The 72,089-nt window shown below is 38.2% G+C and overlaps 2 protein-coding genes across 6 annotated transcripts; one reads left to right on the forward strand and one right to left on the reverse strand.

Moving 5' to 3' along the window:
* Positions 1-13,497: 13,497 nt before the first annotated feature.
* LOC311288653 (uncharacterized protein) lies at positions 13,498-17,709 on the reverse strand. The gene is made up of 4 exons (XM_084406162.1): positions 16,869-17,709; positions 14,701-14,751; positions 14,473-14,604; positions 13,498-14,286 (listed from the first exon to the last, which is right to left on the reverse strand). The coding sequence occupies exons 1-4, from the start codon at positions 17,677-17,679 to the stop codon at positions 14,006-14,008; spliced, it is 1,275 nt and encodes a 424-aa protein (XP_084262288.1). The 5' UTR covers positions 17,680-17,709; the 3' UTR covers positions 13,498-14,005.
* Positions 17,710-56,560: 38,851 nt separating this feature from the next.
* On the forward strand, positions 56,561-60,400 carry LOC311289027 (uncharacterized protein). Of its 5 annotated transcripts, none has more exons than XM_084406781.1 (11): positions 56,561-56,815; positions 57,570-57,751; positions 57,889-57,938; positions 58,381-58,429; positions 58,534-58,605; positions 58,710-58,791; positions 58,886-58,919; positions 59,003-59,089; positions 59,268-59,395; positions 59,531-59,588; positions 59,681-60,400. In XM_084406781.1, exons 6-10 carry the CDS (start codon positions 58,771-58,773, stop codon positions 59,573-59,575), a joined length of 315 nt encoding a protein of 104 aa, XP_084262907.1. In that variant the 5' UTR covers positions 56,561-56,815; positions 57,570-57,751; positions 57,889-57,938; positions 58,381-58,429; positions 58,534-58,605; positions 58,710-58,770; the 3' UTR covers positions 59,576-59,588; positions 59,681-60,400. The 5 variants fall into 5 exon arrangements, 3 of the variants coding, with proteins under 3 accessions (XP_084262907.1, XP_084262909.1, XP_084262908.1); XR_014627058.1 differs by having other exon boundaries at positions 56,576-56,815; positions 59,232-59,395; XM_084406783.1 differs by lacking the exon at positions 56,561-56,815 and adding an exon at positions 56,827-57,025.
* The last annotated feature ends 11,689 nt before the right edge of the window (positions 60,401-72,089 follow it).

Raw genomic sequence — 72,089 nt, forward strand, 5'->3', positions numbered from 1 at the left:
AATACCATTGATATATACACTAGATGTCGCCTTGGGGTTCTAAGCATGCGTCAAAACCGCCGCCATCTTGGAACAGGGGTCTTGTCATAGGAAGTAGCTAGGTAACGCTGCTTTCTCCGCCTGTACTTCGAATTCATGGATGATGCCGGACTTTTGTGCTGCATATGGATCTTCACACGAACGAAATCTAAACCAGACAGCACGGGATTACATTTCCTCTGTGGATGGCAGTAGTCAAATTAATTTTAATTTTTTTTTATATAAGTTAAGTGTACATTTCTGTGCTTGGAGGAAGAAAATGAACTGTGATTCTCGCACAGAAAATTAATTGTGAATGTGCTGTACTCTTTAGATATTATTTGAAATAACCCTTGTGTTTAAAATGTAGCCTACAATATGCAGGAGTTGATCCTCAATACCCACTTTTGGCTGTGTTGTTCCTAACTTTAGATTTTTTTTACTGATTGTACTCAAACAAAAAACAAAAAAAAAAACAGTGTGGTGCTTGTAACCTGTAAGTACAGTCCTAATAGTATGCTTGTCCTCTCCCTGTCAATCTTCAAACAGTACATCCATGATTATTATACACAGAATTCCACAAATCCTATGTATGTGTACGTTTTGCACAAGGATACAGTGGGCTCAAGGGCTTGTTTCTTCCTTGCAAACTGGGGATGGAGGTGTGGAAGGACACTGGAATTTGTGAAAATGTCAACTGTTTAAAGCCTTTCTTTAAAGTGAATTTCGTTTTGTATAAATTGTATCTTAATTTTAATCATTTTTTCATCAAACAATTGCCTGGATTTAGGCCTAATTAATAAGAAGCAAATATAACAAACAGACAATATAATCACGGAGGCGCCTGCGCGGTCACTTGCATTGCATTATATATATATAATTATTATTATTTTATTTTTTTAAAGGGAGAGAGATGAATTAGAGTTATTTTGTGATCAACAGTGCTACAAATGTTGTGAATAGAGATAAACATCTACTGAACCCGGAACATTCCTTTGATTGTAATTAACAATTAACTTGAACTACTTATTTATTTGAAGCAATATAAATCATTGACAGCCAACAAAACTACCATCTGTTCTTCACTGACATCCATGCAGCACTGAGAGAACTGACCGCCACCGTTACAGAGCAGAAAGTGAACATCAGAGAACTGACCGCCACCGTTACAGAGCAGAAAGTGAACATCAGAGAACTGACCGCCACCGTTACAGAGCAGAAAGTGAACATCAGAGAACTGACTGCCACAGTTACAGAGCAGAAAGTGAACATCAGAGAACTGACCGCCACCGTTACAGAGCAGAAAGTGAACATCAGAGAACTGACCGCCACAGTTACAGAGCAGAAAGTGAACATCAGAGAACTGACCGCCACCGTTACAGAGCAGAAAGAAAACATCAGAGAACTGACCGCCACCGTTACAGAGCAGAAAGTGAACATCAGAGAACTGACCGCCACAGTTACAGAGCAGAAAGTGAACATCAGAGAACTGACCGCCACCGTTACAGAGCAGAAAGTGAACATCAGAGAACTGACCGCCACAGTTACAGAGCAGAAAGTGAACATCAGAGAACTGACCGCCACCGTTACAGAGCAGAAAGTGAACATCAGAGAACTGACCGCCACAGTTACAGAGCAGAAAGTGAACATCAGAGAACTGACCGCCACCGTTACAGAGCAGAAAGAAAACATCAGAGAACTGACCGCCACCGTTACAGAGCAGAAAGTGAACATCAGAGAACTGACCACCACAGTTACAGAGCAGAAAGTGAACATCAGAGAACTGACCGCCACCGTTACAGAGCAGAAAGTGAACATCAGAGAACTGACCGCCACAGTTACAGAGCAGAAAACCAACATCAGAGCTTTAGAGACACAACAGACGTTTATCCTGGAAGAGCTGAAGAAGAAAAATGATGGTACCTCACCAAAACATTCATTCTTTTATCAAGTCAAGTCAAGTCAAGTCAAGTATATTTGTATAGCGCTTTTCACAATACAGATTGTATCAAAGCAGCTTCACAGTATTAAATTAAAATAATACAACAAGGTTTGTTTCTAGTGGAATTTATTGATAAAATCAAATTAGATATCCCCAGAATATCCCCAACTGAGCAAGCCAAAGGCAACAGTGGCAAGGAACCGAAAAACTCCATCAAGTGACCTAATGGTGTCCTAAAACTCCATCAGGTGACCAATGGAGAAAAAAAAACCTTGGGAGAACCCAGGCTCAGTCGGGGGCCAGTTCTCCTCTGGCGTTTATTAACTAGAGGCCGGATTGTAATTTGAACTGTAAGATTAAAAATATTATATGAATGCCTGGCTGAAGAGATGCGACTTTAATCTAGTTTTAAACTGGGAGAGCGAGTCTGAGCAACGAACACTATCAGGAAGGCTATTCCAGAGTTTTGGAGCTAAATGTGAAAATGCTCTCCCTCCTTTGGTGGTTCTGGATATCCTAGGTATGACCAAAAGCCTTGAATTTAGTGATCTTAAAGAGCGCGATGGATTATAGGGCGATAGGAGATCCGTTAAATAGACTGGAGCTAAGCCGTTTAGGGCTTTATAAGTAAGTAGCAATACCTTGTAATTAATACGGAACTTTATAGGTAACCAATGCAGTGATGATAAAATCGGTGTTATATGATCATATTTTCTTGATCTAGTAAGAACTCTAGCGGCGGCATTCTGGACTAACTGTAGCTTGTTAATTGAGGATGCAGGACAACCGGCTAATAAAGCATTACAGTAATCTAGTCTCGAGGTCATGAATGCATGAATTAACTTTTCTGCATCAGAAACTGATAGCATGTTACGTAACTTAGCAATATTTCTAAGGTGGAAAAAGGCGGTTTTTGTAACATATGAAATATGATTTTTGAAAGACAGGTTGCAATCGAGTATAACACCCAGGTCTTTTACTGTAGAGGATAAAGTAACAGGACATCCTACTATATTAAAGTTGTATTGCGAGAGGTTTTGTGGGTGGTTTTTTGAACCGATAAGTAGTACCTCTGTTTTGTCTGGAAAAGAAAATTACGCGTCATCCAATCTTTTATATCTTTAACACACTCTGTCAATTTGGATAATTTAGCGTTTTCATCTGGCCGTGATGAAATATATATTTGAGTGTCATCAGCATAACAATGGAAACTAATTCCATGTTTCCTTATAATATTTCCAAGTGGCATCATATATACTGAGAATAATAGAGGGCCTAACACAGATCCCTGCGGCACTCCATAGTTTACTGGAGTTATGATCGATTTTTCTCCATTTAAATAGACAAAATGGTAGCGGTCAGATAAGTATGATCTGAACCAGCTTAATGCTTGTCCTTGAACACCAGTATAATTTTGTAGTCGATCTAAGAGTATTGTGTGATCTATAGTATCGAACGCAGCACTAAGATCAAGTAAAACTAGTATTGAGATACAGCCTTGGTCAGAAGCTAAAAGTAAATCATTTGTGATTTTAACGAGCGCAGTTTCAGTGCTATGATGCGGCCTGAATCCTGACTGAAACTTTTCATAGATATCATTTTCTTGCAAGAAAGAGCACAATTGAGCGGACACCACTTTTTCTAATATTTTAGACATAAATGGAAGATTTAAAATGGGTCTATAATTTGCTAGGTTATTATGATCTAATTGTGGTTTCTTAATGAGAGGTTTTATAACTGCCAGTTTAAATGTTCTTGGAACATGACCTAAAGATAAAGACGAGTTAATAATATTGAGGAGAGGCTCTTCCACTACAGGTAACACTTCTTTCAGTAGCTTAGTTGGTATAGGATCTAATAAACATGTTGTAGTTTTAGATGAAGTGATAAGTTTATTTAACTCTCTTTGTTCTATAGTTGTAAAGCACTGTAATTGTTCTTGCGGGGTGATAATTGAAGCTGAATTATAAGGCGCGATTGAAGATTGAACGTTTACAATTGTGGTTCTGATGCTTTCTATTTTCTCAGTGAAGAACTTCATAAAATCATTACTACTAAACTGTAACAGGATATTTTGTTCGGGTGACGTCTGTTTATTTGTTAGTCTAGCCACGGTGTTAAATAAAAACCTTGGATTATTTGGTTATTTTCTATTAGTTTGCGGAGATGCTCAGCCCTGGCTGCTTTTAGGGCCTTTTTATAACGTGACATACTGTCTTTCCACGCGATTCTAAAGACCTCTAAATTAGTTTGTTTCCATTTACGCTCTAAAATACGGGTTTCTCTCTTTAGAACATGCGTAGTATTGTTGTACCACGGTGCTTTAATTTTCTCTCTGACCTTTTTTAATCTAATAGGTGCAACAACATCCAATGTTCTAGAGAGAATAGTGCTCATAGTGCTAGTTAGTTCTTCTAGTTCATCTGTTTGTTTGGGTTCAGGCAGCAGCTGAGACAGATCAGATAAGCAATTTGAGAAATTATCTATGGTGGATGGAAGGATTGTTCTGCCTGGTTGATAACGCGGCGCCGCATGACATATTACAGCAGTACGTAATATGCAAGTTACCATGTAATGGTCAGTGACTTCATCACTTTGCGGTATAATATCTATATCGGTTGGATCGGTTCCATGTGATATAATTAAATCGAGTGTATGATTAAGACGATGAGTTGGTCCAGTGACGTTTTGCTTGACCCCAAATGAATTTAATAAATCTGTAAACGCAGCCCCTAACGCATCATTTGGATTATCTACGTGTATGTTAAAATCTCCAACAATTAATGCTTTATCGACATTGACTAATAGGTCTGAGAGAAAATCTGCAAACTCTTTTAGGAAATCAGCGTAAGGCCCAGGCGGTCTATATACGGTAGCCAAGGCTAGAGATAATAGGGATGTTTTTCTAACATCTAAGAGCGTAACATTTAGTACAAGTACTTCAAACGAAATAAACTTATAACCCGCTTTCTGAGTAACATTGAGAATATCTCTATAGATTGTTGCAACACCACCGCCACGACCAATCAGACGGGGCTCATGCTTATAGGAGTATCCAGGAGGAGCAGACTCATTTAGACCGAAATAATCATTTGGTTTAAGCCAGGTTTCAGTAAGGCAAAGTACATCGAAGCTATTATCTGTGACTATTTCATTTACAATAACTGCCTTAGGTGTGAGTGATCTAATGTTTAGAAGACCTAGCTTTAGAAATTGTTTTTGTTTACTAATAGCAACATTTTCTGTTTTAATAACAATTAGATTTTTCCTAGATCCTGCAGTAGATTTATTATTTGATCTCACTAAACGAGGAATAGACACGGTTTCTATGCAATATTCTACACTAGTATTTATATCAGTTAAATTGGTGCAGCAGAGACTATGATTTGGACTTTTGGTTACTAGTCAAAAAGTATTTAACATTTTGGAGATGTTATCTGACAGAAGATCTGCTCCGAATCTGCTTGGGTGTAAGCCATCGGCACGGAAAAGCCTAGGACGCTCCCAAAACAGATTCCAATTATTTACAAAGAGCAGTTTCTGCTCACTGCACCATGACATTAACCATTCATTTAGCACAAATAATCTGCTAAACTTTTCATGTCCTAGTCGGTACGTGGGAAGCGGTCCTGACACTATGATCGTTGTTTCAGGCGATGTGCTGCGTACCGTATCGATCAGATTCCTGAAGTCTTTCTTCAGAATCTCCGTCTGGCGCATCCTGATGTCCTTCACTCCCGCGTGCAGGACAACAGTTCCGACGCGCTCGTCACCGTTCAGAATCTCGGGAACGTGAGTAGCGATTTCAGAAACACGAGCACCAGGAAAGCAGTGACTGTGCACTTTACTTTTACCTAACGTTGCGCGTACGTGCCGAACGATGGAATCGCCGATGATCACAGCATCGCGTTCTGTTTCGCGAAGAGGGGAGAAGCGGTTTTGTGTGGATAACTCGAAAACCGGGAGGGTCGGAGAGAGTCTTGGTCTAGACCTGACTCGCGTCTTCCGCTGCGGAACCACCCAGGCTTCGTGGTGGCGTGTTGGAGCCGGAGTGAACGAGACCATGGCTGATCGCGACCTCGGCGCTCGGGACCTATGTTGAGAAACGCACGGAGTAGACGAAGTCGGAGTCAGCGGGTTAGTAACGTTTATCTCTGATTTGTGTGCATCGGCGCGTGATGTTTCAAGAGCTAACCGCCGGTCTATCAGCTCGGCTTGTCTCAATAAAAGGTCGTGGATCTGTTTCTCAACAGCTTCCAGCTCAGACTGCAGTGCGTGCAGCTCAAATGTGTCCTCACCTGCACCAAAAGGTAGACTACTTACATCTGATATATTCGCCATTTTAACAGATGGACAGTAAGTTAGCAACGAAGCTACCAGTGATGCTATCAATATTAATACTAATTTATGACTGAAGTCTTAGATATAATCCGTCTTTTTAGTGGTACGGGTGTAGAGTAGACGCACGATAGGCGAAAAATGTTTGTAAGTGAGTGTTGAGAAGACGCGTTCAGCCGTGATCCACAGGAGTAACCTATAGGAGTATCCAGCGTTGGATCACTAATAGGCTTGAGACGCGTCTGCTCAACAGTCCGCGTTGTAATTTATGATTGAAGTCTTAGATATAATCCGTCTTTTTAGTGGTACGGGTGTAGAGTAGACGCACGACAGGCAAAAAATGTTTTTTGATCCTCAAAGTGAATCACAAAAGAAATACATTGCATAGTGTAAATGTTAGTGTAAAGTTGAGTGTATTCTGTGTAAATTGTGTTATCTATTACAATAAACAGTGTAAATTACATTTAACAGAATCTTTATTCCTTCACAGAAATATCAAATCTTACTCTGGGTCAAGTGGAGTTGCGAAAGGAAAATAGAGGTGAAAGTTTGCTTGAATGATGTTAAATTCAGTATACATTCTCAGTGTAATAGAGTAATATATCACAATATTGCTTATGTTTTTCAACAACAGACAGAGAAATAGCTTTTTCAGCTTCACTGATGCAATCTGGCAGTGGATATATCGGTCCTTTTACCACTGAAATCACACTAACCTACAGGAACGTCTTCACAAACATAGGGAACGCCTACAACCCAATTACAGGTAATTATCAATGAAATGAGTCATAAAACTCAGTTTATAATAATGAAAACCCTTCTGCTCCATTCAGACCTCTCTGCAGTTGTGTAATGTGTATAAGAGAATTAAATGATCTGCCATCTTTCTAAACTATTACACAGTGTGTTTGGTAATTAAGCGATCATACAGGAAACATCTGATTCTGTATCTCTTGTTATTTGATTTAGGTGTTTTCACAGCCCCACTGAAAGGAGCGTACATGTTCAGAATCTCTGTTTATGGTCATGGTGGAACTGCAGCAACTGCAGACATTGTTAAGAATGGAGAGCGTGTGGTTGCAGCACATGAACATCAGGCAAAGGATGCGTTAAACTCCTCGAATGGAGTTGTGTTGATCCTGGAGGTTGGAGATGTTGTCTATGTGAGACTTTGGTCTGGCAGGAGGATATATGAAAACCAGAATACCCACAACACTTTCAGTGGTTTCCTACTGTTTCCCTTAAGATAACAGGAGCTTTGCAGAATATGATTCCACTAATACTGAACTTTCAGTGTATGATTTAATTGAAATCATGAAGTATCATTGACATATGAATCTGTATTAATGAGGACTAATGTGTGTTTGAAATGTACAATAGATTACTGCACAAAAAAGTCTGAGCAGTAAATGTAACTTTGTATGTAACCATGAATACCACATGTAACTCAAAAGTGTTTTGATAAAGTATTAAATCTAGAATGTTAAATAATATATTTTTAAGTGTAGTTTGTAACTGATCCTTGATCTGTATCTCTCAATCCTACATAAATAAACAAGAGAATAAAGAGACATTGTGGCATTTTCTTTTCCTCATATTTGTGTGGCAGAGGAGGTGGTGTTATAAAGGGTTAAAGAGATTTGGTACTCTGTTATACTGATTCCAAAAGGAACGACTACACCAGCCGGGATTAACTACCCGGGAAAGACCCAAGGGCCCACAGGTTCGATTTTTCACAAGATGACCCAGAGACGTGGATACTTGTTATAAAAGGTATAAATCTTTATTAAAAGAATGTAGCAACTTTAACACATCATTGTTTTATTTATTAATAAGACGATTCCTATGCTTTTTGGGTCTGCATGCTAGATTAAAAAAACAGGATGGCAGGACCAGTTAGCTTCAGAGTCCTTTTTGGAAGTGAAGATGTCAGTGCAAGATGATGCAAGAAAACTAAACATTAAATCCGGAATACCGACTTCTGTGGATGAATTGACTAAGACCTTCTTTGGAGTAACAGAGCAGTTTAGGCTTCAATACAAAGAAGTAGAGTTTGGAAACGAATTCATGAACCTCTTATCAATTTCTGATATTCAAGAATGCAGTACTTTGAAAGTGGTATACTTACCTTGTGAGGCTACCACCTCTGCAATATCCTCAGCTCCACCCACTAAAGATAACTGCTTCACAATCCCAGTTACTCCCTCCAATGTATCTTGCAGCTCCTCGTCACAAGAACCAAGTGATTCAGCATCTGTTGACTCCTGTAGCAGCAATAATACTGTCATATGGTCATCTCCTGACTCCCGGGCTTGCACTTGGCCTAAAGCTTTTATAGTGCCACGCTTTTCAAATTGTGCCGAGATGCAGTTCCAGAAGGGAAATGATGAATTCAATGCAAGTGGAACTCTCCTATCTCTTACACCACAAACTCAGATCTGATATTCTTGAAGGCATTGCAGAAGAAATAATCAAGTACACAGCATATCCAAAGGACAATCAGTTTGAAAAAGTTACTGAGGACTTGATACAAACCCATCCATGTTTGTGTGAGAAAGGAACTCAGACTAGGTGTTGTTGATGGAAGCACTATATTAAGATAAAGATGATGAACTTCTGCACCAAGCTTGGCCGAGCTGGATACCCAGAAGTCACAGTCATCTCACTTAAAAACAAACAGAAAGGCCAAGGAAAACCAGCTGCAAACATAAAAAAAGCCACGGAGGGCAGAGGTTCATTTCTGTCCAAACCATCTGAGAGGTGAAATCAATGACAGCCTGGAGGTGGAAAGGGTTGCTCTATTGACCGAGGTAAAAAAAAAAAAGAATAACGAGACCGTGATCAAGGAAAAGATGCATCGTACCTTCTCATACCAACCACAAGAAATTCTTCAGGAGCCAATGATTACAGAGGTCCGAAACAGATGGCCAGCACTGTTTGAAATTGGAGAAGTAAGTGTAGTTAAGTGTTGTTTGAAACGGAGATGCAGATTTATACACTAACACATCTGGTTTAAGGTGAAATATATTCTGTTGTCCTTTTTCATTTTTTTTTCAGGTCAACTTGGAGTTCATGTGTATAACAACTGTTCCGTTGATATCAAAATTCATTGGTCAACTGGACAAATACACTGATGACCTGATGAAGGTGTTCTGTCACAAAGGAGGATGTGCAGGACAGAAAATCCGCACCATAATGGCACTGACAGCTAAAGTGAGGACATCTCAATCTCTCTCACACACATACACACAGTCTTTCTCTGTTTCTCTCTATTCAAGTTAAAGAACTTTATTGGAATTATTGTTTAAACACAATATTGTTAAAGCATTATTCATATAAGAGGTATTAACATAAGTTGCTAAATAAATAAGATTATTGTCTTTGTATAGTGTATTATAATAGTGTATTAGTTCACCCAAAAATTTTAAAAGTGTTATTTACTCAAGTCTTACGGGTTTGGAACGTCATGAGGTTAAGTTTATCTTCGAAACACTACAGAGCAACGCACATGACATGCAAGAAAAAAAGTAAACTGTGCACACAATTTAATAATTCATTCCCTCGATTTGCTAAATCGTGCGCACGATAAAAAATTTTTCTTGCATGTCATGTGCGGGGCTCCGTACAACACAAATAAAGATATTTTTAATTAAATCTGAGAGGTTTCTGTTCCTCCATTGACAGCTACGCAATCACCACTTTGACATTTCAAAAAGTTCATAAAGAGATAATAAAACTAATCCATATGAATTGAGCAGTTCAATTCTCCTAACATGGAGACATGCGTAAACAAGTGTGGTGGTGCAAAACCACTCAACCACTGAGTCTTACTGCATTTTCTGGTGACCACCACCCTAATTTTCCAAATTATTGCATGTCACAGATTTGTGAAAATGTTTGTGTAATGTTAATAAGTGTTGTCATTGAATCAGATTTGAAGTTTTGCAGTTTTTTTAAACACAGTTCTTCAGAAAAAGTACTATGTCTGCAGTCTGTTCAAATCCTTTGCATTTATTTGTTATAGGTTGATTGTGGCAAAAAAAAAAAAAAACCTTTAACCCTCAGACGGTCTTCGTTTCGGAGTCACATCCTGGGCCTTCCCGGTCAGAAGTGACCGGAGGCCTAAAAATGAAACTTCCTACATCCCAGTAAAACCAATGCAATTTATTTTTGTTCTATAATATTTATTCTTTTTAATTTTGTATTTTGAGATCATTTTATTGAATTTATTAATATTTATGCAATATTTATGGTCTATTTTTGCCATTGAAATTAATCAAAAAAAATATATAAATACATGTATTTTTTTATTTTTTATTTATGCAGTATTGTAGTTTAATATAGAGTCTAGGCCTACAAAAAAATTTTTTTTGAAGCAGATTAGCACCATCTGGTGAGAGTATGGAGAGAAAGCGTAGAAGCATGGTGTAACCACTAGATGGCATCTACAGTTCTCTATGGAGAGGCATGTGAATTCCCCAGCTGTTTATGGACACATTTACTTTTTTTTTTTACAGAATTTGTAACAAAAAATGCAATTCATTCAATTATAACACTTTTTGTAAAATAATAAAAAAAAAATTTATTATTTTTTTTTTTTTTCAATTTCCCATTCATTTTCTATGGGGGTCATTTTTGACCGAAGACCACAAGTGTGACTATTTTTTTTACGACCACTTAGCATGCTCGAATCATGACCTCAATTTTTTTGTGTGTGCACATACCTAATGCCATACAAGTCACCAAGTTTCGTAACATTCCAATGAAGCTGTGATTTTTTAAAATTCAAAACAGATTTTTTGTAATCAAAATTTATTGGTGTTTATGTGTATAAAAGTGTGGGTGGGTGTGTCTTTTTTGTACTCTTGATGTTGTAGAGTGTCACCCCTTTACAGCGGTGTACTTTTTTTTAGGATTGAGGCCGATTTGTAGATTGTACACACAAAAGTTTGGAGAATTATTATTTTTTTTTGTCAATTTCCCATTCATTTCCTACGGGTCGGTCATTTTTGACCGAAGACCAAAATCGTCACTATTTTTTTTACGACCACTTAGCATGCTCGGATCATGACCTCAATTTTTTTTTGTATTCACATACCTAATGCCATAAAAGTCACCAAGTTTCATAACATTCCGATGAAGCTGTGATTTTTAGAAATTCAAAACAGAAAATGTTTTGGTCAGAAATGACCGAGGACCGTCTGAGGGTTAAAAGTAATGCATTTAACCTTAGTTTGCATGTAAACATGAAGGTACTTTATTTTTTGTTGAGGTTGCACACAACACAGTATAAGTGAGCACAGGCTGTCTTGCTAGCTCCACTTTTTGCTGCCTTTTGAGCTTGTTATTTCTAAAATAAAAATGTGAAATGAGGTGGTCTGACCGTTCTTTTTTGTGTTGTATATTGTGATTGGGGAGGGGAAATGGTGATGAATAAGTAAATACAAATTTATAAATATCATTTTAAAATACATTGGGTTTATTAATACAAATGACTTAAATGTGATTAGGTGTATTACATAATAATACATAAACCCATTTCTTATTCATTTTAAATAAATTCGATTCATTGAAAATTTTGCATAAATCTAATTCTTACCTGTTTTATTTATATAGGACTATCACATTAAGTTTATTAATATGTTTACGTTAAAAAATACGTAATCCAAATGGATGGAAAATTTACATGCAATCAAATTACATAAATCTTATTTATTATTTTTTTGAGTGCTGTCGTGCAGACAAGGCCATAAAAGCCTTTCTTGTAGTATGAGGTTATGCACCGTTGTGCAGGAGTGGCATGGTTAAAGCCTTTCTCCCAGATCAACAGTTAACTTTCCTTCTTATACCCTGAGCAAAGCATTGTTAAACATGTGGAAATACCAACACCGAAACCGACCGACGGGAAACCAAAAGATGAGGCAAATGTGTGGTGATCAAGAGGAGCAGAACATTAACATATTCTTCTCAATGCATGTTTAACCAATAGTACCTAGATTGTACATTAGGATACTTAAAGGGATAGTTCGCCCAAAAATGATATTTAGCCCATGATTTACTCACCCTCAAGCCGTTCGAGATGTATATGTCAATCTTTTTTCAGACGAACACATTTTCAGTTATTTTAGAAAATGTCTTAGATCTTTCAGTGGTTAGAATGTGAGGCAATGGGGTCCAGCTCGTTGAAGTCCGCAAATGAGCACGCATCCTTCACAAAAGTAATCCATCCGGCTCCAGGGGGATAAACGAAGGCCTTCTGAGGGTAATCCGTGCGGTTTTGTCGTAAAAATATACATATTTAAAACTTTATAAACGAAAATAACTGGCTTCCGGTGGCGGTCGACGCGCGTTCACGGAGATGGAAGCTGGCATATGACGTACGACGTAGCGTAGGAAGCGTCGTGACGTAGAACGAACGTAGAGTTTTGTTTTGCTCTGCTCTCTGGCTGCGCTCTCACGTTCGTTCTACGTCACGACGCTTCCATCTCCGTGAACGCGCGCCGACCGCCACCGGAAGCCAGTTATTTTCGTTTATAAAGTTTTAAATATGTATATTTTTACGACAAAACCGCACGGATTACCCTCAGAAGGCCTTCGTTTATCCCCCTGGAGCCGGATGGATTACTTTTGTGAAGGATGCGTGCTCATTTGCGGACTTCAACGAGCTGGACCCCATTGCCTCACATTCTAACCACTGAAAGATCTAAGACATTTTCTAAAATAACTGAAAATATGTTCGTCTGAAAAAAGATTGACATATACATCTCGAACGGCTTGAGGGTGAGTAAATCATGGCTTAAATATCATTTTTGGGCGAACTATCCCTTTAAATATCTTCACCACCATTCATTTCAGTTTAAAAGCTGTCAGATGAGACCAAACATGACATAGTTACATATTAGAACACAATAGTAAATAAACAGTAAGTAGTTGAAAGCATGTCCTGTGAAGCAAATGGTATAGACGTGTCATTGAGGTACAGAACCATCCTGTGCCTGGAGTGTCCCAACAGTCCTCAATCAGCATATTGATGAAATCCCTTACACTGGATAGGCATTATCATACTGTGGTGATGAAGGCCATTGTGCCATGTTTAATTCACATGTATACCTTTAAAACGCTTTTTGAAGTACTAGGGCAGTAAAGAGCTCAGCCCTACAAGACCAAAAATAAACCAGATTTGTGCATGTTTCTGTCCTTTGTGTAATGTATGACTATTGTGCATCTAACATATTTTGATTGATAAATATTATATCATGAGTGCTTCAACGTAAACATTTTTGGGGAAATATTCATTAAAATATGAGGGAAAAATGCTAACTGTCTCTATTCTCTTACTTATTTATGTGGGATGAACATATACAGATCATGGATCAAGTAATAAACTAGAGTTTAGTTTAAAAACTACATTTTTAAATAGAACAGATATTATTTAACATTATAGATTAAACACTTTAACAAAAAAAAAAAAAAAAAACCTTTGAGACACGTGATATTCAGGGGCCTGTCTGTCTCAGTGCTGAAACTCTTTATACAAAGTTACATTTATAGACAGCTCAGACTTTTATACAGTAATCTATTGCAAATTTCAAACACACATTGGTCCTCATTAATATTACTTAATTATGTTAATGATTCTTCATGATTTCCATCTTAAATCATACACTGAAGGTTCAGAATTATTGTAATCACATTCTGCAAAGCTCGTTATCTTAAGGGAAACAGTAGGAAACCACTGAAAGTGCTGTGGTTATTCTGGCTATCATATATCCTCCTGCCAGACCAAAGTCTCACATAGACGACATCTCCAACCTCCAGGATCAACACAACTCCATTTGAGGAGGCTAACGATCCCTGAGCATGATTATCATGTGCTATAACCATACGCTCTCCATTCTTAACAATGTCTGCAGTTGCTGCAGTTCCACCATGACCATATATAGAGATTCTGAACATGTACGCTCCTTTCAGTGGGGCTGTGAAAATACCTAAATCAAATAACAAGAGATACAGAATCAAATGTAACACACTTAACACACTGTGTAATAGTTTTGAAAGACAGCAGATCCTTTAATTCTCTTATACACATTACACAACTGCAGAGAGGTCTGAATGGAGCAGAAGGGTTTTCATTATTATAAACTGAGTTTATGACTCATTTCATTGATAATTACCTGTAATTGGGTTGTAGGCGTTCCCTATGTTTGTGAAGACTTTCCTGTAGGTTAGTGTGAAGTCAGTGGTAAAAGGACCAATATATCCACCGCCAGATTGCATCAGTGAAGCTGAAAAAGCTATTTCTCTGTCTGTTGATGAAAAACATTAGAAATATTGTGATATATTACTCTATTATACTGAGAATGTATACACTGGATTTTAACATCATTCAAGCACACTTTCACCTCTATTTTCCTTTCGCAACTCCACTTGACCCAGAGTAAGATTTGATATTTCTGTGAGAGAATAAAGATTCTGTTAAATGACATTTACACTAATAATTGGGTAACACTTAAGATTACAGCCCGCAAAGTACTGAGTAATTAAAACGACCTCACAGTGGCCCTCATTTATCATTCTTGCGTAGAAACGGGCGTATATATTGGCGTAAGATTATGCTTACACTCCTCTAATCGCCTGATTTATGAAGCTGTGCGTACCTTTGAAATCCAGGTGTACGCAATACCTGCCCTTGATAAATGCCGCGGCTGAAAACGAGCGTCATTAGAATAACACGCCCCTATATATTCAAGTCTCCGCTCCCCCCACGCCCTCATTTTACGCCATGGACACACGGAAGACGGCAAAGAAGAGAAACTGCTTTGAGAAAGAGAAAGCGAAACCAGGGAAGTGGAAAGAAACAAAATTGATTTCTAGATTTTTATTATTAATGACGCTTATTGTTATTTAGAAGAAGAATGTCGTTATTATTATTATTATTATTATTATTATTATTTAAAAGAAGAAGAATGTCATTTTTATTATTTTGTCAGTCTGAATTATTTATTTTTTTTGGTCATTGAAAGCCTTTCATTACTAAACCCCGTGCACACCTGCCGGGCCTAACCCTGGCCTAACCATCGTTTCAAAGAATAGTACAACGGCGAGCGCGTCGAGTATAAACGCCTCGTCCGTTTGGGGAGGTGCGCGCGCAGTCTGCGGAGACTCGCGCTGCGGAGCCAGGCGAAAGTATTTAACAAGGCTTGAAACGTCAGGTAAAGCGCACAGGCTCGCAACTTAAGGAATACATATGCCTACAATTCAAATGCTTTGGTAAAGTCACACAAATTAAACATTGAAGTCCATGTTGCACAAAAATAAACACTTAAGTTTATAATTACTAAGTTGTTTTTTTTTTTTTTACAGTGGGTCATAATATATCATATCTTTTAGTTTGTCAGTGCGTTTTGTGGTGTTAGAAATAGTTTTTCTGCGCATTCCCGCACTCGAAACGTGCGTACACCACCTCCTGAGCTGGCGTAGGATTTGAGCGTGCCGTACGCCAACGTCCATATTGATAAATCTCAAAGTCACCGTGGTTTTGGGTGTACGCCAGGTGTACGATGGAAATTTGGTGTACGCACTTTTGATAAATGAGGGCCAGTGTAACTTTCAGTAATTCTTGTCTACCTATAAAGTACTTACCTGCAAGCAGGGCCGTACCCACCATTGAGGACCCCGGTAATTTTTAAAGTGTATATAATGAACGTTGTGAAATAATTGCCTGATATTAACTATAATTTTGTGCTGCAATGTTTTGCACATCGCGATGATAACCAACCATCTCATCTGAGCTGCTTCAGTACTCAAACACAGCTCGTCGTCAATGTCAAAATGTTTGAGATGACCGATCAAAGCAAGCGGGATTTATGTTCACAGAAGTGAGAGCCGAGCGCGAATCCCAACGTGACGCTTCAGTTAACGGTTATACAGTGTGAGATGTAAGCAGCTAAACTAAACAGCTGTTTTACGATGGAAGTTTTAAACGACCGACAGAAATAATCAGTTTGCAAAGACCGTAGCCTATCAATCAAAGCTCAGCTTCGGGAAGGGGAGATTTACAGGTCAAGATAAAGAGAGTGAGAGAAAAAGAAAGAGAGAATGTGATGGAGATGAGAGAGGAAGAGCAGGTATTGCATACTGTGCCCATGGTGAGATTAACATTACAATGGATTCCTAATTAACACAGATGTTCTTATATGTAAGATTGTTGTATATAGTAGAATAAGTACCACTTAGTTCTAAAATAATTACAGTAATATTAATAATTTGTTAATCCTCTTAGTTGTTTTGTTACCCCTTTATTCTCAAAACTTTACATATCATTCCCTTATACTTAAATGTAAGTACTTTATAGGTACACTATAATTACTGAAAGTTACACTGTAAATTATCCTTAATTACGCAGTACTTTCCAGGCTGTAATCTAAAGCATTACCACTAATTGTAATAGACATATAATACAATTTACACAGAACACACTCAACTGTACACTAACATTTACACTATGCAATGTATTGCATTGGTGTTTTACTTTGAGGATCATTGATTAAAGAATGTTTTGGTGAGGTACCATCATTTTTCTTATTCAGCTCTTCCAGGATAAACTTCTGTTGTTCTGCAGCCTTCTCAGCATCCCTCAATCGCGTCTCTAAAGCTCTTATGTTCGCTTTCTGCTCTGTAACGGTGGCGGTCAGTTCTCTGATGTTCACTTTCTGCTCTGTAACTGTGGCGGTCAGTTCTCTGATGTTTCCTTTCTGCTCTGTAACTGTGGCGGTCAGTTCTCTGATGTTTCCTTTCTGCTCTGTAACGGTGGCGGTCAGTTCTCTGATGTTTGCTTTCTGCTCTGTAACTGTGGCGGTCAGTTCTCTGATGTTTCCTTTCTGCTCTGTAACGGTGGCGGTCAGTTCTCTGATGTTCACTTTCTGCTCTGTAACTGTGGCGGTCAGTTCTCTGATGTTCACTTTCTGCTCTGTAACTGTGGCGGTCAGTTCTCTGATGTTTGCTTTCTGCTCTGTAACTGTGGCGGTCAGTTCTCTGATGTTTGCTTTCTGCTCTGTAACTGTGGCGGTCAGTTCTCTGATGTTTCCTTTCTGCTCTGTAACGGTGGCGGTCAGTTCTCTGATGTTCACTTTCTGCTCTGTAACGGTGGCGGTCAGTTCTCTCAGTGCTGCATGGATGTCAGTGAAGAACAGATGGTAGTTTTGTTGGCTGTCAGTTGAAGCTTCATCTCTCAAAGTGTTTGTTTGAGGTGGATTCTGTCTTCCGTCCTCAGATCTGAGCTGTTGACTGATCTCATTATCATTGAGTCCTCCATCTACCTGATGCTGTACGACACACACAAAGGTTTCCAACAGCAGCAGTAAACATACTAAACCCTTCATTCTTCACTGATGTTTGTTTCCAGCTCTTGCTCTGTCCTCCTCACAGCCTCTCATGTTCCTTTTATAGTCCTGATTTACTGTCTTTTGTACTTTTGTATCTATATTGCTTCAGATAAATAAGTAGTTCAAGTTAATTGTTAATCATAATCAAAGGAATGTTCCGGGTTCAGTATATGTTTATCTCTATTCACAACATTTGCGGCACTATGTTGATCACAACAAAAAATAATTCACTCTCTTCCTTTAAAAAAATAAATACAATTATATAGATCTGCGTTCAGCATCATTAGAGCATGCAAAGGGAAAATCAAAGAAACCTCCGGTCAGCGTGAATGGATTGCCGGATCTATTTAATAGACAGGCTTAATGAAACAGGCTGTGTGACTCTCTTTCTTAGCGTTATTCCTGCTCATTTGAAGGGTCTGCTTCTCACACACATGATTTGGCACAGGTTTTACGTCGGATGACGTGAGAGTGCTGGGACACATTCACAATCACACTACGACAATTTGGCATATCCAGTCAACCTTACCTGCATGTCTTTAGACTGTGGCAGAAACCAGAGCACCCGGAGGAAACCCACGCTGACCTTGTCAGCCAAGTACTTTATGGCCATGCAAGCTTGAAAGAGCCATATAAACATATTAATGGCAAAGGTGTCATTACACTCTATTCAGCACAAACAGGGCTACCATAATATGTGTGCAACATGTATGTACATGTTTGTATTTTTGAGAGAATAATGTTTATGCATGGTTATTGAAAAAACTAAAAAATTAAGTTTCTGAAATAAGGCCAAAAAATACATACTAAATATGTGTCCACAAGAGTTTTTGCTTCACATAAAACAATACATTGATTTAAATTTTGTAAGACACTTTTTGTTTGGAAAGTCAATATGCGTGGGGGCGTGAATGATCATGAATAATGCTCTGATTCACACCTGAGAAAACAGTGACCTACATAATAAGCTGCATAATGAGCCTTTCATTACGGTGTGTCACTGAGAGGGTACCACAAGGAAGAATGCGAGGACAAAAGGGGAGGAAAAAGAAGAAAAAAATACTATATATATATATATATATATATATATATATATTCTACAGAATTGGTTCAAAGTTAAATTTGGATTTTTTTTTTTTTTTTTCACAAATTTTGTATGCATGCAAATTGTATAATATCCAAGGTAAACATTTCCAGTTAATTCACATACTGTATTTTCAGAAAGTTTTGGAATATGTATCCTCTCCCCAAATTTGTCACTAATAAAACACAATAAAAATAATTTAATGAGAAGGCTATAATACTGACCGATTTAGATTTTGTTTTGTTTAGATTTACCTTGTAAATATTTTTTTTTTGCTATTTTATTAAAAAGGTTACAATTACAATTGTAACAATATTTCAAGTGTAATCTTTATTTAATCTTTATTTCAACTTATTTCAGTCGATTTTGTAGTAAACAACAGCTGTGCCGTTCATTCATTCACACACAGACACCGATTCATATTTAAACAGTCTTTTTGCGGTTTACAGACATTCGCATATTGCGAATAGAACAAAGCACTTAAGAATAAAGAACTTACTATTCACAATCCTCAGCTGGATCCGTTGCTCCTCGAAGTGAAACTAAAACAGCACTTCTGAGGTAAATTTCCCAGGATTATTCCTCACAGGGAGGCAAGACGACAAAGTACATGAGTCTGATTAAACTTGATGTGTTTTATCCAGCCGATGTGGCGTTGACACATTTGCATGGATTGCCTCAGATAATTTGCGTTTGAATAGCGCATGCTCTCCGTGGGTGTGTTCACATTAGCAGATAATGAGCTATAATGAGCTGAAATGAGAACAAAGTTTCTAAGGACCCCCAAGCTTGTGCCAGGCTGCGGCCTTGTCTTTCCATTCATCAAAGATCCTCTGACTCCCTCTGGTTCTCTCTCATCAAGACCACCTCAGCAAAGATCAACTGGAGCCTCAACAAATTGCATTAGGACAGTTTAATTCAAATGGGCGAGACATGCAAGTATCAAACTTAGTCTCATCATTTGATGCATTAAAGGGATTTTCAAGGGATCCCCTATTATGGATTTTTGAAAATGACCTTTCGTGTAGTGTGTAACATAGCTCTAAGTGAATGAAAACATCCTGCAAAGTTTTAAATCTAAAAAGTTCACTGTATATAAAGTTATTGTCTTTCAAAAGTAAGTCTCAACTCTGAGCCAAAAAAAAAAAATAGTTTTTCAAACGAGTACGAAACGAGTTTCGTTGTGACGTCAAGACATACATTAGCATATTGTGCGCGCAGACACCAGGGAAAACTTGAACGCCCTCAAACACTGCAGATGATTCCTGTGGATACTGGATAGCATTATGTTGAGGAGAAGCTGTGCTCTACAATGTAAAGGTAAAGGTTTTCACTGCCCAAGGACGAGCATGTGAAGAATCAGTGGTTAAAATGCATCTTTACCACGATACCACAGCAGTATAATCCTAAACTTTTGCTGTGTTCCCTTTATTTTACTGACTGCTTCTCAAATCTCGGAGTTCAGTGTAGGATTCACAAACCGCTTGCTCTTGAAAGATGGTGTTCAAAATACTTAGTTTTGAGTTTTATATTGTGTAGGTCTCCTGCTAACTCACATTAATACTGTCTTACTGAAATACTTCTGCTAATCAGTTGTGGGCCACTCTTACCTAAAACTGTGTCTATTAATTCAGATTGTCTGTCGTTCTCACAACTTTGAGGAAAGATTAAGCATGGAGCAACATTTGTTTTACCAACGTTTATGTTACATCAGTCATTCACGCTCGGCTAATGTATGCACTGTTATTGATACAGTTTCCACATGTTCACCGCAATAAATTAGAAAGATACTTAAATAAATAAGTAGGCCTATAAGTAAAATAATCGGTTTGCTGATGGTGAGGAATTACAGTTGCAACATCTCAAAATGTACCTCAAACTAAGTAGTGTATCACTGAGAAACATTCTGCTCGAGTTGTCCTTGCGATGGATGTTCGGGGTTGAATAACTACAGCTGGTAACCAACCAGAATGCCTTTTACCGCCGCGGCAAAACTACCGCGGCAAAAATAAACCAGTCGCATTTCAAAGTCATTCGCGAAATGACCGCCAGGTGGCGCAAAGGGATATTGTGTAAAACAGCAGCAATTGCTGCATTTTTTTCAATTGCCGTAAGTGGGGTTAATGTCAACTAACAGTAAGGATGAAATACTACAACTATGGTAAACAGAATAAAACATTTTATAAGGCCAGAAAAATAGAATAACAAGTAAAAAATAGAGACGATAACAATGTAACCTGTATTTCATATTGTAGGCCTAGACATCGGTGGGCGACAAGCCTATTCCCCGGGGAGCAGTGCGATAAAAACACACACACACACAAAAAACACAAAAACAAATTTAATACCAAAAATAACAAACAAAAGTAAATTATGTGCAATGAAGCTGATTATTTGTACTATTCTATTGAGGAATGAGACGAATAAAAGGCGCTTCTCGCCAGTGTGAGCGAACACAATTTTGAACGTTTGGGCATTTCGTAACGAGTAAAGTCATGGCCGAGTGGTAAAACGTACGTTTCGATCATTTAGATGACACGGGTTCAAATCACGAACTAACTTGGGCTACTGCAATTTTTATATTAGCCTATTAATGCATTTTATAGCCTATTATTGATGCAATAGAGATTTGTAGGTCTAAAACTCTGTTACACCATCTAGTTTTTTTGCTTATAGTATAACATAAAATTACCATGCATTTCCATTTTACACTAAGGAACAAATATTATACAATGACTTTACTACTTCAAAAGCAGTTCTGTTAAAAAAATAAAAATAAAATTATATATATATATATCAATGCTAATTCAATAGACCATATAAAATATATAAAATAGATATGCATATAGGCACGTTTAAAAGACAATCAATAAAATCAGAACCAGTATTCTGTTACGTTCATGGTTCCAGTGGCAGTAATGCATGCACGGCTTTTCAAAATGTCACAAAACGTTTTGAGATTGTTTGAATGAAATATTGAAGTTTATAGTGTTTTGGCACACCACGACGAGTGGCGCTATGCATTGTTCTAAAGCCTGGTTTTATTCTGGCATGTTGAATTAGTGTTCGACAAATGCGGTGGCGCGTTCATTTGAATGAAGAGCGCTTCTCGCTCGTGTGAGCGAACACACATTGGAACGTTTGGGCTTTTTGCAACTAGTAAAGTCATGGCCGAGTGGTAGAACTTACGTTTCGCTCATTTAGATGACACAGGTTCAAATCCCGAACTAACTTGGACAATTGTAATTTTTAATGCATTTATTGATGCAGAGATATTTGTCTAGGTCTAAAACTCTGTTACACCATAGTTTTTTGCTTATATTTATAAAATAAAATTACCATGCATTTCCATTTTAAACTAAGGAACAAATATTATACAATGACTTTACTTCTGTAGCCTATAATAATTCCAATCGTAATTTCAAAAGCAGTTCTGTAAAAAAAAAAAGAAAAAAAAAAAGATTATATATATATGTATATAGGTATATATATCAATGCTAATTCAATAGACCATATAAAATATATAAAATAAAGATATGCAATAGGCACGTTTAAACGACCATCAAAAAAATCAGAACCAGTATTCTGTTACGTTCATGGTTCCAGTGGCTGTAATGCATGCACAGCTTTTCAAAATGTCACAAAGCGTTTTGAGATTGTTTGAATGAAATGTTGAAGTTTATAGTGTTTTGGCACACCACGACGAGTGGCGCTATGCATTGTTCTAAAGCCTGGTTTTATTCTGGCATATTGAATTAGTGTTCGACAAACGCGGCGGCGCGTTCATTTGGATTTATTTTTCTCATAAAAGCTAAAATAACTTAATAGGCTACTCTGTAGTTTTTCGGTCATACAGATAAGAGTACAGTAGCCTACATCGTTCAAAACTGTAAACTTTTATTCATGTTAGGCTAACGACAAAAGTCTCCGGGAACTGTGCGTCACAAAAATGAACCGAACGCCACTCGCCTCAACTCAGTCACGATACGAAATCGGCTATGTCTAAAGTCTGTTTATGTAGGCCTAATCCACAAGAAACCGAGAGGTACAGAGGATCTACTCAAACATGTTTAGCTATCATGTGAGCGCTTCCCAACAAGGACAAAGGGTGAAAATGTAATTAAATGTAGGCTAAATCGCCCTGAATTAAATTGTAAAAACAGATCAAATAAATGTATTTGTCAATGTTGCGATATTGTTTCATTTAAGTTCATAATTATTCTATAAATGTTATTTAGTTTAACAGCAGCACGAAGCACTGTGGTTCGAGATTTATTTGAATAAAAAAACTTTATTCACAAATCGCACCCTGGTTGTAAGGATTCAAAGATCCCTGTGGAATTTAATATTGAGTTGAACATTTTGTTCATGACAACAAATGAACATGGGTTTGAAGATTGTATTTAGTTTTGCTTGGAAAAAGCTGGCCCAAACTGAAGTAGCGTTTTAATTCTTCAATTATTGAAATAATTAAATATTTAAAGGTGCTATATGTAACTTTTCTTCTAAAATGAATCCTTTTTTTATTGCCTGTGTGTGAAGGGGTTGTAATCACACATTACAATGATCCACTTGTCGTGTTTTGCTATTACCTCTGAAGGCCAGTATTCCTATTTCTATGTGAAGTCTCCGGGTCGGATTTTCTGCGAAATCCACCGGATGTGACGTGCATGCGCGCTCCCGAGCCTCTCCTTTTTATATACAGTCTGTGCGACAGCACTGCAGCTAACGACATGGAGTCTGATAACACCCAAAAACGACCTGCCTCCAGCACAACACAGACTCCAACACAAACTCCAAAAAAAAAAAAAAAAAGTATCTGCTGAAGCTCGTCAGGCCAAACGTCAATCGGATCAACATCGGCAGAGCTAACAGTAACAGCTTTGTTTTAGGTATAAAACCAGACCCTGAGTTGGCTTTCATCCTTTTGGACAGGTAAGCTAACATTACTTCAAAGCATGTAAAATATATTGTGATTTTGTGCTTTAGTTGGCTCAAGTTAGATATCATTAGTTCGCCAGCTAACGCCGACCAGTTGCTAACGTTATCTGATGTGAAATACTACACCTGTAACGTTATGGCTTTCCACATTACATCACCAGCTAAGTGTTGGTTCTGCAAGAAATTATGACTTGGTACAAAACAACTGTTTCGTAAATTTAGGTTAGATTTATTGTCGTTATACTGATAGATATTCATGCACACACTTGCACGCCGGAACATGACAGATAGTGAAATGAAATAAATAATAGTAAACTGTAATGAAATAGCAAGGTAAACTACAACATACATGAGACATGAAATGAATACAAAAGACTGTTCCATTATAACAAAAAGTAGGTGCTTTTGGATGTAACTTTTATTTTATGTACTAGATCTACTGTCTAACGTCACTCATCCCACTACTATCATATTGTTTATAATACATATTTCCAGACACGTTCAGTACAGTAATATTACTTCATACTGTCTTATTGTTACACTGAAATTGTTCAGTCTAGTTGACTAACCGTTTTCGTTATCATTCATTGACCTATGTTGACATTGCTGATTGTGAAAGATACACGAATAGTTAGTGAAATGCCTTATGCTAGATAACACCACATGTCGGCAAAATTCAGTCAATGTAACGTTATCATGGTACGAGCACAGAGCATTAGTTCTACGTCAAGCTGATGAAAGTAGCCTATTATTGTAACGTTGCAGTGGGAGTTTACATGAGTTTCCAGCATGTTGTGTGATGCTTTCTCTGTTGTGTTGAAAGTCTCAGTGTGGCCGCGGTAGTGAGTGCGCGCTCTTGAGTTCAAGCACGAGCGCTCTCGAGTTCAAGCACGAGCGCTCTCGTTGCAATCTGAAACATCACCGCTAGAGGCCGCTGGAACCTACATACAGCACCTTTAAATATTTAGTAATAAACATTTATGACAGAAATATTACTACATAGCCTAAATTATTTAATTCCTTCATTATCAACAATTGAATAGCCTATTGCTAATGTCTAGAATAGCGATTTAAGTGTGAATTGCAAGCTCTTTGTTTTAAGTCAGTCTCAAACTTAGCCTGTGGGGGGTTTGGAGAAGGCAGTATAGTTGCTTTATATTAGTGGGGGTGCAGGACCAAATCGAATAGGTGTTAATGTTCCGTCTTTCATATGGAGAGTGTCGGATAGCAGCCTGATGAGCAGGAAAAGGCAAAATTCTTTTAAGGATAAATCTCAAAATCTCCAATGGCCCATATAGGCCCTATATCTTATTAAATTATAAATATTGTAGTTTTATTGATTGTATTTAAAGGTTTTCCACACACAATTTCAATTTAGCAGATACAGAGCTCTTTAATTCGCGCTCAACCTCGTTTTATTGTAAGGTGAATTCAGCAAGGCATGCTGTAGCCTATCTTTGAAGCAACAAAGGCTGTTTTTTATAGATTTTCTTTCGTGATTTGTGTGGATGACACGCAGCGACATATACAGTATTATCAGCTGTATGGTGTGTATTTACTCGAAAGACCCGCCGCGCGCAGTGAGGGAGACAAAAGAAACTTACTAAAAAAATATCCAGCGCGAGAGAGAGGCAAAGAAAAACGCCTGTTCTTAATTTATGTTGCTTTGAACTATTTTCGTTTTGTACCGTTTTAATTTTTTAACTTAGCTGCAATTTCTTTGACAATAGAAATTTAAAATGTTGCAAGAATAAGATTCTGTGTTTCTTATTTTGCATCGCAAAGGGAATAAACTCTATCGATGCAACCCTGTTTTAAATAAATAAACTGTTCCGACACTTTATGTAAACCTTGAAATGTGCGATGGGTTTTCAAACTGAATTAATTTTATTTTTATTTTACATTTTCATTGTTTATTTTTTTTTTATCGAAAGCAATACTGTATTGAAAGTATTTTTCTGATTTGTTCGATCTGTTTTGAAAAATGTCTTCATTTGCTATGGCCGGGTATCACTGTCAGTCACTGTCAATTTCGTGAATGATTCACAAAAAAAAAAAAAAAAACAGATTAAAGACGAGCTTCATCATCTTCATTTTCTGGTGTGATCGGCTGACAATCTTTCTTCATCAGTTGTGTCGTCTTTGCAGCGGCTCAACTGGAATGTAGCAAATTTATGTTGTAATGTACAATTGATAATTAAACAAGATGCTTGACTTTAATAAACAGATGCATATTTAAGCATCAAGAACGGAAAACATAAACAGTGTCGGCTACACTGAGATTCGATCTCACATCGCTTGAAGCTCCGAGAGGCTCATGTTGTTGCATTGACCACAGAGCTATCGTCTGAATACTATTTAACTAATGTCTTATGCTCTTACAAAGCCTCATTGATGTGGCCTAATATTTTTCTATTGCAATGTTTTATGTTGAATTTTTTTTCCATTATTCAATTTATTCAATGTAATTTCAGTATTGTGATTATTAATTCGTTCAATATTTCATTTGAATTGATTTACTACCAGCTTTCAATCGCTCTCAATGAGCCGCGGCGCGGCGGCAGTTTACGCAATAGAGAGAATAAACTGACACTTTGCAAAGTCTGTGATTGTAGCACCTCTTAGCGGTAAGAGGCTGCAAATACACACCCGCAATTTACCGCTACGGGAACGGCGGCGGTGAAAGTATTATTCTGGTTGAGTACCATCTGTAGTTCTTCCAGGGTTTCATCATCAGACTCGCGCTCAGATTGATATGGTCAAATCGACGTCATTGTTTGTTACTGTGTTTAGTTTACGGTGTAGGAAGCCTCAGGACAGCTGACGTTGTTATGGCAATGGCCGCGCTGTACTCTGTTAACCAATCACAACAGTCTGAGCTGTCTGGCCAATCAGAGCAGAGTAGCTTGTGGAAAGGAGGGATTTAGAGAGTTTGATTCATCTCACGAGTCATTTGAGAATCATTGAAAATGTGGTGATGTTCAAATATATATTATGAGAAAATGATTTTTTTTTTTACCTTTGATGCATGTAAACCGGTCGTATGAGACTCCAAAACAACATTGGGAAACTTTAAAATAGCATAATAGGGGAACTTTAAGTATCCTTACCCCTTTTAAAGAAGGGCGTGTTAGAACTAAACTGATGGTTTGCTCAAGCTGTTGATCTGCTGAATTTCAAACAATGCTATAACTTCTTGCTTTCCTGTATTCTGCTTCAGCTCTCTTTCCCTTGGTAAACTGTATGCATGTATGTATGTATGTGTGTGTTAGAGTAGTTTAAGTGTTTAGTCTAGTTAATAAAGTCTTGTTCATATCACACGTAAAGTTGTCCGTGTCTCAAGCTCATATCTGGAGTCTCTAATCATATATCTTGACTACTTGCTCTAAGTAGTACTGTAAAGTAAGAAAGACATTTCCTATGCCCCGGAAATGTAAATTTCTTAGAATTTATAAACAATTAACACTGAGTGTTCACAGGACAAACAGGTTAATTGATTGGAATATTAATTTACAACAATAAGTTAATTATATTAACTTATCCAAATATTCATAATCAATTATAACCATTTATTATTGATTATGAATATTTCATAGAGCTAATTTGCTACATCAAACATTGTTCAACTGCATAATTATATATCATCTCTACAACCTATATGTGTGACTATTATGCTTAGATCACACATAATTCATGCAATTACTATGCAATTACTATAACTACTGAATGGTTGATTGAAAGGGTGCCTTGCTTGGTACCAATGTGTGTGTCTGTTTATAATTCAGAAGATGACTTGAATAAAAACTGTAAAATGTATTGTATTCCTATAATAGGAATCATATCTAAACTTTACTCTCTGTTTAGTGCGTGAAGTTAACCCTTCTGGGGTCGACAAACGCGCCAGCGTGTTTTGCTGGATTTTTTTCACATAGCAGCAAAATAGACTTAAAATACTTCGTCATTTTATGGTCATACAGACATATGAAATATGAAAAAATAAACTGTTAAATGGGTGAGGCATTCGGCAACAGATGACATGTCGCAGTCCCAATTTCTGTTGATTGTCTTTAAAGACAAGTACCATTGGGAATTCTTGAAGAAGGGTGTAAATGTCCGCTTCATCATAAAAATCATGTGCTTCCAATCTTTCCGGGATGTTTTCCTTCAACAGAAAGACTGCCTCCATTCTTGCACAGACCCGGCATTTGGTTTTGCCAGCTAGGTCCCGCATGTAGTCAACGTAATCCTTTGTGTGTTCCAACAGGGATTGGCTGTGCTGTGGATTATGTAGACCACATGTTGTGATGACTCTACTGACAGGGTGTTTTGTTGTTTTCCCCATATGACAGTGAGGTGTCGTAGAGTAAAGTTGGACAAAGTTTAAGTCCGCATTTGGTTGCATGCCACTGAACACCATCTTGAGATTTGGCTCAATTGTATGGGGATACTGGTCAAGGTTTGATTGGAAGTTACTCGCCTCAGGTATCCCGTATCCTGTGTCGAACCACATGTTGAAGTCCATGTCGTGACCACATCATGTCGATGCGGTGGTCTTTCGGACAGAGGGTGCAGGCTGCATGGACAGATATGGATTCATTGGCTGTTAGGTCAATCATTGCCGCAAGCTCGATGGGCTCGGGGTCCTTTTGTCCGAATTTGGTTAGGGACACAACAAAGGATTGGTCTGGATTGATATTGACTTCCCCTATTGCCTCCATTAGCAGTTTTAGGACGAAGGGTTGATCCGCTTTTAAGATATGCATTCGTCCTAGATTGTTGCTGTTGTTTTTCATGATAGTTTCGCGTTGTTTCTCTTCTGGTGGCAGATTCTTTATTTTCTTGGCGCGAACACATGAAAGACCGTGTTGATCAGAACTAGGGCATTGGCCCGGGCGGCATTTTCCGACTGGAAAACTGGGCTAGGGTGAGTGTGATGAGCGGACAAGATGCTCAAATTCAGAAAATGTCCTCCATCCACAAAGGCCAACACAGTGCCATATGTCTTGTGTAGTGCAGAGAATCCAGCACCGCTGTATGTTTGGAGTTGGATGTGTTTTTTCAAAATTGGCCCGTGGTGTTGTAGGCTGGACATCAAAACTCTGCCCACAAAGAGGTAGTGTAGCTGGATTTTTTTCAGTGCAGACAGATCGTTGATATGGATGACAATGCCATCCAAGTCATATTTACATCGTAGGGCATGGCTGGCTTGTTGGACTGTAGTTGGGAAAAGGGGAATGTTGAGGTCTTCATTCAATAGGAAGTTGTACACGAAATTGTGTCCATACATGGCATCAAGTAAGTTTTTGGTGTTCTCCTCAGATGAATCACTGAAGAGGTACCCATACAGGTAATCTAGATCTTCATCAATGTAGTTCTGTTCTTCATGGTACTCCATTATCTGAAAGAGATTTAAAAAAAATAAGAAAAAGGTTCAATTTTGTCAAATAGAGCCATGGGCATGACTCCTGGGAAGTGGTATTACCATCCCCAAAAGATGAAATACCCCAAAACACAGATCATTAGGGCTGATAATTTGGATAAAGAAGACAAAACACTCATGACGGGTCAATAATCAAAGTACAATAGAGGAAGATGTAAAGGAACGTTCAAAGAGCAGGAATAGTCATCAAAAACTGTTCACATACTGGAAAGAATCATAATGAGAAAGGTCCATTGAAGACAAAGATTACTTGAAGAGCACTGAAACGCACAGTAAACATGAAAAGCATGAACTTCAAAAGCGGTTGAAATTTGGAAGTATAAGAAAATTATCCAAGAGAAGTCAAAGTTCATTGAAAAGTTACAAAATTAGGACTGAAACGCTGGGAAAAATAGCCGGAAATGAACATTTCTTAGAATTTATAAACAATTAACACTGAGTCTTCACAGTAGAGGTCTTCACAGTGAACCCGAGACCCGTCGACCCGGGACCCGACCCGGGACCCGTACGGGTTCGGGTCTATATTTTAAATGATCAGCAGGGTCAGGGTCGGGTCCAAATCTATTACTTCGGGTCCCGGGTCTGTTTAACATTGTGTGTAATACCCGTGCAATCGGAGTCATCAGATCAGACTCGGAGAAAACCCGGCCGTGATTAGACACTGCTTGTTTTTTTGTTGTTTTTTTAACTTGCAACTTGTAAAATTAGGACACTCAAAATAAATTGCGTTAAAAAGCATATTTTAGGTTGATCCAGCTAGCGCGCATGTGCAGTCTCAAGCGCGTCTCATGTTTCTATGGCAACCAGTTACCAGAGCTTCAGTGAGGGACCGCCAAACCACGCTTTAGATTTTACCATATAAATTAACCGTCTTGTTTAATCTTTAAGTTTTAGTGGTCAGATTCAGACTCGATGCAGAGCAGAGAGCACGGAGATGATAGCAAATAAATAACGTCAGCGGCCATGGCACTGAACAAGCAACCGTTATTATAGTTCAAAAGGGCAAACAGTCAAAGTTATTATGCGAGTTAACTCGACTCAGAATGTAAGTTACATGTGCAAAGTTGCATTTGTCATCCATCACCGTGACATCAAGTGGACTTTTGAAGCTGAAATAATGAGTGGATTAAGCTTGGACTTGAAATAACGAGAGGAATAACATGGATAACTTTCTTGTCGGAGGATTGTAATGCATGATCACAGCCAGTCAGGTAACGTTACAAGGAAGGGAGAGGAGACTACTAACGTTACGCTACTACGGCTCCTTAAATTAGGTAAGAAGACAAAAAGTTGTATTTTTCGCAACAGGTTTATTGACTTGTAATAGCAGTTTAAGGTGGAATAATATGTGACAATCGGGTCCAGTCGGGTCTGTGTCTTCCCGGCGGTTTCGGGTCCAGCTTTCAAATAATAGACGGGTCCAGGTCGGGTCCGGTTAGACATTTCTCGGATCTGCACGGGTCCGGGTCCAGCTTTTGAAATAATAGACGGGTCCGGGTCGGTTCGTTGTAGCACATTACGGGTCTCTTTCGGGTTCGGGCACGAATTCGGGCACGAAGACCTCTACTTCACAGAACAAACAGGTTAATTGATTGGAATATTAATTTACAACAATAAGTTCATTATATTAACTTATCCAAATATTCATAATCAATTATAACCATTTATTATTGACTATTAATATTTCATAGAGCTAATTTGCTACATCAAACATCGTTCAACTTCATAATTATATATCATCTCTACAACCTATATGTGTGACTATTATGTTTACATCACACATAATTCATGCAATTATTATAACTACTGAATGGTTGATTGAAAGGGTGCCTTGCTTGGTACCAATGTGTGTGTCTGTTTATAATTCAGAAGATGACTTGAATGAAAACTGTGTAAAATGTATTGTATTCCTATAATAGGAATCATATCTAAACTGTACTCTCTGTTTAGTGTGTGAAGTTAACCCTTCTGTGGTCAACGCCGGCGTGTAAAAAAAAACGTTATCAAAAGAAAAGGCGATGGTCAAAGAAGTGGAGACTTTCTAGTGCGCCATGCCGCCGGCTGTTTTGTTTTGTTTCCCGGTGCTTCCTCGCTGCCTCGTCACCTCGCTTTCTGATTGGCTATATGCCACAGTCCACAGGCTGCGTGCTCGTTTGTCCCCTGGGGACACACACGAGGAGAAATCGGGCCAAAAAAATCCGACATGTTGGATATCCCCGATTTGAGATCGGAGCGGTCCTGACGTCCTTCCGAGCAGACGAGAGCAGTCTTAACACACCACACACGGCAGGAATATCTGATCAGATTATTTTACGATAATCAGAGCATCCTTAAGATTGTCGGAAGGGGTGAATCGGGGCTAAAATCGGCCTAATTATCCTGCCGTGTGAACCAGGCTTAAGCATGAATGGGCCAGTTCTTCTCACCAGACATTAGTCAAAGACTGTAAATGGGTGTTTACAGGGCAATAAAATATTTTTTAAGCATCTTATCAGCTTTTTACAAAATAATAATAATAATTCCCCTGACATACTATTTCTTAAGTCTTCACAGCATGGATAATTTTAGAGATATCGTCCTCAGATTTAAAATGAAGCATGACCACAGTTGTGGCTACACTTTAGTTGTGGTTATAAGTTGTTATACTACATTCACATGATATTTTTATACAGTTAATAAATAAATAAATAAATAAATATATATATATATATATATATATATATATATATATATATATATATATATATATATATATATATATATATATACAGTGCTATGCATAAGTTTAGACACCCATGCTAAAGTTGACTAAAAAGAGGAATAAAAAATCATCTTTTGGAAATTGAACTTAATGCCTTAATTAAAAAAATTAGGAAAAATCCAACCTTTAAGGACACCAATTTTCTTTGTGAATGAATAATGTATCGTAAATAAATAAATGTTCTTCCTTAAAATACAGGGTGCATAAGTTTGGACACCCCTATGTTAAATTCCCATAGAGGCAGGCAGATTTTTATTTTTAAGTATTTTTTTAAATTTTTTGTTTAGGATACTATGCATCCCGATAAAGTTCCCTTGGCCTTTGGAATTAAAATAGCCCCACATCATCACATAGCCTTCACCATACCTAGAGATTGGCATGGGGTACTTTCCATAAGATCATCTCTCAATGCAAATCAAACTAGCTTTTAGGCTAACTGAAATAAAACCATGCCAATCTCTAGGTATGGTGAAGGCTATGTGATGATGTGGGGCTATTTTAATTCCAAAGGCCAAGGGAACTTTATCAGGATGCATAGTATCCAGGATCCATGAAGTAACTGGCCTTTAAAAATAAAAATCTGCCTGCCTCTATGGGAATTTAACATAGCGGTGTCCAAACTTATGCACCCTGTATTTTAAGGAAGAACATTTATTTATTTACGATGCATTATTCATTCACAAAGAAAATTGGTGTCCTTAAAGGTTGGATTTTTCCTAATTTTTTAAATTAAGGCATTAAGTTCAGTTTCCAAAAGATGATTTTTTATTCCTCTTTTTAGTCAACTTTAGTATGGGTGTCTAAACTTATGCATAGCACTGTATATATATATATATATATATATATTTTTTTTTTTCTTAATATTTTATGTTTTTATGTTTGAGCTTATATATCTCAATATTAATAACAGTATGATTAAATGTGAGTCTTGAACTGTAAACTCTCAAGGGTTAGCTTTCTAAATATATGTTGGTTATGTGTTTATTTAGATTGACTTAAGAGCAGCAACCTTTTTATTTTGGGTATGTCATGTATGCCCCACTTGCCAAAATTGGAGCTGTCTGGTAAGGGGTCAACTGATTTGTATAATAGAAATTGATAGTGTTTAGGTGCAGGTCCACCATCTGATCTGGATACGGGCCGGATCCATCTGACTACAGTAAACATCGGAATGAGCAGAAAGACTAACATTAGCGTAGATGCCATGCCATTCTTATGATGTAACGAGTACATCAGGTGTTATAGGAAGTGTTCTATAGGTAGATGCTCAGCTTCTAATCTGCGGTGATGCGTGTTGCAGTAGCGTCGTCATATCTGGCTATAACATTACATATAGCATATAACATGCTCTCGCACGTTTATTTTTTTAGCATTTTTGGGAGGAGTACAATTTACATATGTGGTTTCAACAACCAGATGCATTTACACTTGTCCAGTTTCGTCTGGAATGCGGCTCAGACCTCCTCCTGAAGTGGTTTGAACGATCGGATTCAAATCCGTCTCGAATGCGTTTTGGAGGGCATTTACACCTGGTCTTTTCACGATCGGATAGCTATCCAATCTGAGAAAACGCATGAAGTGGCCAGGTGTAAACAGCCCCTTAAACTGACAGAGTGTGTCAGCTTCCCAAACAATGGTAGGAAGACTATTCCAATAGGAAAAGGATCTACCGCCCGCAGTAGATTTTGATATTCTAGGTATTATCAACTGGCCAGAATTTTGAGATCGCAATAGACGTGAAGGACTATAATGTGTTAAGAGCTCCTCGAGTACTGGGGAGCTAAACCATTTAGTGCTTTGTAAGTAATTAGCAATATTTTCAAATGAATGTGATGTTTATTGGGGAGCCAATGCAGTGTTGACAGAACTGGACTTATACTTCCTGGTTCTAGTAAGAACTTGTGATCGGTATGACATTCCACTCCTAACTTGTCAGCGCTCATTGTGACTGTTACCCTTCGTAAAGCAGACACAATAATACAAAATCCCAACCACCCTCTCAACTCATGTTTCACTCCTCAGGCCGTAGATACAGACTCCCCTTTAAAAATAAAAAAAATCAGGGAAAAGTTTTGTACTCTCAGCTATAAGAGTGTTCAATTCACAGAATGCGTACGGTTGTGTTGCTGGTGCCATTTTTGTGCAATATGTCTATTTAGAAGTTAATAAAGTCAACTACTGCGGTGCTGTTTGGAAACAACTGAAATTGAATCTTTATTTATAATTAATTTAGCCACTGTATCAAATAAATACCTTGGGATGTATTTGTTTTCTACTAAGAGATTCGAAGAATAAGCAGATCTAGCAGTTTATAAGGCCTTTCTGTATGCAATGCTTTCTTTCCACAAAATGCGAAACACCTCTAGTTTTGCCTACTTCCAGATGTGCTCCATTTTTCTGGCTGCTCTCTTGAACGCCCGAGTGTGCTTGTTGTACCACAGCGTTGGACTATTTTCTTTAATCTTCTTTAAGCGCAAAGGAGCACCTGTGTACCTGTGTCTAAAATGCTGGAAAAGAGAGAGTCAATTGTTTCTGTTACAACATTGAGTTGTTCTAAGCTATCTGGTATACTGACGCGATATCAGTTCTAAAAAGATGAACAACAACAACTTAAATGGAGTCAGATAAATATCTGAATTATGCACGTCATCCTTCAACTGCTTTTTGTTCTGATTATTGGTTCAAAATAGCAGCACAAGCTTTTAGCCTTGCACCGAGTTAATAATTATATGTGTGGTTTTCCTTCACATGCAAAAACATCCTAAGTTACGGGAAAGTGGGAGGATCGGCACTTTTGATAATGTGTACATTGACCTCTACTACACTAAAATGTCTGAATTTGTTGTGTTGGTAAGATTGTTTTTTATTTGTTTTGCTTCATCATAGGTGCCGCCAGGGTGTGTAAACCACCATAAAGTATATAGTGGTAAATCAATAATGATAGTGCATTTTTTGACACGTGCAGAAGCAAAAATGACAACCAGGCCGGCAGTAAAAAAAAGAAGATAAAGTCAATAGTTTCTGTTACAACATCAAGTTCTTCTAAACTATCTGGTATACTGAGGAGATATCAGTTCTAAAAAGATGGATAACAACAACTTAAATGGAGTCAGATTTATTATATTGGATTAATTATATATGTGACCTGATCCAGCAAAATGAGTCACAGTGACCCAATTTTCAGGTTTGAGACCATAATCTTTCAAATGATATCATAGTCAAAGTCATACCTTGAATGGTTGTAAAGATATACACATTTGAATTATGGTCGTCTGCCCTCTTTTTCCAATCGAAAACCTGAGAAAATCGCTTTTAAAGTGTTTTGCCCATTTTTTGTTGATATCTTTAAAAATCCATTGCATTTAAAGGGATAAACTATTTATTTTACAGCTTAATTTGACCAAATACATTTATATATATATATATATATATAAATGATATTAAACCAGGCTGAAGCTCAAATTATTTTAAAGTTTTTATTTGAATAAATAATTTAAAAGGCACTTTTACAAAAAAATTACTAAAATCAGAAAGATTGAACAGAGGTGCTACATTTTTGCTTGAGAGAGGGTGTGTGTGTGTGTGTGTGTGTGTGTGTGTGTGTGTGTGTGTGTGTGTGTGCGTGCGTGCGTGTGTCTGTGTATGTCTGTGTGTGAGAGAAAGTGAGAGAGGCAGAGAGACAAGGAAACAGAGAACAAATAATGCTAGCCTATGCAATCATATCTTTGTGTAGGCTAGTTGACAATAACAGTGTAACAAATTCATAACGGAGATACCAACAGTTAAATATTGGGTTAAAATAAATCAAACACATTGTAATGGATTCTCCTTGCAGATAAATACACTCACACAATAATTGCACTCACTCACATCCATACACAATAAACACACTCACTCAGATTCAAATTGGACATTAAATTCACATTTCAGCTCTTTTCTTCTTAACTGGGCAGGGAGAGGGACAACTTACTTTCTCAACTGGCGGTTTTGGGCATGTAATGTCCTTTGTATTTTCTGTGCAAAACTCACGGATATTTTGGTACAGGTAAGTCTTTCTTTTCAAATCCAGGCCAGGGGGCTTGATGACAGGGGGTCTCTGGATTGGTGGTGCGTCCTCTTGGAGCAAGCATATTCCTTGTTCCTCAGAGGTGGCAAAGGCCTTGTAAAATACCCAGCCAGGATGGTCACTGCTCATTCTGAAAAACACAGAAGATTGGGGAAAACTAGTTGTAAAAGATCCATTAACTATTATATGCAGATACCCATGTAACACAGAAGCACACACCCACACACACAGCACTTGAGCATAATAGACATGCCATTAGTATTATAGTACCATAAATTACATACCAATAATGCTGGTGTCGGGTTATTACTGGAAGATGTCGGAAGAATGGCTTCAGGAATGACTGCCAATCATGCTGCTTCACTATGACTTCCCCATCTTCCCATCCAACCAGTTGGATGTTAACTCCAGTCAGTGTGCTGCTTCGAACAACTTCAACAATATCGTCCAGACATGATACCATCTTTCGGCGACAGCTTTGTTTCACCAAGCCAAATGCCCAATCTGGTGCAAACTTTGTATGGCCCACAATGAGAAAGTTCAATGAAATTGTTTCATGCAATCCATGAAGAACTCTCCATAGCAGGTACTGTAGCAAAGTATTGTTCTTGTTCTGGCCTACACAGTTGTCACAATGTAGCTGGACATGCTTTTCACCCATGCCATATTGAGTGAAGAAATGATCAAGGAATGACACCACAGCATTTGGCCCTTTGGTGATGCATACACTCTCATCGATAAGGTAGTTAACCTGTCTTGGAATAGCCTCACAGTTAATGCCAAACAAGCCACATTTTCGAGGGGTCAAGAAGTACATAGGACCGGGCTGAAGTGGACTGGAGGGAAAATGCACCTGCTGGGCAAAATCAAACGAGTAATGCATTGTGATTTCTCAGGAGCATGGATCACAAGGACCGAGTTCATGAATGCCATGGTCTTTTACAGTATCCTTGGCTTTCTGAACCATGTCTTGATAACCTGCTTCGGTCAGGTTGGCAGACTTGCAGATGGTCGAGTTGTTTTTTTGGCATTCCCAACACAAGTCAGTCATTGGCTTCGTCCGGACAATGTAGGGCACAAGGGTCTTCCACAGGCGCCAAAAGGTCACAATGTTGACCACCTGATGTTCTGATAAAACAAAGTTTGAGAAGAACTTTCTCAATTTGGTTTTGATGCACTATTAATGCACTTTAAAACTTTTCCATCAATTACAGTCTTTCATTAACTGACAAGCCTTTCACTAAAGATCACTCAGCAAGCATAGGCTACATGTGCAAACTAATGAATAACATTCATTATCACATTGTTAAGTTATTTTTACCTCCTGACCTAACTGCCTGTTCATAGGCACGGAAAACTGTGGCCTTGGTGTAATGAGAGGGCAGCAACTTGATATCAAAACGTTGTAGCCAGGGACTTGACCTGGAAGAACCAGTCCGTGAAGCTCCGCGAAGTTGATGATGAATGATACCACACGACAGATGTCATCATGCGTGAGCAGGCGCTTGTCTGATTTCTGACGGCCACCGGATGTTTTTACACGGGGGGTCAACCCATGTTCTTTGTAATGCTTCAGGAGAGCTGTCAACTTGTTTTTGCTTATGCTAAAATAAAAACAAGAACAACCCACTGTCACTAAAATGCAGAGCAATGCATTTCACCATAATAGCTAGTTCTGAATTAAGAGCTGCTTACATTTTTAAAGTTACTTACCAATGTAAAAACTTGACTGTCTCTCAACAGACTCTCTTGCCATTAATGTAATTGTCTGTCCTTTGGTGCTGACGCTCTTGCTGCACTTTCTTCTTTGAGCATCTTGTCATCTTGGAATTGTGAAAGTTGAAACTCAGTTTCCCCAACAGGACCAGGTCTTTCTCGTATTCGGTGAGAGAGGCCATAGAGAGACGTATCTCGTAAACAAAATCTTCATCAAATGACCGAAAACACGGCTCTCCATCATTGAGTTTACACCTTTTACAGCAAAATGCACGTATTTTTGCTAACTTGTCATCTCGCTCACTACTAACTGCTTCACAACGAGACATGACCCTATTACTTCCCTGACATCAGTCACAGGCTGTTCAACGTTTTCATCATCATCGTGATCCTCTTCCACAGGGCTGTCACTTTCGCTGTTGCTGTCATCAGAGAAGGATTCGTCTCCAGATCCAAAAAAATCATTGACTAGCCTTAACCCTCTGAGGTCTGAGCTGTTTTCTGGGCCCTGGAGGTGTTCTGACATGCTCTGACATTTGTGCTTATTTCTGTTACTTGTGACATTTTCATGGCTAAAGTCTGATTACACTGTATTTAGCACAAACTCTGCTACAATAATATATCAACAGCATGTGTGTAAAAGTTTGTAGTTTTGAGATAATGACATTTATGCGTGGTTTGTGAAAATACAAAAAAAAATTCTCACTGAAATAAGGCCATGAAACCCATACTGATTATTTCTTCACAAGACTTTTGAAAATTGTATGACATAGCCTAGAATATTTGCTCTAAAACTATGTGAAAATCACCCTGACTGCTCATTCAGAGAAGACAATATATTGATTTAAAATTTTTACGACGTGTTTTGTGTGAGAAAGCTCTATGCGTGAGCTCATTAATATGTATGGTTTTCACACCTGAGAAAGACAAAGACCCTCCTCCAACTGCCCTATTAGGAGCTATCAGGCCCCTGTCATTCTGAGCAACCTTGCACAATACTGTAAATGAGGAGATTTAAAAAAGAATGGCTTTTAGATTGTTTGGATTTATTTACACAACATAATCCAAATAGACAACAAATGGCAAAAAAGCACTTATTGAAAGACAGAGACCTTTGTGCCATTCCTAAAAACATTGTACATACCTTTCATTTCCAAGGTGTTTGATTTTCACTTTACCATGTTCATGTTCCAGAGACTCATGTGAATGTTGAAGTCGGCAGGACTCAGTGGCATCTGGGCCCTGAAAAAAAAAGTGAACATACTGATATCAAGAGAAAGGCCTGCACGATTTTGGAAATAAATATTAGATTTTTCTGGTTAAAATTGCTTTTTAAAATTCACAGAATACACACACACACACACACACACACACACACAAATGTTTCCAACAATATATAATATAATGAACACCAGGTTTGTTGTGCCTTGTAGGCATAGCAGTGCTGGGTAAAATAATAATAACAATAGATAGCAGTATAAATCTTCCAAAAGATTTCAGTAACAACCAAGCTAGAGAAAAAATATATTGATTATCATGTTACTTCAAATGTTTCCATTCGTTATGATGATATGAAATGAGATAATAGTAAAAACATGAAGCTGTGTGGTGTGTTTTGCTTTTCAAATTTTCAAATGATACATTCAAACGCGATCGCGCTGCAAAATATGATACATTCAAACGCGATCGCGCTGCAAAATATGATACATTCAAACGCGATCGCGCTCAAATATAAAACATTATGGTTACCATACATATCTACGTTTGACCAGATATCCACAAACACAGTAGGCCTAACAGTAAACACGGGTCTTACAGTTCAACTGCAATGTGACATTTATGCAACAATAACAAACGAATATGTAAGAATTTCTTAACTTAAATCTTTCTTGTCTTCAAATCGCATTCTTCTTCTTCTGAGGTAGCCTAAATCCAATGTAAGCTCACGGTGCGCCTAACTCGACGAAAAGTGAAGTGTTTTGGTGTTTTGTTTTTGAGGTAATGAGCGCGATCGCGTTCCATGTGGAGATTTGCATGTGAATGTCTTTTGCGCTCGTAGGCGTGGCCAAATTAACTGTAATGAGCAAGCGTTTGAGAAGCTGGACATCTTGTTGGTTTTGTACAAATTACTTAATGCTAACTTTACCTACAAATTCAAAAAAATATTTTTTACAGTGTATAAATAAAACGACATGAAGGAAGTTAATTCCAAAATGTAATTGCACAGTCTTTGTTTTAGCTGCTTGTTTTAGCTGCCACAGAGTCAAGAAAGTAACCCCCACCCCCCAGTCTGCCAATTCTTTGCCAACCCCCAATGCTAATCGATCTCCTCTCAGGGAATCAAAAGAAAACCGGTTTTTCCAGTTTTCACCAGCGTGTGGGCAGGGTTTTAATCCCTTGCAATTCCTTTGTTTAAATGCTATTTAAGCAAATCTACTATACATACGCTTTAAGTTATTTCAAATTAATGTTTATAACTTATAAAAATAAGTTGATATCACGTAACTTATTTTGACATATGTTCCCAGATAACAAAAATCATGCGGCCCAGATCTGGCCCAGATCCTTCATAAGTTCTGGGCCAGATCTGTAAAACGGGCCGGTGTCCTTTAGCACAACGGGCCAATGCCGGTGCGGATCCAGTTTTCTCATCTGGGCCGGCACTGGCCCAGCTCAAGAACGGATGAGAATTATTTTATAGTCATTTGGCCCAAAGGTGGGCCAGATACTGGATCCGAGTCTCCAAGATACTCTGGGCCACATCTGGACTGGCACTGGGCCAGCTCCATTTATTAGTTCTGGCCCGGATTCACACCACCTCTGGCCTCATAATACCACAAAACAAACCATATACAAAAATACATTTTTTTTTCAGTTAAAGGGATAGTTTAATTTTTTTTAGATGTTGTGCATGATTCAGCTTGTGCTATAGGTCCTAGTAATAGATATCAGTGAAGGTATACCATTTCTGTCTGAGAAGCCAAAGGGTTACTGGGATAGTTTCAACCACAGAATTTATGGCAGGCGCTAATGCACTGTTACAATTATAGGATGGAAGTCTGCTACTAACAGTTACTTTCATTCTCAATTAATCTGTTGATTTTTGTTTCTATTAACTGACTGGTCTATATAATGTATAACAAATATTATGACTTGTATTTACCAAGGTACACTAAAGCTGATGATACACGGAGCAACTTTTAGAGCAATCGTACTGGGCAACGTTGCCGTCAATGGTAATGAGTAAATATTACTACCGTAATCCCCTTCCCCCACCATCTTAAGACTTCTTGTTTTGATAGAACAGATGAGTGACACATTTTAAATTTTATTTAAAATACACATTTTAAATTTTATTTAAAATGTCTGAGATAAAAAGACAGGACAGAAACGTAAAACAAAGTAGATAATTGCCAAACTAACAATCAATCTAATAAACACATTTTACAGCTCATTTCTGTCTTTAACAACTGTAGGAATAAGAAACTTCTTGTAGGAACAACTACAGGACAACTGTAGGAATAAGAAACTTCTTTACTACCACATACCTATGACACAGGTGTTATTTTTTGTTATTTTTTTAAATTAAAGCAGAAAAAAAAAAAGCTAAAGCCAGCAGAGAAATTAGATTCTACGGCCTAAACACACAAGATGTAACGTTTTAATTAGCGATAAGTTTGTCTTAATAGATAATACCAGCCATTTATATTTTAACCATTTTCCATGACCATGGTATAAATAACAAAGGTTTTATAGCCAAAATACAATATCCAACTCTAGTCATATGAAACCCAGAAAAACCTGCAAAATGATCATACGTGTTCTTTGGTGGCTTTACAGGAAACATTGATGAGGCAAGTTAAGTGGGAATGCCACAACCCTCACATAACACCCAACAAATCATCAGTGGTGGAAGAGTGCGGGATGGCCGATGCGTTCATTTCTGCAAAGTATAAAAGAATGTTCAGTTAAAAAAGATCAGTGATGCTGTTTTTAAATGCTACATTGCTTGTCAGCACCCAGTCACATATGTGCTCTGATTAATTTGGCATTCACTTAACAAGGGCTCGAACAATTCAATTTAGTATTGAATTGAATACTAAATTGCATCCATGCAAAGCTTCGTTTAATCCATATAACTATATAAAACACTGTTTTGCATGGACATTTATTACTGTCGCACATCGCGCTTATGCTGTGAACACAACGTAATTATGATGGCGCTGTTTGCAAAGTGGAGGAAGAGAGAGAAAATAGGGAGGGGCGTAGAAGAAAGTGTCTAAAGTATGGGATTATTTCAAGCTAAAAGAAAACAACTCAGTAATGTTGCAGTCCGTCCACCGTAAAACAAAATTTATGTCGCCTCGGCAACATCCCGACGGCACCTGATCAGAAAGCACCCGGTGTTCTGCCAGCGGACCACAGCCCCGCCAGCAAGCAAGTCTCTTACCACGGTTAATGAATGGCCTCTCTGGCCATGGCACGTTCTTTGCGGCCACCTCCACGGTCAGAGGCCAGGTTGAACCAGCGGATGGCGTGCTGGTTAATCTCGTTGTCCGATGCGCTGCTAGCAGCTTGGTTCTTCCGTACAGCCTCTGTTAAGAGCGAAAGTCAATTGGTTGATGAGCCGTCATTAACAGAAATTCTGAAAATTACCTCTAAGTCAAGCCAATAACCCACTGTTTTGAGAAATGCTTTAGATGTTGCCCATGATTACTATTGTTGGTGTGGCAGTAGACCTAATTTTCTGTAGCATTTCATTTAGTAACTCAAAACAAATGAATAACTAATCACATCTAGATTGTATTGGATCATCCTTAAATCTCAGTGCATCTTATTCTAAATGTATCTGTGTGGATTCTGTATCAGGTCATGGATAGGCATTGGCAGGTACCGGTTTCAAGGTTTCCCACGGTATGAAAAAGTAAAGGTTACAAAACCACAATTTTTACCGTTGCTATGTTATTAATCTGCCAAAGATGTAAAGTACAGGAATCCCGCAGCGTAGAGAGTAATATATATATATATTTTTTTTTTTTTATTGTTCTCATCTACTAGTCACCTCCACATATACTACAATACGTATACTAAAATACTTACTGATCAACAGAGTTTGTGTCAGCATTTCTTTAAAACCTCTTTTCCCGTTTACTCCTTTCCAATTAATCTGTTTGGCCACTGTGTTTGAGAAAATCCTTGAAAGTATATTCCAAGTTACTCTTTTGGCGTTCTGTCCTCCTACAACACCTAGAACCGAAATCTGACAATACAGAAAAGCATTTCAGATCAACAGAGACAATTGCGCAAATTGTATGTCGGTTTACTAAATCATGAAACAAACAGTACAGTAAACAACAGTTTAGCTTTGAAAAAATGGGTTACAACATTAAACTCTGTCAATACAAACAAAATTTTCTTTTTTCTTGTTTTAAAATAAAATCGATTTAATTAAAGTCGATATACCACCTGGCCCTATTACCATACCATGTTTTGCTTAGCATGCGAGTTTCTTGCATCTTTAAGCCACTCCTCCAACTCCTCCACTTCAGACATGGTGGCCAGCGGAACACTGACATTTTGAGGCATCTCAGCCATAGGAGTTTCCGTCCCCATTCTTGCAGCAATGTTATTTACAGCAGCAGCCAGCTGCATTTGCTGCTCCTTGATATGTTCCAGCAAAGTTAGAATGTGCAGCTCAGCTGCTACAAAAGGAGTTAAGAAACAATTATATTAAAAGTGCTGTTACATGAAAGATATGTTTTTTCATGTAACAGCACTTACAGCCGGTACGGCTCTGACTACAGCATTTCACATCTACAACGTCACACAAAGAGGAGCTACAGGAAGCCGTGTTAGAGTTTTGTTCAGCTCACGTTTATTTACATGTCCGCTCTGGTTTAATCATTTCAGACACGCAGACTATAACTGCAGACAGGCGGCTGGCAGAAATATTTAGAATACATCAGAAACAATCAGTTTAATGGCTCACTACCGTTAGCACTCCTCCACTGATAAACACGGCATTAGCTTTGTGGCTCATTTAGCAACGGGCAGCTACCTGCTGTAACATTATCTGATTGTAGAGAATATTTAGAAATGATAGGGACAACTAGGGACAAATGGGGACCATTCACTAGAACTACCACACTGTTTCAGATTAAATCTACAGTTAATTTACGTCTGTCAGCAGCTAGCTTTAAACACCCAGCTACCGTAACATTAAACTGCTGTTTGCCTCTGGTGGGCAAACTATGCAACACCCATGACATGAGTGAATGATCTGAGTCTGTTTCTCTTTTAATAGTCATATATCTGCCGTTATAAACGGCCGATGCCAATGAAATTAGCTCAAATCGGTCGGCTCTAATACACACACACACACACACACACACACACAGTATATATCGTATCCTTCTATAAGTATTTTTTTAAATAGCTCTTATTTAAACCATGTATACGGTCACAGAGTTAAAAAAAATATATATTTTACCAGAGCAAGGAACAGGTCCAGTGCCAGTCCTCCCCAGTCTAAAAGTGGGGACAAAACAATGGCCTTGATAGTCATTTGTGAGAGGAGTGGCAGTGATCCGGCGCCTAGGACGTGAGGGCATGAGAGACGTAGGGGTAGGAACAATGAACGTAGTAGAAGAAAGTAGAAAGTAGGTGTAAGAAAAGGTGTTACTCAGGATTTCTGCAGGGTTTAGTCAGTCAAATTTAAGACCTTTTAAGACCTTTTTATGACCATTATGATTTAAATTTATGACCTACACGAATTACGAAAAATAACTTCCTTTCAAAAGTCTTTTTTTTATTGACTTTCATTAAAAGTAATAAGTTTCATTATTTAAAGATTCCATTTTCTTAAGAGTAACAAACTGAAGGCTCCCTTTTCCTAAGTATCAATAACACATGAACAACACTTAACAATTCTCACGATAATATATCAGTCAATATCCATAATTATCACGATAAATGTCAAATCTTTATTTCTTTCAAGTTTAAAGGCAGAGTTTTGCTCCTAACTGAAAATTGTAGAAACCAGAGCGTTAATTGTGGTTTTAAACTACTCTATAGTGTCAGAACATATCATGACAAACACTTGCCAAACAGGAGAACATTTACCAAATCTGAGGTAGAAAATTCAAACATTTGTCATTTTTCCTTAACAAAATTAATATCTTTATTGGAAAATTAATTTCTTTTTAAATATTATCGAACATTTATCGAACTCTTGATATCGTTCTAGTCAAAGTTGCTCTTCTATCAGCTTGAATCAGTCGGCCCATTCTCCTCTGACCTCTAGCATCAACAAGGCATTTTCGCCCACAGGACTGCCGCATACTGGATGTTTTTCCCTTTTCACACCATTCTTTGTGTGGCAAAAGAGCGGTATTACAGGTAGAAAGAATTTCGACTACGCCACCCGGGGAATTTCGCCCCGGGAAATATGGACAACACTCAAGTTACTATTACTAGGTCACTCAGGTTCGATTCTCGAATAAAGGTAGGCAGAGACGTGGATATGAAAATATACAAAAATTTTATTTATACAAAGTTTAATTTAAAGCAGCAGGGTAATTACGTTAAAAAAAGGCAACCTGGAGCTATACTGACAAGGTTTTGAGTTACAAACACATTCAAGTAAACTAAAACACATTGGAATAAACACACACTCTTTCCATACTAATACACTGGTTACACAGACACAATAGAAAAAGACACAGACTAACAGGGCTGAGGCAAACCACGGGAGGAGGGATCACTAAACTTAATTTGCCAAAAGCACACTCACACACACAGCAAAGACTTCAAAAGTGTCACGGCAAACATTCGAAGGAAGCACCACCACCACAAGAGATCCTCCACCTGTGGAACCTCAGCACCTGAAACAAAATCACAAAAAAGCAATGCACTAAAGCCCAGTTGGATGATGTTTAGGGTACGGTCATGAGCAGATCTATCACCATTAGTAAACCATCACAAATAACATACAAATGTGTAAACAAAGACCATAAATGAATGAATAAATAAATAAATAAATAAATAAACTCAATTCACGCAATGAGCTCACAAGCAGATAGTTTGGTGTTCCATTTTTGACACCAAATGTTAACCTCAAAAGTTCAATAAAAGACACATTAAATCAACAAATAATAAATAAAACCAGACAGCAACGGTCCCCCTCATCAGTGGGGTGACGATCTTCTCACAGATGGCAAAAAGTTTGTATTGCACACAGTAGCGACAGTGGAGCAGGAAAATACGATGCGCTCTTAATCTGGCAGCAAGGAATCGACGGGGCTGTAATAGCTTTTTATAGTACCAGCAGGAAGAACAAGATCGCCGGACGAGAGGGAAAATCCTAAGCCAAATACAAAGAAACACTAAGATTTATGCCTCAATGGCTAAACTTTCAGCTCGTAACTACATGCGCAATAACACTTACCGGAAGTAGACGATGCATTCGCACAATGTACTTGTCCTTTCACAGGCACGGGTACTCAAATCATGCAATCCGCTGTTCAGATAGACTACAGGGACACTGCACATAACTCAACACAATCAGCCGATCCTAAACCCCCAAATAAAGACAAACAATACGCTTTCCATCAACAGTTCACACATAACTGAAAGGCGAGCAGCCAGCAAATGCAACCACTGCGACAAACCGAAGGAAAACCGGAGAAGACAGACAAGCTAAACACAACACTAATAATTAGTCCCCTACATACAAACAAACTAAAAACAGAAGTTGCTATATGCTAACACACATACCTACAGCCACTGTAAACACTGGAAGGAGGCGGAGTCGAACGTGACGCATCCCGGGCTACAGCCAACCAGCTCTTAAATAGGGTGGATTACCTGCTGATAGGTGCTCACTAATGTCCATCACCTCATTCATCCGGTTACATTTGTAAACCCTAGAAATGGTTGCGCGTGAAAATCCCAGTAACTGAGGAGATTGTGAAATACTCAGACCGGCCCGTCTGGCACCAACAACCATGCCACGCTCAAAATTGCTTAGATCACCTTTCTTTCCCATTCTGACATTCAGTTTGGAGTTCAGGAGATTGTCTTGACCAGGACCACACCCCTAAATGCATTGAAGCAACTGCCATGTCATTGGTTGATTAGATCATTGCATTAATGAGAAATTGAACAGGTGTTCCTAATAATCCTTTAGGTGAGTGTATATCAATTGTAAGTTGCTTTGGATAAAAGCGTCAGCTAAATGAAAATGATACTTCATAACCAGGGGTTGAATGATACTACTGCAGTACAAGAACATACCAGTGGAATGAAGAAGTTCAGCATTATTCGGATCTGGCAGAGGTCTAGCTGAGAAGTTAGGAGTCGGTGGAGCAATAGGTGGTGCTGGAGTGAGGGAGAGATAAGTGGGTCTTGTATTGTTCCTCTCCTCTGGCTCACTTTCAGAGTCGGTATCACCAAAGATAAGCCTAACAAACAAAGCAACCCCCCCAAGGCCTAGTTAACAATGTAGCATTTGCAAAAAATACTAAAACTAGTTAAGACAATCAAAAATTGTACCTGTAACCAACTTTAAAATGTGAGAAATGTTGTGCTAAATGCCAATACTCAAAATATTTAATTAGTCAACACTATTAGGTTGCACTAGGAATCAGTTACTTCTAAAGTGCATTTAAATGCAATGCCATTTCTGCCTTTACCATTTGACATTCAGTGCATATAGCTATATCAGCAAAAGACAAAATGTTGTCTTGCAATACTTCTTTGTGAGATCTCTGAATAATTGTATCTGACTGCAGTAAATGGTCTTTTGTTTTTAAATAATGTATACGTGCAAATACCAAACCTTGGCTTAATTTTTCTTTTCCTAGCTACTACTACTTCTTGTTCGCCATCTGTTTGTATCTCCGATGTGTTACAGGTCAGCGAAGCCCTCAGCTTTTCTCTGGCTATTTGATAATCACCTGATCAGAATTGAAAAAAGATTAAATATTAGTTTATCTCTGGAAACTCACACCTCAGAAATTGGTGCTGTGTCCAAAATCACTGTTAACAATAAAGTGCATTAATAAATAAATAAAACAGTGTGTGTGTTTGTGTTAAAAAATAAAAATATATTAAAAATTAAATATATACATTTAACCCAAGTGAGCAGTAAAGACAAAATGATACAGAGAATGTGTGTGTGACAGTGAGTGTGAAGTTGGCAGTTAGCTGTGAACGTAGCAATGTATGTGTGAGTGTAACGGTAAGAGTTAAGCAGTAAAGTTATAGCTGTGTAGTGTGTGTAAAGTTTAGGCTATGTGTCAGTGAATAAATGCCCCAACTCAAGACTCAAGCCAAGCTGATTTAAGTCCTGAATCCTGATGTTAGCAACAAGCTAAAGTGGCCCAGGCTCATTAACTTAAGGTGTGCTGATCTTTAAGGTCAATCAGCTATTCTCATTTTAGTGATAGGCAGCTCCCTCGAGTTATGCTCAGCTGAACTTAATGGGAGCTGTCCTGACAACCAGAGAGAACTATTGCTTATAGTTGTTAGACCAGACATTTTTAGCAATTGTCACTGTATATATAGAAAACTCAGGAAGTTATTTCTGCAAAAAAATAAAAATACTTCTGTTTTCACATCTTTACTTTTTGCACCAAATTATAAAGAGTAGTATTGATTACTATCAGTATTGACAAGCAGTATCAGTATCAATAAAATCCTAACAAATACCCATCACTATGACAGGCTCTAACTTCAGTTTACAGTTACACACATATACAAACCCAGTTAGCAAGTATTTGACAATTTAATACTTAATAGGTAGAAAAGTTGTGGAATAAGTACATTTTAGTGCATCCTTACCAGCTCTTGAGAGGACTCGAACGTCATACATTTTCCAGTCTGATCCTGGCACCTCATGTTTTCGAACAGCTCTGTTGATGCGTTCATCGCTTTTATAGTTTGGCCAGAAAGTCGCACCATCTTCAAACCACGAGTCTGATATAATATTTACAGTCTTGGACTCTGTAAATTCTGTAACTATATACATCTGAAAAGGAAAATGATGCAGATTTATGTTATTATCCTTAAGTTTTTTTATCTGAACTCAGGGGATAGCTGAAGAAATTTCCCATGTTTGTGAAAACTTTAAATACTACATGAATTTCTTCTGCTGTTTGAATGATGTTATATGTTTTGGAAAATTCAGCATTTCTTATAATCATTCGTTTCCAAACTGTTTAATCATATGTTTCTGTGAGGTTTTCTAGCAGCTGATGAGGGACAGGGAAGCGGGAGGCAATTTAGGTCATAGATGAAGGCCTTTGGGTGTCTCAGGGACAAAGAACAGTGTGACCTGCACCAGGGGGTAGAAACCAGTCCGAACCAGCTGAAGATAGGGGGTATCTTTCTGGAAATTTACAAGAAACTTGGAAGGAGGAGTTCTTTTGCCAAGAAACTGTATAAAATGTCTATGCTTTATTGAGTCTATAGGTATTCTGTTTTCCAAACCGGGTAGCTGCGGTTTTTGTGAAAAGAATCCTCAAAGAATAAACTTTTCTCTTTATTACAGTTTTGCCTCTTGAATGTTTCTTACACCTGTTGATGCTGTGTTTTTCATTGAGATTTAAAAATTGCTATTACATTATATATACCACATATATCTTTGCCTATAGCAAAAACATTGTCACCTGTGGAAACTTTCATTTGCCATTTTTCTGTGTGTAGCTCTCTGTACTGTGCTTCTGCCTGAAGGCCATCAGGAACAGGTCCAACATAATGTTGCTTTTTTAAACCCTTACAAGGCAACTCAATGCTGCAAATATTTTGAACTTCTGATAACCTTCTTATTATCTGAGCAAGTGGAAATTCCGGCTTTCTTACAAACCTCTTCAGTTTATGGAGGTAATTCTCATACGGAAAGGCAGAGATAGAGTCCAAACAACCATGTAGTTGTACATCTGCAGATAAGTGGACCAAAGCATGCACATTATACACAAATGCATCTCTGCCGTACAGCTCCCCAAAGTGACTTACAAACATGGTGAGCAAAGTGTTTGCATAATTACTATACACCAAGCAGAGCTTTGGACTGACAAGGATGCAAATACCTGTATATAACAACATAAAGTTGTTATATACATTACTGTCTACATATGGTGCCAGAACAACAGGGCCTGTATACAAAAAAAATGTCTTAACTCAGTTGCTTTCCAACGATCTAGCTCTCTGAGGGATCTTGGTTTCCTTGCAAACTCTGCTGGAATATACGAACGCATTTGAGTTAGACTTTCTGAAATCCTGTCAACAAGACTTACACCTAAGCATGTGTGGCAGGATGGACTGTGGTTGGATTCAGTCCCTCCTCCCCATTAAGTTATATTGGCTTTACCCTTTCTAGCCGGTTTACGATTGGCTCGTGGTGGCCAATCAGGTCAGGAGGAGCATGTTATAGCTCAAACGTAACTCCGGATAGTGCGTGACGCTGAAAGCTCGTGTTGTTTGGGTTCACCCAGTTTTTGATGGTGTCGCAGGTATGTAGAGGTCATTTGTAAATGTTGAACTGTTGCTGGTTTGCTTGGGGTTTATGTAGGATTTCGATTTTCCATAGAATTCCTTGCTTTGTTGCGGCTACCCCGTTTCCCACCGGATTGAACGGAATAACGTGTTATTGTTGACTCGCGCACTTCGAATTGCCTGCGAGATTCATGTGTCAGCGTGCTGTGGTTCAGGTAAGTAGTTTTGCGTTAGGGCTATGTGGTTGCCTTATTTGGGTGGTAGTTTAATATAACTATTATTGTGTGTTTTAAGGGATAGCTACCATCGCAAGGAAGCATTTGCGGCCTGCCTTGGGGCAACTGCTGCTTTGTTTTGTGCTGTGAATGCACGTCTCTTCTAAGTGCAGAACTTTGCTTCGCCGAGTCCGAGTTAATGGACTGAGTTCATCCTCCAAAGAAATCGCCTCATTGGCCACTTGTGTGGCCGACTGAGTATCTGCCCTCATTCAGTTATCCACGGATGAATGTGTTTGTTACGTGATTTACGTTAATTGTGATTGTTTGAGTGGGTTGTGTGTCCTTGTTTCTTAACGATTATTTCGTTTGTCTTGTTTGTTTATTTCATTTATCAGTCTTATTGTTTTTGCAACGTTATTTCACTTGTTCTTTTTGTTTAGTTTATTCAATTACCAGTATTCTGTTTTTGTGACGTTATTTCATTCGCCCCTTTTTGTTTATTTATTTACCAGTGTTTTGTGTTTGCAAAGTTACTTCATTTGCCCTCTTTTGTTTATTCCTTTATCAGTATTTAGTTTTTTTTTAAGTTATTTCATTTGCCCTTTTTTTGTTTATTTATTTACCAGTGTTTTGTGTTTGCAAAGTTATTTCATTTGCCCTCTTTTGTTTTCATTTACCAGTATTTTGTTTTTGTGAAGTTATTTCATTCGCCCTTTTTTTGTTTATTTATTTACTGTGTTTTGTAACAGGATTTAATTTCCTTTGTGGTTTGTTTACTTACTTTATCAGTATTGCTGTTGTTGGTAAAGCTAGTTTTTTTTTTTTGTCATTGTGGTGTTAGTCTGATTTCTGGTTTGAAATTACGATCTGTAGTTAATTTTGTTTATTCTGTCCTTGTTATATGTTTGAGGAGCTGAGTGCTGACGGTGGGGACGGCGCGCTCGAGGTCGTGGGCTCTCTTTGGTGTGTAGTGTGGGTACCCTCACAGTGTGATTTATTGCTGTGCTGGTTGTGTGGTTGCGCACATGCGTTGAGGTGGATTATCTGGATACTTATGCCCGACGGCCGAGTCGCTGGACGCCCACCAGTAAGCCTCAAGCTCAGTCTTGTGAGTGTGCGTGTGTGAGAGATTCTTTGTCAGTACACTGATTCACCCATCTCATGTGCTATTTATTATTGTGTTTTATTGATGAATATGAATTGCTAAATCCATTGGATTGTAAATTTAGATATGCTGTGATATACTATTAATTCTCCCCCAGAGTACAGTGTTTTAGAAATGTGCTGACGTCAGCTTTCAGAGTGTTTATTACTTTTTGCTGTGAATTTGATTAATAAAATTTGTATTTTTTTGTATAGAATCACTTCTCTGTTTGTTCAATGCCCGAACCTGATGGCCTAAGTTTATAGAAACCTTGGAGGTTACTTACAGTTCCCCGGGTTAGATCTCGGGGTGGCGTAGTCGAATTACATTACTGCCGCTGCTACACATGTAATCTAGGGGAAACTGAGTTACCATACCAACATCTAAGTCAGAAAATCCATGTGGTCCTCTATGATGATGGCCCTCATCAGCCCTCTTTGAAAATGATGAGTCAGTCCGTAACATGTAATCATTAATGGGGTATGTCATTCGCTTGTTAATGTAAACACCTGGCTGGCAACATTTATCACATCCATGGTATCCATTGTGAGCCTTTGTGTTTTTTACAAATGCCCTAGCAGGTGTATCACACACCACAGAATCCAGTTTGACACCTTTTTCCCTTTGAAATCAAATCCTCTCTGCAGCTGCTGTAGCTCATGTGTGAAGTCTTGCAAAAATTCATTGGCAGCATTTGTTTTTTTTACACCACAAAAAATGCCAATAACAACAGGTTCCTTCATTGGAACGCTTAAAAGAAGTCCTAAAATAGGCCACAACTGCATATTTGTGCTTTTAAAAAGTGGTAACCCATCAATATGAACCTGCAGCCTAAATGTAAAGCCATCAGCAACACTGACAATCAGTTGAGTTAAGGTGTTATGAAGCACTTTCAAGATACCTCTATAATGATACAACCCACCACATTTTTCTTGGATTCTATAGTCTGTTTTGGTTTTGAGAATAGTCCTAGCATCTTTGGGCAGTTCTTGGTGGTACACCCTCAACAAACTAAGAAGAGCTGTGAGCGCTACTAAAGAAACACTGAACTGGATAGCCCAACTGGCCAAGCTGTCCAAAAGGCTCACATGCTCATTTAATTCTTCTGCATCAGACTCTGAAACAAGTTCTCCCTCTGCCCATTCTATGTCTGTGTGGCCATCTGAATTGTCAGAGTCACTTGAGTCACAGTCGTTGTCGTCATCAGCCTCACTGGTGGTGTGAGAATCATTGTTGCCATCAGCCTCACTGGTGGTGTGACAGTCGTTGTTGCTATCGTTGTCATTGGTGTTGTGACAGGTGTCTGCTTTGTTTGCTACTGTCTGCTCTGATGTTAACTGACAGTCTTCAGCAATTTCATGGAGTCGTTTTTCGAGTGAAAAACGGGCCCTCCGCCTGACTCCAGAGCTTGTTAATAGAGGTTGACTCCTTTTCATCTTGTCTCTAAAAAAGTTTTTTTGTGACAAAAAAAGAACGAACCATGACAGTGTACTGGCAGGGTTCCCCAAGTAAAATGTATGACTTTGTAAGACCTTTTTAATGCCACTTAGAAAATAATGTAATGCCAAATTCACAGTATGAAGGATATAATGGAAAATCAGTATTGGATTTGAAGCCCTAGATTTACCAAGTACTTGAATTTAATAAACATTTTATTATTAATACACAATAACTTTGTTGTATTAAGGGCACCCACCCACCCACCCCTCCAGGGCCTCACAAAACACCTTTAGGTCACAAAAATTTTGAACTAAAGCTAATCAGTTTTCTTTCCTGAATACCCAGCCCTAATGAAGTGGCTTGCACTTGGGTTGCTAGACCTCCAGTAAAGCAGGTGGCAGTATACAGACAGTAGCTACTATCGAAGAAGAAGATAGTCACAGCGGCGCGGGTGCGAGGAAGAGGGAAAAAGTAGCGGGAAGTGAATTTCGAATGATCAAGCAGAGTAGATGAGTGTGATGTGTGATGATGGATCAGGACGCCGACGGCCAAAATCACCGAATTAACCACTAATTCTTTGAGTTTTTTTCTCACTCTGTCTCCCAACATTAAGCTAAAACACGTTGTAGCAAATGAAAATGTGTAAGTAATGTTTTGTTCATAAATAAAGCACTTTAAACATATCCATTGGTCTGTAATTCTTTAATATATATTGTGTAGTTATAAACTTTAGACTGTTAATGATTAGTGCTTTTTTTAAAGTTTGTGTATGCATAATGCGTCAAAAGACCGATACAATTTTACCGAACAATTACGTTGACATGTCGGCAATGTGGAAGCATTTAAAAGTGTTGCAGAAAGACGCACAAATCGATGCAGATGCAGTTCTGCATGTAACGTTAGTCTGTGTACAATCAGGAGTAGGCATGAGCTTCCATCAGTCAATTTTGACCGGGTTTTAACTTCTTACGTTTTGAACAGCACCAATTGACAGCACCTCAAAACGTACCACATCATTGTAAGTTAACCAGCGTTAAACAGCATTAATGTTTTATGCTAGCTACACACAAAGTTGTTTATTAATGCTAGCTATCAGTTTCAGTTAATTTAGCTAGTGCTAACCCAGCTAAACAGCGTACGTGCCTCTTCAATTAACGTTAGCCATCGTAAGAAGTTAAAACCCGGTCAAAACATTCCGAAATTATGTTAACAAGCATTACAAACAAGCACACTGAACTGATTGTTTGACATCGTTCAACTTACCGTTAAACTCTTCCACAACGCTTGCAGTCCGAATTGTTCCAAAGAAAGACCAACAGTCAATTAGCCATCGTAAGAAGTTAAAACCTGGTCAAAACATTCCGAAATGATGTTAACAAGCATTACAAACAAGCACACTAAACTGTTTGATTGTTTGACATCGTTCAACTTACCGTTATAAACTCCACAAAGCTTGCAGTCCGAATTGATCCAAAGAAAGACCAACAGTTCGCGCGCTCGTTCCGAATGCCCCGGGCCAGAACAACTATTCCGCCGACTGACTTCTGGTATGAACCGGTTAAAAAAAAGGAACAATTCGCGCGCTCGTTCCGACGAATCCGGGCCAGAACTACTATGATTCCGCCGACTGATGCCTACTCTACTACATGCGGGCCGTATCTGGAACGGGGCAGTAAAACGGGCGTGACTGTTACACGGATCTGCCGGTTTGGAGGCGGATCCGGCCCAGAGTCAGCTGCTATCTGGGTCTCCACAATAAACAGTGACAATTACTTCATCTAGACCATTTACCGGTAAATAACAGTTGTAAATATATGGCGAATATATAATAAACTTGAACAGTTGTCAAAACAAACGTTTGCTGATACTTTACCTCACAGAGTTATTTGGCTATCCAATGCTGAGCTTCCAGAGACCGGCGAGATGCCTCCACAGGGCGGAGGATACACGGCGTGATTGACAGCTTTGACACCAAATGGATATACGTGAAAATCAGATGACATGATTTCACAACTTTTCATTGGTCATTTAGATATGCGAAGCATACTGTATACGGAAATGAACCTGGACATTCTATCCGTCGAAAAATCTCAAAATCGGCAAAATGGACATACGCGGTTTTCATCGGACAGCGACGTTATATAAAAAACAAATATTCTGAGTTCATGTAATCTGTAAGAAAAGAGCGAGATGTCAGTCGTTCTCATCTCATCTAATTATTTTTAACCTGTTAACCGTTGCCAGTGCGCCCGCGCACTGAAGCGTTATTTATTTATTTAATTCAAAATTACTATCAGATTTAATGTTATACCTTGACAAACTATACATAATTAAAAAGATATAATACTCAAGTTTCAGTATTTGACCACTATTGTATTCTGAGAAACTCATAGTGACAGTTATGTCTTAATTTGTGTCAGGAGTTATGAAATGAAAAAATGAGTCGATACCTTTAATATGAATTATGCGCGTCAGCCGCTTTCATTCATAAAAAACTCCGTGCTGTCGTCATGACAGCGATACACAAAACAACGTCCTTCAGGGCTTTCGCTCAAAACTGTGCAGATTTGGAGAAATATTGATAGATTCTCATAGATTTACATCATATTTCTATAGACAGGAATAATATTTATTGAATTTATACCCAAATGCGTCGATGTAATCTTTATGAGCATTTGGTATTCCGATACTGTGTTTTTTAATTCATACCAATAGCCTGAGGGCGCTACATGCACAATAATAGTCCATACCCAGATAGCAAAAAATATCGGCACGGCTTCTTTTTGCCGCTGGCCCCAAGCTGTCGGCTATAGGTGCGCCCCGCTGGCGGCGATGAAGCGTTTGCCGCCGAATACGTCACTCCCATTTCTTGCGAGATGCCGCCGGCGAACAGCCGCCGGGCCGCCGACTTCATTCTCTCTGGCGGTTGCCGCCGTCTAAATGAACCGCGGCCGGCTGGCGGCAAGCCGCTTTGAAATCGACCAGCCATGAGTGAAACTGACAGCATCTTAACTACTTTTCACATTTAAAGCGATTATAATTATTATGTGAATTATATCAATTTTTGTTGTTGCTCCAAAGCCATTAGGGGTTATAACAGATTTGACTCCATGATAAGGTTTAGGAAATTACATTTAAATTACTTTGAAACTCTGAAGCGATAATATGTAAAATATATAGAATTATTTTATTCACTTAAGGTGACAATTCTTTACATTTCTTTGATTTATGCACAATTTGAGATGCACCAATAGACCAAACAGAATTCCTTTTGTAAAACTTACTTGGCAATAAATATCTTTCTGATTCTGATTCGTTTTTAAAATAAATATTTCATTCATGGTATGAACAATTTAGCAGAATACATGGATGAAGTTAGATTTTTCACCAATGCTTGAAATCAGTGAACAGTGAAAGACATCTGCAACTTGGCCAAAATCTTGGGTTTGCTTTATATTTTTTTTATTAATTTGCAACCATGGTAATGTCTATGAGAAACATGAAAATCCCTGTTTTGACCTGAAGGATAAAGTGAAATATTTATAAATATTTTGTCTCTGTGTCACTCCAGGAAATTGTGGTTATGTCTTTCATTGTTTTACAAGCTCAATTTTTAATTTATTTTACCTTTTACATGTATAAGGGATTACTTTGCAGTTTGCAATTGCGAGTTTTGCGACCTGTACAAATGTTTAAGAAAGTGTTAAAGCACAAACAGAGAAGTACCTCCACCGGTCGAGAGGGGCAGCACCTAAAAAACTGAAGCAGATTTACTCGTCTCGTCACACGGTTTCAGTATTTGGAGAGAGGAAATATACGATCTTTTAAGTAAGTACATTTTTCCTTTTTGTGTAACGCAATATTACTATGTTCATTTTTGACATTGTTTTTAGTTCTTCTTCTTAAGATCTGTTCTTGCCTAACTAGTCAAGCTAAAGTAAGTTAGCCTTGTTTGCAAAGTTTCCGCCATGTTTCCGCCATAGCTAGGCTAACGTTACTTCGTTTCTTCCTGGCGTTGAGTTTTTTTTCTTCTTCTAAGTATGTTTAACTGTTATGTATGTTTATACAAGTGTGAGTACATGTGGTTTAAGATAGTATTGGTCAGTCGAATTAACTAACGTTACAGTTCCTGAACTACGGACAATTATTCTGCCGCCTACGTGGGAATGGTAACGTTAGCAAAATCTTCACGACAAGAAAGACTGATCAGTATAACTTGTGTTGTTTTCTAACTAAACATAATTATGCTGCTAGTCTAGATTAGAGTGTTCGCTACCACATGCTGTTTCACCTTTTTTACACTGAGTTCAAGCATGTTCTAACGTTACATGTTAAATGTATCTAGCCACAGTAGGTAGCCAAACTTTACATCTAGAAAGACTAGTTTAACTTTTGGTGTTTTCTTACAAAAATAACGATGTAGGTTGTTTATATGATTTTGTTTGTCTGAACATGGTTTTCTGTTGATCCACTTGTGAAAATTACTGCTTTTTCGAAGGGGTGAGCATTTTAATGTTGTTGATTTTGCCTGAAAAAAAATAATCAAAAAGTATACTTTATGCTAATGTGTCTTCTATTTTAGATGCTTCACATTGTTCAGTTTATCAACAAGGAGGATCTGCCATTTGCAGTGGTTCAGCAAGAGTGGCTCAGCGAAGGGCATGTGCCATTGGCAAAAAAGACAAAGGAACAATTTAGCCATCCGCTGCACACCTCCACACAGCACCTGGGAGAAACATCATTTTAAGTTCATGAAGGGAGCAGGTAAATGGGTCTGACTTGTACATTTGATTTTCCTTTATTTCATCTGTGTAATTTATTTGTCTGTTTATTGTGGATAACGGAATCTTTCATTCATTATTATTATTATCATCATCAAATTTCTGTTTCCCCTTTCTTAGAACCAGGTTTCTCCCCAGTAATCCAGAATCCGCCAAGAGTTTGAGTACAAGTAAGTGATGTTATTTGTGAAGTTTTTTTGTCTTGGAAACTATTGCTTCTATTTAAAGTTGGCATGAACTGGAAGTTACAAACGACTTTTCTCCAATGTTGTGACGTATTTCCAAGTGAAAGGGAATATTGAATAGAGGAGCAGGGTTTTACTCTAGCGCTCCTCCTCTCCATCTCTGCTTATAGCAGACTAATGGTTTGAGGGGAGTTGCCACGCCATTGCACATGACCGGAAGATAAGTCGTTTCGAGGGGGGAGGGAAGGGTAATGTATTTGATTAAATATTATAAGGGTACATGAATAAAAAAATAAAAAAAGAAGTGCACAGATGAATCATTTACATAAACACTACAATATTACATATAAAAATACAAATTGTAACATTTGATTTCATGCTGACTTTAAGATGATGAATCCTTTAATCATAATCTGTTTTTCACTAGGACACTTGATGGAATTCGCTGCAGCAGTTTCTGGATGAAAGGTGTTGAGGTGTGTTGTACATTCCATTAGCTTTGCACAGTTCAATTATTGTTTCATTACTGAATATGCAATACTCTGCATTGAAATGAAAGCTGTTATGTTTGCTCCCCCAGCTCATCAAGTACTAAGCTTTACTCCCCCGGCAGCAAATTTACCCTGGCAGCATATGGGTGAAAACTCTGGAGGTATGTAATACGTTGCGCTTAACTAAGTGTTACATTTAAGTCCAATTAATGAAATGTATGCAATAACTTCAAACATATTTTTACATGTCAATGATTATCAATAGGAGGGAGAAAGTCATTGCTCTATTGTTGGCCCTTGTACTCCAATGGCATCTCGTGTCAAGCATGAAGTTTTCAGCTGTGAAGGTATATTCTAGCCCTATGTCTTAATGTCCAGTGTTTTAACAGTATTGCAAATAGTGCCTTTAGTTGTTTGTTTTATTTTATTTTTTAAATGTAGAACCAAGCCCTGAGGGAAAGCAATGCACGAGCAGGTGAGAACTTGCACTGTTTCTTAAATTGTACTTCTTTGTGTGTGATGTAAGTCCAAAATTACCATATGCCTTTCATTTTGTAGCTTCGGATGACAGCGGCTTACTTCAAGAGCAGGTGAAGCAAGTTCAACAAACAATGTTGAAGACGTTTGCTTGCACTGGGCAATCAGGTACAACTTGCAAACAGCACCTGTGGTTGTTGGTTTAATTCCCACTGGGGCTACCTGTACATGTAGTAGACCTAGATATAAATGTCATAGTTTAGTAGTTGAGGGACCAGGACTGACTATTTTATTCTGGGAAACCCTGTAGGTGCAGATCAGACCCTTATGCTGTGACGTCTTGCAGAGTTTGGCGATGTTGTGTCTGTTGGAGTTATCCCTGTCAGGGGATCTGTTACTCCCCTACACACCCAGGAAGATTTGCCGTGTCTTGACAACAGTTTGAAGCAGGATAAAAAGCTCCAGGAACAATTTGTAAGTTTGCTGATTATAACGCCATATCTAAAAAGTAAAATTTAAGATTGTATACTGCATATATTACAGTCTGAATCCTTAGCCTTTCACAAGCTTCAGAGAAATGTAATTTGTAACACTTTTTTGGATTTTCAGCTTGGTGTAGGGGATAAAGCAAGTTTTAGAGACATGTTCCTTTAGACCATTGTTCAAAGTAAGTTGGATATTTTTTTAATTATATTTAAGTAGATGTGTATGGCGTCATGCAATTCAAATGAAATGACAGATCTGTATTTTCTAAATTAGCCATCCGGAAGAACCTGGCAACCCAGGATGCCACTGATGAAGCGGTCTAGGTTAATGTTTCGCGTTACCTGAAAGGAGCATCTGACCGTAAAGGCAGAAAAAGGCACCGCACAGCTGAGAGGGACCCACAGCCGACCACTTAGGCTGACTACTGACACCCTAGAATCACTGACAACTGGAATCCTTTCTTTATCTTGCAGTCAGTAACATCAAGACCCCTAAAGAAGTCAGAAGTGTCACACTATACTCACTAACTGTGGAAATTACTTTCTTTTTTTTCTTTTTTCAAATAATGCTTGTAAGTCCTTGTGCCACAGGTCAGCATTGCAGCTATAATGGTCTATTCTACTCCAGAGCTTTACTATAAATTACTACCACTTAACCTATTGTTAGAAATGGCTTGTAAATGTGATGTCATACTTTGATTTATTTGGTATCCTGCACATTATTTCGTATCAAGTATTCTCTTTAGTCATAATGTTTACAGGTAATTTTTTTCACCCTAGAGCTGTCCTCTTTATATGAACAATTATTGTAAGAGTTGTAATTTGCTTGTAAGGCTGTTTTTCGTTTGTTTGTTTTTTTACCAAAATTTAATAAGAAACCTGCATGTTAGTATATTGATTTATTTATTTTTCTGTTATGTTTCAGTGATCTGACACATCTTGTTTAAATGACAGTTAATGTACTTTGAAATGTGGAATAAAAATGCCAAATGGATATTTGTCTGGTTTGAGCAATCATTATTCTTGATAAACTGCATGCTATAAATATTAAATATTATATATAAATATATAGCCAGAATAAGCGGCGGCAGGTCGCTCGAAAATAGCACTTGCCTCCAGCGGGCCGCGGAAGGGCCGCCTTAAATATAACGGCGGCGGGACGGCGGTTGGCCGGCGGGCCGGCCGCGGAACGAAGGCGGTAGGAAGGCGGCTGCCGCTTTTAAAAAGCGGCTGCCGCCGGCGGTGCGCCGTCCAACGTGTTTGCGATGTCGCCATTCTGCCGCTTCTACTGCCGCCGGAGCGCCGACGGTGGTCCGCCGACTCATTGCTATCTGGGTATATGGAACATGAAGAAGAGCCATGATCATGTGACATTCCAGGACGTCACTGATACCTGACTGATACACACAAAGCTAACTAGAGATCGCGCTGTAACATGCAGATACAGATGTTTTGAAGACAATAAACATGATTGCACTGATATTTGAGTTACCTGTGTTTTTCAAGCCATGCCAGGTATTTTCATAATAATAGATTATATTTATAATGTAATGCTAATCTATATAGACTATCATTGTGCAGAACACTATCCAATAGTATATTTTCTGTCTGATTTTTTTATCTGAAGCCAAATTAGATCACAGAAGATTATTTAAAATACTCAACGTGCGTTAAAAAGTAAGTTTAGAGCACAAACATGGTTTTAATCTCATAAATTGTCGTGTATTGATGGTGTGCTAAGCTAACATGCTAGCTAGCCCTAGGTGCACCTGCTACCTAGAAGTTATACTTTTATTATTTTTTGAATGCTACCTGAAATGTGTCTTTATTCAAGAAATGCATTTGATACAGTTTAAAATGTGTGGTAAACTTTGAGAAAAGAAATTAGGGACTGAAACCCTATGAATAGCCTGTGAATAGCCAGTCGTTAGTAGCTATAATGCAGACAAAAGAAATGCATATTTCGAGCCATAACCAGGCTGGAGAGGTGTGAATGTGTGCAGGGGGAGACTGAGACTGAATGGGGATCGTCTGCACCACAAAACAATAGAGACAATATACTGGATAGATGGTTAGAAGATGACAATAAACATCAGTAGCATTTTAGCGTCAAATCAAAATAAAGTCATTTGACATGGTCTTGAAAAACATTTAACCAAATACAGAGTTTTGGACTTATTATCTTCAGATTTTAAACATAGAATGTTTAGACATATGGCTTTAGCTGTAGTGCATTTCTAGATTGCTCCAGTGCCAACTTCAATTTTATTTTCATGAGGATGTTTCATAAAAATTAATTTCTAATAATTTTACAAAACTTTGAAGCTATTTATAACAATTTTTGTCATTATGACAATAATTAATTCTACATTTACAATAAACTGCCAGGTGTCAGCTTTCAAATGAGATCATACTTGTGCTTTTAGTGCAAAGGGTTCATGAACTGTATCTGTTTCAGTTTGGGTATGTCATTTCTGGGGATTTTTCAAAAGTGGGGTTGCAGCTTAACAGGTTAATGTGATCCCGCCCACGGAGAGCGCGCGCTATTCAAACGCAAATGACCGAGGTAATCCACGCAAACCTGTGAACGCCCCATATCAGGTTGAGAAAACACAAGTTTATTCAGATCATTACTTGTTTACACCGTCACGCAGCGCTGTGAGGAATAATAATAATGGAAAATGTACCTCAGAAGTGCGGGTATATCGAGGAGCGAGCTGAGGAATACTGTAGTAAGTTTTTTTCCTTCTCATGTGAATCGGGTTTCTGTTTATGAATGAATGAACGGCAGAGATGCGCGCTGTTTACCACAGCTCGCAAAAAGACTGTTTAAATTTAAATCGCTTTTCTGTGTGTGAATGAATGATGATGATTTAGCAAACTGTATTGCTATACTGAGATGAGTGAAAATCGACTGAAATATGTTGAAATAAAATGTAGGCTATTTGTATAAGCAACGTATTAAACTGCAAATTAACATTTATATGCCCTAATATTTCATAAAAACAACGTTACAGTCAGGCGAAATATGAAAGACAACATTTTGTTGACTAGATTTGGGTACAGTTTTTACTGTAGAATATACTGCCACATCAAATAAGCTTTTGTTTAGCAATTTCTGCTCATGTTATATATATATATAAAATACTATTTTTGTCAAAAATAAAGTCAACTAAGATGTTAACTGTTCCAATGTTGGCTATATTCAAATGTTGTAATTGTAACCTTTTTAATAAAATAGTAAAACATATTTACAAGATAGATATAAGCAAAATCTTAAATGGTCAATATAAGTCTTCTTCTAAATATATATTTTGTCCTTGCATTGTGGCTCAGTCAGTGTCACACCTGAATGAATGGCTCATTATGCCACTCCTCGTTCACGCCCCCCTCGCATATTGGCTTTCCAAGCAAAACCTGTTTTACACCATTTAAATCATTGTATTGTTTTATGTGAACGATAAAGCAAGACTATTTTCACATAATTTTGAAGCCAGAACTCAAAGCGACAACCTCCATTAGTCAAAAGTCTTGTGGACACATATTTAGTATGAGTTTTGTGGTCTTATTTCAGCAACTTTCTTTTTTTTTTTTTATAACCACGCATAAACATTATTCTCTTAAAAATACAAACATCTACATTCATGTTGCTCACATATTATGGTAGCCCTGTTTGTGCTATATAGAGTGAATTTACACCTTTGCCATTATCATGTTTATAAATAACTGAAACAAGCACAAATGTCAAGGGATGTCAAAACATCCCAGGGGCCCCAAAAACACCTTAGACCCCAGAGGGTTAATGTATTATGTGTTATATCTGTCACGATCGCTTTAAGACATAACCACCACATCAACCAAAATAACAGTGACTAGCAAAACTGTCATCCTCGTGTATTTCACACTGACCTGCACACCAATTGGATATTATTGTGTTTCTCTGAAGGTTCATCACACTGTAGCTTCCATACTTTGCTGAGTGTCCTGAGTTAAATGAATACAATTTTATTTTTTATTTCATAACATATACTGCTAAAATAATACAATACAGATGACAAAATAACATTTTATACCTAGTGAGTCCGCCCTCATATCATCTCTAATTATGACCTTACTAGTCTTGGCTGAGCTGATGCAGAAGTGTCTCCTGGTCCTTCCCCCATTTATGGATAATGGTTGGTTCTAGGTACATCCGAGCATGCCTCCTAAAAGTGTTGCATGTAAACAACGCTATATGCATTGAATTGAAAATCTAATAAAAGAAAACAGACAGAACCCTGGACACCACTCATGTTCCCTTTCACTGGTGTTGAAGATAGTTGCAATCCATTAAGTAAAAACATGTAGTGAGATGACAATAAATTTGACTACCTGGCTATCAACTGCCACAGTTGTGTTGGAAAAATGCAAGCATGTAATTAGTCCTATCTATCTGTACACTTTTCAACACAAGTATTATCCTGGTCTTAATAATATTATAGTTTACTTTGTCAATACTGACACCTTATGGTTACTTTAAGAAGTAAAGGTAGGGCCATTTATATGGATACACCGTAATAACATGGGATAACATGGCATAAAGAGGGAAACACATCATCATGTAGCAATTTCAAATATCCAGTGGCCTTGAGGTTTCCATTGATGAGGAATGGACCGACTATCATTGTACCCCATATACCACACCAAACCATCACTTTTGTTGTTCCAACAGTCTTGGAGGGATCCATCCAATGTGGGTTAGTTTCAGACCAATAGCGGTGATGCATGATGATGTGTTTCCCTCTTTATGCACTGAAGCTGGCACGTTCCCTGAGTTTTTCCAGCAAGATGGTGCACCACCACATTATGGGTGCCAGGTCCGAGCATTCCTAGATGAACAGTTTCCTGGAAAGTGGATTGGTCGTCGTGGGCCAGTTGAATGGCCCCCAAGGTCTCCCGATCTGACCCCCTTAGACTTTTATCTTTGGGGTCATCTGAAGGCAATTGTCTATGGTGTGAAGATACGAGATGTGCAGCACCTGAAACTACGGATACTGGATGCCTGTGCTGGCATTTCTCCTGCGGTGTTGCTATCAGTGTGTGAAGAGTGGGAGAACAGGGTTGCATTGACAATCCAACACAATGGGCAGCACATTGAACACATTTTATAAGTGGTCAGAAACTTGTGAATAACTCATGAACGAATAAAGTTACGTTGAAACCAAGCACACCATTGTTTTTCTTGTGACATTACCAATAAGTTTGATGTGTCACATGTCCCTCTTCCTATTAAAAAAAACAAAAGTTGTATCCAAGATGGCCGACTTCTAAATGGCCACCATGGTCACCACCCATCTTGAGGAGTTTGCCCCCTCACATATACTAATGTGCCAAAAACAGGACTTTAATATCACCAACCATTCCCATGTTATTACGGTGTATCCATATAAATGGCCCACCCTGTACATCTCATTTAATAATATATCAGCCATTTTGGATTTTAGAGCTCATGGTGCTGAGTATAGAGGTGGCATCCACGTCCATCCATCTTGTTTTGCTCTTGAAACTGCACAATCTGTACGTTTAAAAGACTAATCTAAGCGGTAAAATATGATTACATGTATTCTGATAGGTTATACATATGTTTGAGAACGATTTACATGTGACATGTTAAATGTAGCCCCCAATTTTAACCAGAAAAATATAAAATGTATTCCCAAAATTGTGCAGCCCTATAGAAATCAGCCCTGCCTGTTTTTATCTCTCCCTGCTACAACACAGATGATTTACATGATGTTCTAACGCCATGTCCGTATCACAATTACCCATGCAAGTCATATTTTGTCTTGTTTCCAACAGATATACTATCAAAGCTTGTGACAACCATACATTGTACAAAACAACGTCACCATCAACTTAGCAACACGTTAGCGTTGCATATCCATTTACAAACTTTAAACTCGCGCTTGATTACTGTCTTTTCTCGTTGCAAAGAATTTTTGAAGCATTTAAAGCTTTTTCTCATATGTATTTTCTCGTTATTTCATCGGATTCCATAAATGAAAAGGTTTTAATGATATCTGTGCATCATTAAATGTAAGCGAATGTTTGACTATTTTTGTTTAAAGCCACACCGTGTAACTTTTCAACCTTCATAATATATTTCCAAGACCCTTGTGATGGTACATGGACTTACAATAGGTTGAATGACACGTCTGCCATAGCCTGACAGGGTCTGTTGATTTAAAAATCTTGCTTTCCCCTGTTGTTTGATTTCATGGAAACAGACACCAGTGATTTTGCCAAGAGATCTCTTATTTATTTTATATAAGACATAGGAAAAAGAGACAATGGATAAATTGAAGGTCGTGATTCAGCTTCGCAGTCATCTTCCATCTCTTTCTGCTTTTCGGACAGAAGGGCTTGGTTTTTATAGCCAATATCTCGTCATCTCTCTGCCATGGACAAAGACTATCAGTTATTGTATATGTTGACCAGAAACTTAAATCAACAGGGTCTGTATCGCTTTTACTGGCACTATGTAACTTCGGGGTTCGGGTAGTTACCAGAAGACAAAAAGAACTACAAAATTCGACTGCTTTACGGCATACGTGACTTCCCCCACCACTTCCTCAAATTCGGACGTGAGCGTTTATATACTGTCTATGGACGTGAGATGCCAACCAGCATTTGTTTTCGGCTTTCGTGCGTATGTTTTTGTCTTGGGGCTGTTGTGTTTAGACCTGGCCACTTCATGCGTTTTCTCAGATCGGATAGCTATCCGATCGTGAAAAAACCTGGTGTAAATGCCCTCCGAAACGCATTCAAGACGGATTTGAATCCGATCGCTCAAACCACTTCAGGAGGAGGTCTGAGACACATTCCAGATGAAACTGAACATGTGTAAATGCATCTGGTTGTTGAAACCACATATGTAAATTGTACTCCTCCCAAAAATGCAAAAAAATAAATAATAAAAAAAACGTGTGAGAGCGTGTTATAGGCTATATGTTATTGCCAGAAATGACGACGCGCTGGAACACGCATCACTGCAGATGAGCAGCTGAGCATCAATTCATCAAGCCAACGTGCAAACTATCGCAAATCAAAGTGAAAGTAAGTCGCAGACGCTTAACACACAATCATCATCATTAAAAGTAAAGAAACAAAATGATCTTACCAGGGCTGTTACTGCTCTCTCTTATTGCGGTCTTTGATTTAGAAATTTTAGCTGATGATCAATAAAATGCAGCTCAATCTGTTGCTTTCGGTGACGTGCACTCCATTAAATCTGCATATACACTCACCTAAAGGATTATTAGGAACACCATACTAATACTGTGTTTGACCCCCTTTCGCCTTCAGAACTGCCTTAAATCTACGTGGCATTGATTCAACAAGGTGCTGAAAGCATTCTTTAGAAATGTTGGCCCATATTGATAGGATAGCATCTTGCAGTTGATGGAGATTTGTGGGATGCACATCCAGGGCACGAAGCTCGCGTTCCACCACATCCCAAAGATGCTCTATTGGGTTGAGATCTGGTGACTGTGGGGGCCATTTTAGTACAGTGAACTCATTGTCATGTTCAAGAAACCAATTTGAAGTAATTCGAGCTTTGTGACATGGTGCATTTTCCTGCCGGAAGTAGCCATCAGAGGATGGGTACATGGTGGTCATAAAGGGATGGACATGGTCAGAAACAATGCTCAGGTAGGCCGTGGCATTTAAACGATGCCCACTTGGCACTAAGGGGCCTAAAGCGTGCCAAGAAAACATTCCCCACACCATTACACCACCACCACCAGCCTGCACAGTGGTAACAAGGCATGATGGATCCATGTTCTCATTCTGTTTACGCCAAATTCTGACTCTACCATCTGAATGTCTCAACAGAAATCGAGACTCATCAGACCAGGCAACATTTTTCCAGTCTTCAACTGTCCAATTTTGGTGAGCTTGTGCAAATTGTAGCCTCTTTTTCCTATTTGTAGTGGAGATGAGTGGTACCCGGTGGGGTCTTCTGCTGTTGTAGCCCATCCGCCTCAAGGTTGTGCGTGTTGTGGCTTCACAAATGCTTTGCTGCATACCTCGGTTGTAACGAGTGGATATTTCAGTCAAAGTTGCTCTTCTATCAGCTTGAATCAGTCGGCCCATTCTCCTCTGACCTCTAGCATCAACAAGGCATTTTCGCCCACAGGACTGCCGCATACTGGATGTTTTTCCCTTTTCACACCATTCTTTGTAAACCCTAGAAATGGTTGTGTGTGAAAATCCCAGTAACTGAGCAGATTGTGAAATACTCAGACCGGACCGTCTGGCACCAACAACCATGCCACGCTCAAAATTGCTTAAATCACCTTTCTTTCCCATTCTGACATTCAGTTTGGAGTTCAGGAGATTGTCTTGACCAGGACCACACCCCTAAATGCATTGAAGCAACTGCCATGTGATTGGTTGATTAGATAATTGCATTAATGAGAAATTGAACAGGTGTTCCTAATAATCCTTTAGGTGAGTGTAGTGCGGGAATTGAAGATTAAATCCGTTTCGCAAAAACACATGTATGTGACCAGGTGTAAATAGAATCGTTTTGATAAATCAGGTAGCTATCCGATCTGAGAAAACGCACAAAGTGGCCAGTAAATAAATCTCTTTATTTGTAAACTTGTTTGCATTCTATGTTGTATGTTGTTGCGCTTGCTTGTAGTATGTCATTTTTGGTAACCCTTTATTTTACAGTCCCCTAATTACTAGGTATTTACCTAGTAAATACATGGTAAGTTATAGTTGTTTATTGGTAATTACCACAGGTAACAAGTATGCAAATGCAGAGAAACTACAAACTAATTACTAGGTATTTACCTGGTAAGCATATGGTAAATTATAGTATTTTAGTGTGTAATTACTTAAGGTGATTAGTATGCAATTACAGAGAAACTACCAGGGAAAAAAACACCACTGTTAAATATCAACTCAACAAAGTACTGTGTACTTGTTACCTGTTTAGGTTGGTAATAACTCCGATTTAATTGTGTACTTCCTCAGAATGTAGGCAGACTATTTTTAGAAACACCTCCAGTATTACTCATCAATTCAAGTTAGGTTTGTAGTTATCCTAGGGTTATGTTGGTAACAGTCCATGTTTATTTATTACTATCTTGAAATTAAGACGTAGTTTCCAATAAATTACCTTGTCTTACATAGTTTTTGTTCATTGCTACACCCATTTATAGAGGGTTTATCAAATAATTTACCTTACACTTACCTGGTAACTACCCCGCAGGAACAGTTTTTCATAATGTCATGGCACATCTTAAATACTGGGTATGTTCTTGCAAATGTTTTTACAATTTACTCAGTAAGTAAAGTGCAACTGTACTGTAAAATGAAGCCTTGTTTATTTCCATGGTATTACCGGAATTGTACCATATAACTTCATCATTCCCTTTTCCATATAGTCACATTTTTTTACCTCGTATGTCCTGCAACGTTACCAAGGAAAACATGACAATTTACTCAGTAAGTAAAGTGAAACTGTACTGTAAAATGAAGCCTTGTTTTTTTCCATGGTATTACCGGAATTGTACCATATCATTCCCTTTTCCATAGTCACATTTTTATTTTTATTTTACCTCATATGTCCTGCAACGTTACCAAGGAAAACATGACAATTTACTCAGTAAGTAAAGTGCAACTGTACTGTAAAAGGAAGCCTTGTTTATTTCCATGGTATTACCGGAATTGTACCATATCATTCCCTTTTCCATAGTCACATTTTTATTTTTATTTTACCTCATATGTCCTGCAACGTTACCAAGGAAAACATGACAATTTACTCAGTAAGTAAAGTGCAACTGTACTGTAAAAGGAAGCCTTGTTTATTTCCATGGTATTACTGGAATCGTACCATATCATTCCCTTTTCCATATAGTCAATTTTTTTTACCTCATATGTCCTGCAACGTTACCAAGGAAAACATGACAATTTACTCAGTAAGTAAAGTGAAACTATACTGTAAAATGAAGCCTTGTTTATTTCCATGGTATTACCGGAATTGTACCATATCATTCCCTTTTCCATAGTCACATATTTTTTTTATTTTACCTCATATGTCCTGCAACGTTACCAAGGAAAACATGACAATTTACTCACTAAGTAAAGTGCAACTGTACTGTAAAAGGAAGCCTTGTTTATTTCCATGGTATTACCAGACTCTTACCACATCCTTTGCTACTGCTTAAACATTTTTGAAATCACAAACTTTTACCATGTGTTCTGCAACTTAACTAAAACATTCCAGCCTGGTCTCATTGTTAATACGTAGTATTAACACGTAATTTTCAAAGATAGAAAACTACATAGGCTACAGTTATGAAGAAAAACAACATACGTGTAATCACAACCCAGATAGCAAGCCAACATTGAATTAACATTGTTTTTCCATCTGAATCATCATTATGGTTGATGTTGAAATTTCAATGCAAAATAAATGTTGTATCACCATTACCATATCGATGAAACCCTGATGTTATTAATGTTGATGGCAACAATATTGGAACAACATTGATCTATAGTTATCTTTATGATTGATTAAGCATTGGTATTTGGTTTACCGGGCGATGGCTGAATGTGTTGAAAAGTCATTGATTTATAGTTGACCGGGAAACGATGCTGTTGTTGAAGAGTCATCGGCATATAGTTGACCGGGAAATATGATTGAAAATGCATCAATATATAGTTGACCGGGAAATATGATTGAAAATCCATCGATTTTTGGTTGACCGGAAGATCAACACCAACGTACTGCACCGGACCCAGCTCATTTCTGGACCTTGGCACAAGCGTACAGGTAAGCTTGCTTAATGTTCGATATGAATGAATGTACCAAATCAAATACTGTTAGGTTGATAGTTAACATGATGGTTAATGTAGTAACCGACGCAGTGCTGCAGTCACTGAAATAGATTTTTGTTTTACCAATGTGTCAAAATCTGCCAAAAGTACTTTGTGGTTCTCTTCTAGGTTATAAAGTTAGCAACCTCATTAGTCCAGTCTATTTTTGTGACAGCTAGCTCAAAATACATGTCTGTACCCATTGCTAGTGTCGTGAAAATCTATTAACACAGCACCGCTATTTCTCCTGACCGCCGGAGAACACTGGCGGAACCAACGCTAGCATAGTGCTCTATCACAGCAGTGACCGCGGCGGGCCAGAATTACACAAAAGACATGTTTACCTTTAATTTATTTATTCAATGCAGAACTGTCTCGAGTTGTAACGTTAACTGGAGATGCCGATTAGACCATCTCGTCGTAATAGCCTACAAATCCAAAATATGAATAATCCTCGAGCAGGGCTGCGATATGCGTGCGATACAGTTTTGTAACTCCATTGTGTTTGTTTTCAGAAATGATAACAGTCAGTTTATACTAGTGCTTATGCGATATCACGATTTTTGATGATCTTCTGCACCTTTTCTGAGCGCGGGGAAGCGCGCGCGCCACGCGCCCACTGTTATTAAACAGCGCCTAACAACCAGGCCTGGCGTCAAGGGGGGCTTAGCCCCACATACTTCATTTAGAAACAATTAAAATGCCTCGTTAATTTTAAAGACAGCCTTATTATTAGCCTGTTTTTGCGGTGAAATGTATGCATTATCAGTCAATCTCATGTTAATCTTGAACTTTTTGGAGATTTGAAGGATGCAATACTACTCTATAGTACTCTGAGTACCTATAGAGTAGTATTGCATCCTTCAAATCTCCAAAAAGTCTTTAGTTTTATTATATTTATAAGAAAGATAGGCTGTACCGAGTCTTTCCGGAAAAAACCGAGCGGCTGGAGGCGTGCCGTGAGGGCGGTGCTTACGCGCCGATAGCTAACAACACACAGACATTTGAAGCAGACAAGCAGTTTTACTCACCGCCTGCGGTTCCAACGCTCGACCGACCGTGAACCTTTATCGTTGCGACTGCTCCATCCTTAAGCATTAGACGATCTGCAAATCCGGCGTCGAACTGGGCTTTGTTTATAAAACAATCATCGTCGAAATGCAGGGAACAAACAAGAACACTTGCACAACTCCGTTGATGCTCTGGAAAAACAAACTCCATCCACTAGTCCCTTAACGCTGGGTTCTTTGGGAATCTGTGCAGGGTTGTCTTGCCCTGGCAACCAAAAACCCACTTCTTTGGTGACATTGACTTCCCTAAAGCCGAGCAGAGCGCTTTAATGGGCGTACTGCTTCCGCTCTCTTGCTCTGGTCTACGGTTGCGTGCGCGCCCGTGACCTTACGACCCATATAAGGAAATTCCGCCCCATCTGACGTCACACAGGCCCATACTCGAAAAAAAAACTTTCAGAAACTTGTGACAAACCGGAAGGAGCATTTTTGGCACAGAAATACTCCTTCAAACGTACAATTTAATTTTTTAAACTTTGTCCATGTTTAGCATGGGAATCCAACTCTTTAACAGTGTAAAAAACTCAGTATGCATGAAATAGCATTTCATCCCCCCTTAAAGCAGAAATTAATGTGCAATTTAGTCAATCAGAAAAATCTTTTGTCTATGGTAACTCTAATCAATACATTTACTATTTAATTAGTTATAAGTATCCAGTTATTTATATTTAATTTGTTGAGTTAACAATTAGTTCTGATTTAATAAAATAATAAACATGATTTTTTTTTAGAGTCACT

This window comes from Rutilus rutilus (genome assembly GCF_951802725.1).
Source record: "Rutilus rutilus genome assembly, chromosome: 4".
Classification (NCBI taxonomy): domain Eukaryota; kingdom Metazoa; phylum Chordata; class Actinopteri; order Cypriniformes; family Leuciscidae; genus Rutilus; species Rutilus rutilus.

Bases quoted from the DNA above. Each gene is read 5' to 3' on its own strand.
- LOC311288653 (XM_084406162.1), bottom strand. From the start codon at position 17,679: ATGAAGGGTTTAGTATGTTTACTGCTGCTGTTGGAAACCTTTGTGTGT. The intron at 14,605-14,700 runs GTGAAAGTGTGC...TTTCATCAACAG, and splicing joins GTTGCGAAAGGAAAATAGAG to ACAGAGAAATAGCTTTTTCA. The intron at 14,287-14,472 runs GTAATTATCAAT...TATTTGATTTAG, and splicing joins CGCCTACAACCCAATTACAG to GTATTTTCACAGCCCCACTG.
- LOC311289027 (XM_084406781.1), top strand. From the start codon at position 58,771: ATGAAGTTTTCAGCTGTGAAG. The intron at 58,792-58,885 runs GTATATTCTAGC...TTTTAAATGTAG, and splicing joins TGAAGTTTTCAGCTGTGAAG to AACCAAGCCCTGAGGGAAAG. The intron at 59,090-59,267 runs GTACAACTTGCA...GACGTCTTGCAG, and splicing joins TGCTTGCACTGGGCAATCAG to AGTTTGGCGATGTTGTGTCT.